Here is a 71,974-nt window from a genome sequence, read left to right as displayed (position 1 = left end):
TTTCACCATGATGTTAGATGGGACTGCCCGCACTTGGTTGAAAGGGCTACCACCGAATTCCATTGGGTCTTGGGCTGAGCTGAAAGCCAAGTTCATCCAAAACTTCAAAGATACCTGTAGGCAGTCTATCTCAATTGTGGATTTGACTAACTGTAAGCAGCAGGAGGGTGAGTCCACGACACATTGGGTTCGCCGGGTTAAGGAGATCATACACTCGTCAGACAAGATGGATGCCGGCTCAGCGGTTTTAATGCTGGAGCAGAATTGTCGTTTTGTGCCCCTGAAGATGAAACTCGGGCGGCTTAAGCGCGACTGCAGTGATATGGGTACACTAATGGCAGCTCTTGTCAAGTACGCCAATTCTGATGGTACCAAGGATCCCCCTTCAGATGATGAAAGGACAGGGAAGAAAAAGAAGAACGGCAATGGCAAGGGTCCTCAGTTTAACCTGGGGAACCAAGGAGGAGGCAAGCGCAAGGCAGATGGTAGCCTAGAGTTTGTGGCCAATGCCAGCGCACAAGGCAATAACCAGCGACGCAAGGGGAGGCCCCCTCCCCGAGGCGGCGGCTCAGGACCTTCACTGGAGCAGCTGTTGAATGAGCCTTGTCCGAGGCACGGCTCTAGAGAGAAGCCAGCGACTCATCTGTGGAAGGATTGTGCAATCATGAAGGCCTTTAAAAACTACAATGGCCCGGGCGGCGGCTCAGGTGCCGGCGGCTCAGGTGCCGGCGGCTCAGGCGCCGGCGGTTTTCATGGCCCGGGGAGCGGCTCAAATTCTGGTCCTCAGAACGGTCAAGGGGGCTTTAATCAACAGTCTGGCCAGGGTCATCAACAGCACCAGGGGGTTATCAGACCAATCCAAAGCAGCTCAGCGGTGGACAGTATCATGTGTTTACCACTAGTTTGTGCAAGCGGGATCAGAAGCTTCACAAGAGGGCTGTGAATGCTGTTGAGCCGGCAGTCCCACGCTACTTGCGGTGGTCTGAGCAGCCTATAGTGTGGAGTAGGGAGGATCACCCTCCCCGGGTGGATAACCCGGGCCACTTGGCCTTAGTGGTGGCTCCTCAAGTGGGAGGATATAAATTCACAAAGGTGCTCATGGATGGAGGCAGCAGCATCAACATCCTCTATTATGAGACTTTTCGCCGTATGGGGTTGGTGGATAAGAACCTCAGCCAGTCAAACACCATCTTCCATGGTGTGGTACCTGGTAAGTCGGCTTATCCAGTCGGCAAGATTGAATTGGAAGTGGCTTTTGGTGATGAGAACAACTACAGGGTGGAGAAATTGACCTTTGAGGTGGTCAAGATAAGAAGTCCATACCATGCTATATTTGGACGGCCGGCTTACGCCAAGTTCATGGCACGACCGTGTTATGTGTACTTGCAGCTCAAGATGCCGGGTCACAATGGGACCATTACGGTTCACGGCAGCCGGAAAGTGGCTTTGGGGTCTGAGGAAGGCGATGCGGCTTATGCAGAATCTGTTTGTGCTACAGAGGAGTTGAAGTTTTATAAGGACAATGTTGACCCAACAGATATGACCTCTCTGAAAAAGCCGACCACGGAGAATGAGCCGGCGATGAAATTTAAGTCGGCTGATGAAACTAAACTTGTTGACTTTGTTCCAGGTGACTCATCTCAGCAGTTTAGCATCAGTGCAAATCTGGATCCAAAATAGGAAAGCGCGCTCATCGAGTTCATCCGTGAGAATAGGGACATCTTCGCATGGAAACCTTCTGACATGCCAGGTGTACCTAGAGAACTCGCTGAGCATACTCTCAATGTTGATCCTAAATTTAAGCCGGTCAGACAGTTCCTTCGGCGGTTTAATGAAGAGAGGCGGAAAGCTATTGGTGAAGAGGTGGCCCGGCTCTTGGCGGCCGGGTTTATCGTTGAAGTTTTTCACCCAGAATGGTTGGCTAACCCGGTGCTCGTACTCAAGAAGAACGGCACCTGGCGGATGTGTGTGGACTACACGGACTTGAACAAGGCGTGTCCAGCTGATCCTTTTGTCCTCCCCCGTATTGATCAAATCATTGATGCTACGGCAGGTTGTGCACGCTTAAGTTTCTTGGATGCTTATTCCGGATATCATCAGATTAAGATAGCAGTTAAGGACCAGGAGAAGACGGCGTTCATCACTCCCTTTGGAGCCTTCTGCTATGTGTCTATGCCCTTTGGGCTCAAGTGTGCACAGGCGACTTACCAGCGTTGTGTACAGAACTGTCTTCATAAGCAGATTGGGCGCAATGTTCACGCTTACGTGGACGACATTGTGGTTAAGTCCATAAAAGAGGAAACCCTGATAGATGATTTAAAGGAAACCTTTGATAATCTCCGGGTCTATAAGATGATGCTTAACCCGGCCAAGTGTGTCTTTGGTGTTCCCGCAGGCAAACTCTTGGGCTTTTTGGTTTCTGATAGAGGCATTGAGTCTAAGCCGGAGAAGATCAAGGCCATCACCTCCCTGGCTAAGCCGGCGTGTATAAATGACGTTCAGCGCTTGGAGGGTCGCATCGCTGCTTTAAGCCGGTTTATAAGCCGTTTGGGTGAGAAGGCCATGCCCTTATATCAGTTGATGAAGAAAACTGATAACTTTGTCTGGAATGATGCAGCTAATACCGCTTTTGAGGATTTGAAGAAGCAGCTGGCAGAGCCCCCAGTCCTTGCTGCTCCGGTTGACAAGGAGCCCTTACTACTGTACGTGGCGGCAAACGCACGAGCCGTCAGTGTGGCCATTGTGGTGGAGCGCAAGGAGGAGGGTAAGGAGCATCCGGTTCAGCGGCCGGTTTATTATGTCAGCGAAGTACTCATTGAGTCCAAGCAGCGGTACCCGCATTGGCAGAAGCTGGTGTATGGTGTGTTCATGGCGAGCCGGAAACTTAAGCATTATTTTCAGGGTCATCCCATCAGTGTGGTCAGTTCTGCCCCTCTTGGTGATATCATTCAAAACAGAGAGGCCACAGGGAGAATTGCTAAGTGGGCTATAGAACTTGGACCTCATGGTCTCAAATATGTGCCACGCACTGCTGTTAAGTCTCAGGCCTTGGTGGATTTCATCAATGATTGGACAGAGTCACAAGTGCCCGAGCAAAAGCCGGATAACACGTATTGGACTATTCACTTTGATGGGTCCAGGCAGTTGGAGGGCTCGGGGGCTGGCGTTGTATTGGCTTCCCCTAAAGGTGACAAGTTCCATTATGTGCTACAGTTGATGTTTCCTTGCACTAACAACGCGGCTGAGTACGAGGCCTTGCTCCACGGTCTTCGGATGGCTAAGGAGATGAGCTTGAGCTGGGTAAGGTGCTTCGGTGACTCAGACTTGGTGGCTCAACAAGTATCAGGCAAGTGGGACTCTAAGGACCCTCTAATGGCGGCTTATCGCCGCGAGGTTGATGCCATTGCTGGGCACTTTCAGGGCTACCAAGTAGAGCACATTGATCGCAGGAAGAACGAGGCGGCTGATGCTTTAAGCCGGCTAGGCTCTCAGCGAAAGCCGGTGCCGCCTAACACTTTCCTGGACGTCCTGTATAGCCCTTCGGTTAAGTTGCCTACGGAGGAAGACTTGGCTGTCCCTGACCCGGAGGCACGACTGGTGGCGGCTCTCCATATCATACCAGACTGGACAATGCCATATCTGGCTTACATGACCCGGGGTGAGTTGCCTGAGGATGAAACTTTGGCCAGGCAGATAACCCGGCGGGCTAAGTCAATGATCGTTATCAATGGTGAGTTGCATCATCGCAGTGTTACAGGGGCATTCCAGCGTTGTGTCTCCCCTGAGGAAGGTCAAGAGATCTTGCGTGAGATCCATGAAGGGGATTGTGGCCATCATGCCGGCTCAAAATCCCTTGTGGCCAAGGCTTTCCGTCATGGTTTTTATTGGTTGACGGCTCATGCTGATGCAGAGGACTTGGTCAGTAAATGTGATGGTTGCCAGAGGTTCTCACGACGGGTTCATGTGCCGGCTCAGGAGCTGAGAATGATCCCAATCACTTGGCCCTTTGCGGTCTGGGGGCTTGATATGGTTGGGCCTTTTAAAAGGTCCAAGGATAAGAAGACCCACCTCTTGGTGGCAGTTGATAAATTCACAAAGTGGGTGGAAGCCGAGCCAGTTAGCAAGTGCGATGCAGCCACGGCGGTTCAATTTATGAAAAGGGTGATTTTCCGCTTTGGCTTTCCGCACAGCATTATAACTGACAATGGCACCAATCTTTCCAAAGGCGCCATGGAAGAGTTTTGTCAACGAGAGCATATCCGACTTGATGTTTCCTCAGTGGCTCATCCTCAATCCAATGGTCAAGCTGAGAGAGCCAATCAGGAGATTCTGAAGGGCATCAAGCCCCGGCTTTTGGTCCCTTTGCAGCGGAAGCCGGGTTGTTGGGTGGAGGAGTTGCCCTCCGTCTTATGGAGCATCAACACTACTCCTAACAGGTCTACAGGCTTCACGCCTTTCTTCATGGTTTATGGAGCAGAAGCAGTCCTCCCCAGTGACATCCGTCACGACTCACCTCGCGTGGCGGCTTATGTTGAGACGGATAATGAACAGGCGCGCCAAGATGCTCTTGACTTGTTGGACGAACAGCGTGATGTGGCAGCAGCCCGTTCAGCAATTTACCAACAAGACCTGCGCCGTTATCATAGCCGCCGGGTCAAATCCCGGGTCTTCCAGGAAGGCGACCTTGTGCTCCGGCTCATCCAGGATCAAACAGATGCACACAAGTTATCCCCGCCTTGGGAAGGGCCCTTTGTGGTCAGCAAGAACTTGCACAACGGGTCATATTACCTCATTGACATTCGGGAGCACAAAGATTCACGTAAATCGAAGGAGGAGACCCGTCGGCCGTGGAACATAGCTCAGCTTCGACCTTACTACACTTGAGCCACCGGCTCTCGTGGTGTACATACTTCTCTCAGCCATGTATATATTATGATAAGCAATAAAGCAGGACCTCTGTCCTTTTTTCTCCTCCAAATATACACGTGTTGTTCTTATTGCAAGATTACATGATGATTTAAAGGAGGATCCGGCTTATGATCATATTCGAATTTAGCCGTAAGCAGTAAGGTCACTTGGGGGCTTCCTGTTCAAACATGGGTCGTATTCGAACCAAAGAGAACATAGCTGTCGATACCCATTTGATTGGCAAAGTACCGAGCTCATTGGGAGGTTGCCTTTGGTCATATTTGAATCATAGTTTAACCCCTCTGAGAACCGACGTGGATCGTATTCGAATCAGCGTCGTTAAACAATCCTTAAAATCACTTGGGGGCTTCCTGTTCAAACATGGGTCGTATTCGAACCAAAGAGAACATAGCTGTCGATACCCTCTTGATTGGCATCGCCACACCCACTGGGGGCTATATGATCGTATCCGAATCTTAGCTTAACCCCTTTGGGCCGGGTCTTTGGTCGTATTCGAACCGGAAGCCCCTAAGTTCCACTACTTTATCACAAGTTTACTCTGATTATGTTAAGGTGTGCACGGCCGGGTTTCACTTTGCTGGCTTAACTTTGGTTTACAGTGTTAGTTGAACGCCATGGGTGTCATTACGACAGGTAAATCGGAGTTAAGATACCAATCTTGTTACCCGGGTTATTTAAACCGGAAGTATGCTTACAGGCCGATAAGGGTGTTATTACGGTTGTGTTAAGGATATAATTGAGGACCAGTCTTTTTGATTCATATTCCGGGTTATCTATCCACAACACCTGATGCTCAGGGCGGTAAGCCGTCTTGACACTTGTGATTTGCCTTTTTATGCAGGATACTTAAAGGCACACCTTTGAGGTTGAGAAAAACAAAGGGACGATTATGACCCGGAGAAACATCAAAAGAGACAACTTCAAAGGACTTTTCGCATTCAATACATGCACGATGGCACGGCAGAGATGAACTGTTGCACCTACTCTATTACAAAAACTCATCAAGTCCAAAAAGGTGGAACATTGTTTGGTAAACCGCCAGCCAAATTATGATGCCCGCTGAGTTGAAGTCTCCGGCTCGTTCCTATCTTCTCCTCCGGCTGATCCCAAGACCTCGAAGGTTGATGACTTCCAGTCGATGCCGCTGAGAGCTTCGAATTGGGCTTCTTCGTCAATTAACCCGGCCGGGTCAATCTCCAGGGCGAAAGTGTGCTGCCGAGCCGGCGGGATCAGGTTGAGAGCTTCGTAGCGAGGGGTTGGAATCCTCTGATTCTCCGCATCATAACCCGGCTGGTACTTGGTCAGGTCTGTGTCGTTCCCGATAAGGGTGGGCGTACCGCCTTCACGCAGGCTGCGAAATCCTTCTGATCGAAAGCTGAGCCGTCTTCCTTCAGGCTTGGATAACCCAGGGCGATGTCTGCCGGGTCTAGCTCCGGCAGGAATGCCTTGGCTCGGCTCAGCGCGACGATTGCTCTGGCTCTCGCGGAGGCCCGTCGCAGCTCTTGGATCCGCTGAGGCAGAACGGCGAGCCGGCGCAGGACTTCGGCCAGATGAGTCGGCACCTCGTTGGATAGGGCCACCACAGCTAAGGCACGCTGTGACCCGGTGTAGAGCTGTTCCACCAGGGTATACACGGCCTTTAGCTTGGTGACCACACTCTGGTTGAGGTTGGCACTTCTGGGGCCTGTTTAACAGAATCAGATAAGCCGGCGGTAAGGATGAATAATGAGACATAAACATTCTAACATTGATGAAAGCCGGTGCGGCGACTTACCGAAGATGGCGGCCACCATTTGGGAAACCTGGCGCTTTAGGCCGGAGAGCTCGGCGGTCTTCTCAGAGAGAGCCTTCTCCGCCTGTTCCGCCCGGGTCGCCAGTGCGGCCTTCTCTTCGGCCCAGGCTTTTCTCTCAGCATCAAACTTGGTCTTCAACTTTTCTTGAGTGGCGATGCTGGATACAAACTTGGCGTTTGCCTTCCGGGTCTCCATCTCCTGCATCTTCAGCCGGGTCTTGAGATCCGCAAGGTCCGCCTCTAGCTTCTTGCCAACAGCCTGCATATATTTCTGGGTTATTAACAGTTATTATATAAGTCCCAAGCGTTTTCCAAGCAAAGACACTTGGCACTTGGGGCTAATGCATATTGAACGTATCTATTTACATACTGCCGGCTCAATTGAGTAAGCCGGAACCTAAGTCTACAACATATTCAATCATAAGTCGTCGACTTGGGGGCTAGCATGGCAAAGGTAACTATGCAGTAAGTAAGAAGACAGCAGAAGGATACCTCAGATTTTTGTTGGATCTGGTTTACCATGGCGACCTCCGCGTCCCGGCTCTTGTGCACCTGGCTGATGTAGCCAGAGATGAGCTCTCCAATGCTCAAGTTGGTGTAGTCGGAGAGGTCCAGGTTCACCCGGTGGGGCTGCAGCAACTCCCCCTTCGCGGAGCACTTGGCCAACACAGTCGGTCTCCCCGGCTCAACAAACTTCGTCCGGGTGATTACCACGTCCGGGTCGTCTGCTGGCGGAGCTGAGCCGGAGGCCTCCGGGTTAACCGAAGCTTCGGTCGTTGCCTTGGTAGTTGGGGCAGTGGCCTCAGGTGCCGTGTCCATTGGAGTGGTGGCTTCGGGGGCGGAGGCAGCTGGCGGCTCTTGAGCCGTCACCTCCGGTTCAGGTAAGTCTGGCACTCCGGCTGACCTGGTCTTCTTCGCTCTTTTGGTGAGCTTTGCCTGGGCGCTGAAAGGACAGAAACATTCAGCACAAAGAGAGTAAGTACAGACAAGTATAATGTGAGATGGTTGTCATTACCCGGGCGCGGTCTTGAAAGTCGGAAGACTCGACTGCATAGAGTCGCCCGAAGAAGGGGAGGTCTCCTGATAATTGGAGTCAGAAGAATTGAGTGGCTGACGGATAACACCCGCCAACGGATGAAAAGGGTACAAGTGAGAAAAAACCTCAGTTCGACGCTTCCTTGTTGCGTCGGGTAACCCGGCGGAAAGATCGGTGTCCTTATTGGTCCGGGTGTGACGCCGGCTTTCATGAACCTGTCGCTTCAAAATAAATTGAGGGTCTTGGTGAGCTAAAGGATGTGAAAAGCTTACTTTCCGGGTTACCCTTCGGACTTTCAGCTGTGGCAAGGGCTCCGAGTCGGAGGAAAGTGACATTACCTCTTCAACCACCGGGTTACTTGCGCCGGTGTCATCCTGTCAATGAGCAAGTATTGATAAGGCGGACAGCAACAAACAGTGAATATAGTAAGGACTTAAATGCTCAGGAGTTACCTCTGACTTGGAGCTGTCGCTTAATTGCATCAGCTCCGACGCAGTAGGCCGGCTTCCTTTTTTGCGAGGGGCGGCTTTCTTGGCGGCTTTCTTCGCCTTCCTGGCTTTCTTGGCCGCCTCATGGTCATATTTGACCCGCCAGAACTTATCATCAGCCTGAAAAATACAATGATGAATTCTTAAAACGGTTCAGATGAAGGTTATATGCAGACGAAGATAAAAAGTTAAAGTCAGCGGCTTACCGCTGGGGCTGGATTGGTCTTGCAGAAGGGGGCTAACCCGGTCCTTCCGCAGTCTGCCAGGCTCTCGTTTAAAAGAGCCTTGGTCTCCTCCTCTGCAACGTCTTCTGGAAGATCATTGCGACTGTGCCTCTGAGGGTCATCCTTTCGCCCGGTGTACTCACACATTAAGCCGGGGCGGCGGCTCAATGGGATCACCCGCCATGAGATCCAGACCCGGACCAGGTCGATTCCGTTCAGACCGTTGCCCAGGAGGGCCTTGATTTTGTTGATAGTAGGAAGCAGAGGCTGGCGCTCCGCTGGAGTCAGCTTGTCCGACAGTGGGTGAGTCGGCTCTAGACGTGTTGGGCGAAAGCCGGGCAGCGGGCTTTCGTCAGCCGGGGACGTATCTTGGCAGTAGAACCAAGTCATGTTCCAGTCCTTGTGGTGGCTCGGCGGCTCTGCATAAGGGAACAGACAGACCCTACGCCGCTGGATGGAAATGCCACCTAGCTCCAGGCTTGGCCCGTTGGCGCACTCATTCTGGCGGTTTAAGTAAAAAAGCTCTCTGAAGAGCAGCAGACTAGGTTCTTCTCCTAGGTAAACCTCGCAGAAGACTTGAAAATTGCAGATGTTGGATACGGAGTTGGGTCCTATATCTTGAGGCCGCAAGTCGAAGAAGTTGAGCACGTCCCTGAAAAACTTTGAGCCGGGCGGTGCGAAGCCCCGGCTCATATGATCTGCGAAAATCACTACCTCCCCGTCCTTTGGCTGTGGTTTCTCTTCTGACGGGTCAGGGGCACGGTAGGACATGATTTCCTTCTTAGGCAAATATCCGGACTTAACAAAATTGGCTAGGGTCTCGTTGGTGACGTTGGACCTCATCCAGTTGCAAGTGATGGGAGCCTTGGGAGGCATGGTGAAAGTTGGTGGTCTATGACAAAAAGGAAAAATGTCCGGGTTAATTATAAGCCGGAGATCTACAGTTCAAAACTAAGGTGGCGGCTTATGAAGGGGACTAATGATATATACTCTGGTACAGTGGGTTATTTAAGCCACAGGGGCATTCAGAGTAAGTTGGTTATCTACGGCCTTACAACAGTTAAGCCGGAGGATTCTACGAAGCATGGTTTCCTTTAAGCCGGAAGATTCTACGTCGCGTGGTTTCTTTAAACCGAAATTATAAGCCGCCAAGTTTCAATGGTTGCAGTTTTTACTAAGTGTGGTAAAACAGGTTTCACATATTGCAGTAACTTTTTTGGATCAAAATGGTCGGGCAAAGGAAAAAATTTCTAGACCTAGAAACCGAAGTGAGGGAGTTCTTGGGTTCGAACAAGGTTCTTATGCAGTACAAGGAAGGCTACTTGCATGTGAAATGGATCTTAAAACAACTACCGCACTAGTTCTATGCAGGCCTAAGATCAAGCAGGAGCAGTAACTAGGAGAACTACCGAACCTGCGGGCAATGGTGACGAACACGAAGAACGTGGATGAACCCTACTGCAGATCTACTCTACGGGGTAGTGAGAACTTACCGGAGCTGAAGAGGTGCGGGAGTCGTCGCCGTTTATCTGGTCCGAGTCAGGGTGATGCAGCGGCCAAGGTTGACGAAGACCGGAGGCGAGATGACGGCGGCGGAGTGCGAGCTCAGTGAGAAAAGCAGCGGCACGAGGAGGAAGAAAGGAGCGTGAGGAGAGCCCGTCGGGCCGGCCTATTTATAAGGCAAGGTCATAAGTGGGCGCGAGATTCAAGGAGACCACGGCGTGGTTATCTCCCCCCCACGACGCCTCAATTTTCTGAATGACAGTAAAAGCAAAGATCCGTTGCGGATCTGGTGGAGTAAAAAACGGGCTTAATGGAAGATGACATCACAGCGGATTATCCGGAGTCCAGAGGATGACGTCACGCCGGGTTATGGCTTTCACATGAATGGTAAGCCGAAGATTTTTTCTGTTGGCAGAGTTGAAGATTGACATGAGCCAGCTCAAATCAATCTGGGGCCTAATGTTGAGGATATAGACCTTAGAGTCACCCGCCAGGAGGGGCCGGGTTACTCATATGGTCGTTGCCAGAAGCCCGGAGCTAAGCTTGAAGACGATGGGCCGGAGATGGGCTAAGACCCGGATATGGCTTAAGGCCCGTAGTTACAATCATTATTATGGTAGAACTTGTAGTGTAAGGCAAGTATAGTTGAGAGTCCGAGCCGGACACTCTTATGAGCCGGCCGGGACTCTAAGGGCTGCTGGGCGTCGGCCTCCCTATATAAAGGGACGACCCGGCAGCGGTTTAGGGACAAGAACAATCTCATCGAGAGCCGGGCATAGCAGTTCAGCTCCCTGGTGATCGTAACCCTAATCAATACCACCTCAAACTGGACGTAGGCTTTTACCTTCACCGTAAGGGGCCGAACCAGTATAAACCCTCGTGTTCCTTGTCCCGCATTAACCCCTTCAAGCTTCCTAGCTGCGATGGCACCACGACTAAGTCCTAGCTCGAGGACATCTGCCGTGACAATTCCACGACAAGGTTCCTCGTTCACGAACTCGTCTCCTGGCTCTACCCAAGACAAGAACACAAACAAACGGAACCACAATCAACAACGAGAAATGCACAAGCAACATGATGCAAAACATGTATGATATGCAAGATATGATATGCGATGCATATGCGTCCTCCGGAAGGAAAATGATGAACAAGGCAGTAACTTGGCAAACCAAGCATGCCACTGGAAAGATGAGATGATTTCGGTCGAAATCGATATAAAGATCACCGGAAACGGATGCACGGTTTGCAAATGGCAAGCAAAACAGGAATGACACGAATCTGCGATTAACAGCATGATAACACTTAAAATACAACAAGTAACAATGCTACAGCACTCCAACATAGCAACAAAGCATATGAAAGTAATCTACAGGAGATGCTTGACAAAAGATGAACACTGAGCTACTGCTAGTTCACAACATATCAAGCTCAAACAAGCATGGCAAAAGTGCAAAAGATAACAGGTTCACAGACTTAGTGAAAAACTGGATATGGCAGAAAACAGCATCAGGTAGCAATGTTCAGAGCACGAAAACAACATGCTACAGGAACTTAACATAGCAAAACAAGGCATGGCAGTGTTCTACTAAATGCATATGACAAAAGTCCCTTCCTGACCATACGCCAAAAAGGACCAGAAGATATGATGGCAAGCATGTAAACATAGCAAGTTTCGTTATCAGGTTTCAGACTTGGCAGAAAACAGAGCATGGCAGAAACAATAATATGAAGGCCTCTTTGTGAGCTTGATGCACTTACTACAGAGCAATACATGACAAACCAAGCATACCTACATCAAGATGGCATGTTTATGAAGCTATCCATGACAAGAACAATTGCATAGCATATAAGGATCAACTACAATAAGATTGGCAAAATTGCATATCATGTTAAGAATCTGCCAGAAATATTTTATAGCAAAAGTAGAGCAAGAATGAGTCATTCTATGGCACTTCATAATTGCAAACAATTGCAGGAATGGATCAATTACAACTATAGCTACAAAACATCCTTACTGAACATCTCCAAAATATGCATGGATCTCTCTGTAGCATCAAGTTTACATGGCAACAAAATAACAGCAGACAGACTTAGAGAAATCACCAAGTCCCTGAAATCAGAAATATTATGGGGCCTACTTTGCATGCTTGTGCTAGTCACCACAGAGATCACAAAAATACATGGCATACACCCTTGGAAAGATGGCATGGCATACTTCAAAACACATGTAGAGCTCATGCCCATAAGATGTACAGATTTAAAGATACAAAAATGACAAATCTCCAAGTTCTGCTAAGAACCAGAGAATAACAGCAACTATCCCTCTTCCAACAGAGATTTGGGCATCAAGATGACCTCTAATGAGTATGGTGCAATTGAACAAAATGTAGAGCATCGCGAGATGAACAATTTGACATATTACACGCACGAAGCGGAGCTACATGCAAAGAGTTATGGCATCACGAACAGAGGCATATGCTGTGAAAAATTAGTGACTTAAAAAAAACGGGGTTCGGGTTCAACCGCTACAGTAGCAGATCTGGATCGGGCCGAAGTCTGGAGCTCGAGCTCGGCCTCGATGGCGCTCGCCGGCGGGAGGAAGAGGAGGCGGCGAGGTCGGCGGGGCCGGCGCCGGAGGAGGAGAGGGAGGCCGGCCGGGGCTCCGGTGGAGGGGGCGCGGCCCGAGGCAGCGGTGGCCACTGCGGCGGTGGCCGGAGGCGAGGGCGGCGGCGGCGCGTTGGGCAGCGGCGGCGCGGGCAGGCGTCGGGCCGCGGGGGCCCGCGGCGGGCTTGGCGGGCCGGCGCGGTGGAGGCGGTGGCGGCGACACGTGGCGCGTGCCGATTTCGCCGGGCGGCGCGGGCGGACGTGTCCGGCGCGGCGGACTTTGTCCGGCGGCGCGAGGTGGACGGAGCTAGGGTTGGACTGAGTTCGTTTTTCGGGAGGGTCACTTATTTATAGATAGAGGGAGCTAGGAGGCTCCAGATGAGGTGCGGTTTTCGCCCATACGATCGTGATCGAACGACCTAGAGCATGGAAGAGAGTTTGGTGGGTTTTGGGCTAGTTTTTGAGGGGGTTTTTGCTGGACACTCAAATGGACATTGCGGATGCCCGGTTAACCGTTGGAGTACCAAACGACCTCCAAATGGAACGAAACTTGACCGGTGGTCTCCGGGTGGTATAATAAGGCCACTTGACAAGCCTCGGTCCATTCCGAGAAAGTTTGACACCCGCACACGAAAGAAAACAAGAGGGGTGCACCAGAAGAGATAGGAGCGCCGGATTGCAAAACGGACAACGGGGAAAATGCTCGGATGCATGAGACGAACACGTATGCAAATGCAATGCACATGATGACATGATATGAAAATGCATGACATGAAAAAATACAAAACGAAAGACAAAACCCGACAACGGAGGGAAAATCATAACACTTAGCCGAAAATGGCAAGAGTCGGAGTTACAAATATGGCAAGTTACATGCGGGGTGTTACAAATTACGACCTTTTTGACCAAAATAGTCATTATGGTTTATGGTTTCAACTCTCCTAAACAGGCACACCAATTGGATCGAAATGGTCATAGATTTATGACGATTTCTTCCACGGTCACTGCCAGAAGGTCACCATTGAGCATATTTCTTGTAGTGACGTGTGCGATCAATCTCCACTGCACACACGACATCCTCTTGAAAATTGTTTGCGTTAGGCCACCTTGCGCAAACGTTTACCACATAAAACTGTGTGTGGTGGACATCCTTTGCCACACAGTTTCTTCTACGCACCGTGTGTGAAGTATTCAATAACGCAAACGATAAAATTGTTAATATCGTGTGCAATGGCAACGCTATCACAAACGATTTAACGAGAAAAATTGTGTGTGATGTACCTGTGAACCGAAACGTTTTCCTTGGAGCGACTGTGTGGGATGTACATACGAACGGAAACATTTAGCGGGGACTGACTGTGTGGGATGTACTTGCGACCGGAAACAATTTTGCATGTATAATTGTATTTTTTTAGCTCTACTGTATGTATTACCGTATTTGAGCGCTCGCCGGTCGCACACGACCTCATTTTCCCGAGCGTGTGTGCCAGGAGGGCATATCCCCGACAGTTTCTGGATCGTGTGGGAAGGACCCCCTATCGCCGTCACTCACTTGGCGATGGTTTCGAACGCCGTCGCGGAAAGGGGTTAAAAACCGTTTGTATAGCACCGACGCGTACCAGTGTAACTTTAGTTTAGATCAGCCTTCCATTTAGGGGTGTTCTTTGGGACTCTTCAGCCAACCGTCTGCCTCTGCGGCTACCGAGGGCCTATCAGATTTTTGACCTACCAGATAAGTATGTTAGACAACCCAAACTATCGAATTTGGGGCACAATTATCCTAACCTTTTTCTAAGGTATAGTTAAACCCCTAACGTAATTTAACCACAAGCTTTTTGTCTAGTTCTCCTGACCTGGGTTTACGACCGGTTCTCCCGGCCTATTTCGCTGATTATTACTGACCATTTGCGATGTTGAGATTGGCTAAGTTCAAGTCGAATCGTGCAATCCGAAGATCTGGCATACCTTTCTCGAACTCCATCTCCTCAATAGTGATAGAGCTCCGTTATCATGGCGACTATGGCATTGAGGCATTGGTCTTGGTGGAAAATCTGAACATGCCATTGGTGAAGTTTAATGGGGAACACATCGCTTAAAGGTTTCTTCATGGCAGAAGCGTTTACTTACTCTTGGAGGGCATGATGGGTGATGGCTTTATTTTGAGTTCATAAAATTCATACTCCCTCCGTTCCTTTTTACTCCGCATATAAGATTTGTGTCGAGTCAAACTTCACCAACTTTGACCAATTTTGTATAAAAAATTATCAACGTCTACAATATCAAAAAAAATGAGACCAACCCAAGGGCTAACCCTCGTTGGCTTTTCTTTATAGGAGAAACTCCGTGAGCACCGCGCGTCCGTGCCGGGACTCGAACTCGGGTGGGTTGGCAGCAACCTCAGCTGCCCAGCCAACGGGTCAACGCCCCGTCCTCAACGTCTACAATATCAACTATACATAATATGAAACTACATTCCATAATGAATCTAAAGATATCCCTTTGGCCTTGTAAATGTTGATACATTTTTCTATAACTTTGTTCGAAAGTAAAGATACTTTGACTTCAGACAAAAATTATATGCAGACTAAAAAGAAACGGAGGAAGTATTTTGTTGGGAAAAAGGGACCCTCATATTAGTGAGTATTCTTCCTATCAAGTCAAAATTAAAAATGTGCATGAGTATTTTTTTACAAGGAAAAAAGGCACATGTGTTGTTGGTGTCTAAATATAATTGAGATTAATTTGTGTTGCGGCAAGTGTTGGTTGTTTGGTCATGGGACAACGAGCATGAGAAAGGTGTTTGCCACTCCACACATGGTGGAAATGTGTTCTATTGCTAGTCAATACTCCATCCGTTCACAAATATAAAACGTTCTAACATTTTTCTGAATTGGATGTATTCCTTGCATATAAGATTTATCTGAAGTAGAAGTATCTTTGATTTGACCAAACTTATAGAAACATTCACAATACAAAATCAATATTATTATATTTATTATGGAATGTAAGGTCATATTTTATATATTTGGTATTGTAGATTTTGATATTTTTTTCATATAAATTTGGTCAAACTTTGTAAAGTTTTACTTGATACAAATCTTATACGCAGAATAAAAAGGACCAGAGCATAAGTATCCTTCTAAACTCGAGCTCAAATGCTCCTGCCATGAACAGTAAAATCAAAAAATAGAAAACAAATTCAAAGAAATCTGATTTTTTTTGTGGCAAACTTTAAGAAATGTTTGAAGTGCATGCAAATTTTCACCACGAAATCACATTGGGGCAAGTCGTGTCAATAAAAACAAATTCAGAGCTCCAAAATACATTTGAAAGTAACATTTTCAGAGTATCGATTTTGTTTTTTTACCCACGCATTGCACCGATGTGATTTTGTGCTGAATTTCTTCATGCACCCCAAACATTCTTTAAAGTTTGCCACAAAAGAAATTCAGATTTTTTTTGATTTTTTTCAAACTTACGGTCATTTGAGCTCGAGCTTAAAAACTCCACATCCGGACCAGAGGGTGTATGTAGACATGTCTAGTGTATTTGTTCACTCATTTCAGTCCGTATATAGTTCACACTGAAAATATCCTAAACGTCTTATATTTGTGAACGGAGTGGGTACCTAGGAACCATCATCTTTCTTCCTATATCAAGTAAAAAATAAAGATATGCATATACTGCTGGTGTCTAAATAGAAGTGATGGTCCATACCAATAACCGATACCTCATGTACACACAGTATAAGGATAAGGAGCCATGGCATGACAACAAGGGGGGAAAGGCCACACAGTTTCAGAGCAGGCCAGTTAGCTAGCACGCTAACTAGGCAAACTATTGCCAATTGATGTATTGCAGGAACAACGCAGGAAAAAAATTACCATATCGAGATCTCAAGAGAAGATATATATGGATGGCATGTCCCTGTTGATGGTACTACATTAAAGTGCAAGTTTTTCACACACCCATGCAAGTGCAACATGCATCCATTCTGTGATAAATCCTGAAGAGAACCTCACAAGATAGCAAGATACATAGCAGCCCACCAAACAATCATCCGTCCTCATCACCACGCCATTCTTGTCTCTTTGTAAGCAGTAAATATAACTCATTGCCTAATCGATATAACATGAGTACATGGCACGTCTACACTAAGAAATTTTCAGTTTCCGTTGCATTTGTTGCAACGTACTTATCGATCACATGGTTCGCACGTACCCCTTGTGGCCGGCGCTGTCCCGTTTGCTTCAGACGGTTTCGCTTCCCGGCTCGCGGCTGCCGGCGGTGAGGCTCTTGTGCTCGCCGTCGTCACGGGCGCCCGGGAGGATGGTGTCGTCGTCCTGATCATCAGCGGCTTTCTTCTTGTTCTTGGTGTACTCGCCGTAGAGGTACGAGGAGAGGCCCCAGACGCAGAGCGCGGTGGCGACGGCCTTCTCGGCGCCGAAAGGGTCGCCGAACACGACGACGCCGCCAATGACATTGGCCGTGAGCACCGCTGCCATGCACACGCCGCTGTGGAGCGACGACGTTAGGTAGATCACGCCGGCGGTGCCCATGAAGCACGCCTGCCACGTCACGACCAGCGTCGCAACCACGACCCAGTACACGGCGTGGGACCCCTTCCAGTGGGCCACGTCGTTGCCGAAACCGCCGGTCGCCGCGAGTCCGATCGCCGCCACGACGGACGCCATGGCCTGCATCACGGCCTGCACCTCCACCGCCAGGATGAACCCGCCGGAGACCGCCTCCCTGTACAGCAGCTCCATGACGGGGAGGTACGCGGAGAAGAGCCCCGCGGCGCCGAGCGTGACGACGAAGCCGATGATGTACCCCTTCCTGTCCGGGCTCTCGCCCGCGTCGCCCGAGCGGAGCGCGAGGAGCACGGAGCAGAGCGTCATGAGGACGACGGCGTTGAGGTTGACGAAGGTGAGCGGGTGGCGGACGATGGCGACGGCGAGGACGAGCGTGAAGGCGAGCTGGGTGGACAGCAGCAGCGACGAGGTGGACACCGGCAGGAGCGACGAGCTGTAGGCGAAGAGCAGGTTGTTGACGCCCATGAGCGCGCCGATGAACAGGCACACGGCCAGGAAGCGCCGCGAGAACCAAAGAAACGGCCGAGGCGCGGAAACGGGCCGGCCGGCGAGGAACGCGGCGACCACGAGCGTCGGGAACCCCGCGGACTGCACAAGCGTGACCACCCACTTGTTCTGCCCGCCGTGCTCGAAGTAGAACCTGGAGAGCAGGCTCGAGACGACGGACCCGATCAGAAGCGCCGCGTAGTTCGCCATCAGGAGCACCGTCGACCTGCTCCTGCGGCGCGGGGCCGCCGTGGCCGCGCCCGCCGCCCCGGAGGAGATCGCCATTGCGGCGCGCGTCGTCGCCGTCGTCAAGGAGGAGTAGGAGGGATCGATGGATGGATGGCGAACTGGCGACGGGCGACGGGGATTGTACATAGGCGGCATGTATATATCGGGTAGGGGTGGGTAATTTTCTTGTTGGGGACGAAGATCAGTGATCACAAAAGGCCATCCAGGAATTGCGTAGAGTAAGGAGGATTTATAGAAGGTTTTTTACACTGCTGCGCCTTCCGTTTCTTGCTTTTCCGGGCGGCCGGATGTGAAAAGGCTAGGCGTCAGTTACAATACGTTACTAGTCTATATTGTTTGGTCAGTATATATACTCGTGTGGCAAAAAACCTCTTCTGTGTTTGAGCGTATCTCAGTGCAACACGATGAAGCGGCGGACCCTGCGAGACAGGGCCGCCGGACGCCATGAATCTTCTAGCCTGAAACTGTCGAGGCTTGGGGTTGAACTCGACAGTCGGCGAATTACGTGACCTGATACGGTCCCACAACCCGGCGGTGGTTTTCCTTAGTGAAACAAAAAAGAAATCAAGGGCTATGGATAGACTCAAATGGAGTTTGGGTTTTTCAAATGGTGTGGCGGTGGATTGTGTAGGCCGGAGTGGTGGCCTAGCTCTCTGGTGGAGGGATCATGTCAAAGTCAAGGTGAGGCCTTGGTGCCAATATTACATTGATGCGGAGGTTGAATGCGAGGGAAAGCTTTGTAGGATCACTGGATTCTATGGAGAACCACGGACAGAACTCAGAAAGAAATCATGGGATGCGATACGATACGTGAGGGCACAAGATGATCTCCCATGGATATGTTTGGGTGATTTTAATGAGGCTCTGTTTCAGACGGACCAGCGTGGTGGCAATCTAAGGAGTTTCTCACAGATGGAAGACTTCCGAGACTGCCTCGCCGACTGCGGCTTGGCGGATCTTGGATTCTCGGGATACCCGTTCACATGGGATAATAAACGGGATGGTCAAGACAATATTCAGGTGCGGCTTGATCGAGCTACATGCAATGATGGTTTTCTGTCCACATTCCCGGCAGCGACGGTCGAACATATATTGACGGAGGAGTCGGACCACCAAGCTCTCCTGGTGCATGCAGTGGAGACGGCTCTACAGCATGGTCAGGGAGCGGATAGACATTTTCGTTATGAGGAGGCTTGGACTCGCCACGAGAAATATGATGAGATGGTGACTCAAGTCTGGGAAGCTGCGGGTACAGGAGAACAGGGGCTCGCTGCGGTATGGCACAGGCTGGCTACTATGACGGGGTCCATGCAAAGATGGGCTAGGGAGGTGTTCGGCTCCATTCGGCGACAGATAAAAAAGCTCAAGGCACAGCTACTGGATGCGAAAAACCGAGCTCTCATTAACGGATCCTCACTGGAGGTTCGGGGCCTAGAGGAGCAGCTACGGGAAATTTATGCCAGAGAGGAAATCCTATATAGACAGCGGTCTAGAGTGGACTGGCTATGGTCGGGTGACCAGAATGCTCGATATTTTCAGAACAGGGCGTCCCATAGGAAGAGGAAAAATACGGTGAAAGCGTTAAAACGAGAGGATGGTTCTGTGTGTCGGGTTGATGAGGAGATGCGCAACATGGCTGCAAATTTTTATGAATGTCTGTTCAAGTCGGATGGATCTCAGGGTGCCGAGGCTGTTTTACAGAATATTGCTCAGCTTGTCACTCCTGAGATGAATGGGTCACTGTTGGCGCCTATCTTGGACGAGGAGATTGAGAAAGCGTTATTTCAGATGGGTCCGACGAAAGCGCCGGGGCCGGATGGGCTACCGGCCCTTTTTATCAACGACACTGGTCGTTAGTTCAGATGATGTCTGTCGGGCGGTCAAGGATTTTTTGCATGGTGTAGGGGCGCCTGAGGCTTTTAACGCAACAATCATTGTGATGATTCCAAAATGCAACTCGCCAGAGCTCCTCTCACAGTTCAGGCCTATTAGCCTTTGTAATGTACTATACAAGATTGCAACGAAAGTTCTAGCTAACAGATTGAAAGTTATCCTGCCTATTCTTATTTCTGAGGAGCAGAGTGCATTTGTTTCGGGACGTCTGATTACGGACAATGTTCTTGTGGCTTATGAGTGTGTCCATGCGATTCGGAAAAGGAAGAGAAAGAAGCCGCTCTGTGCTGTGAAATTAGACATGATGAAAGCATATGATAGAGTTGAATGGGCTTTTCTCCAACGGATGATGGAACACTTTGGTTTTGCACAGGGCTGGATTGATATGATCATGCAATGTGTGAGGTCGGCTACCTTTTGTGTAAAGCTCAATGGTGGTTTGTCTCGGGGTTTTTCACCTTCCCGTGGACTTAGACAGGGTGACCCCTTATCACCATACCTCTTTCTCTTCTGTGTGGAAGGCTTCTCGGCACTTCTAAAAAAAGCACAAGAAGAGGGCAGCATCAGAGGAGTGTCGTTTGGGAGCACTAGCCCCCAAGTTAAGCACCTTTTGTTTGCGGATGATAGTGTTGTTTTCCTTGAAGGATCGCATGATAACATGGTTATGTTGAAAGATATTCTGTTAAGATATGAGGAGGCATCGGGCCAACGAGTCAATCTAGAAAAGTCCTCTATTTTCTTCGGGAAGGGCTTTCAGGAAGGAAACAAAACTGCACTCAAAGATGCATTGGGTGTCCAGTCCGAAGCTTTGAGCGAGCGGTATCTGGGATTGCCAACACTGGTTGGACAGTCCAAGGAGGGCACTTTCAAATATGTGACAGAGTGCTCGAAAGGAAAGGTAGGCGGATGGAAGGGCCAAGGCCTCTCCAAAGCAGCGAGGGAAGTATTGATCAAGTCTGGACTACAAGCAGTACCTAACCACACCATGAGTTGTTTTCAGCTTACGAAGAAGATGTGCCGGAACCTGACCTCGATCTCTTCAAAATTCTGGTGGGCAGCAACGAATGGTGAGCGTAAGGTACACTGGATTTCTTGGCGGAAAATGTGTACATCGAAGAAGGACGGTGGAATGATTTTTAGAGACCCCGAGGCTTTCAATCAAGCGCTGCTTGCTAAGCAAGCGTCGAGGATTCTGCAAGTCCCATCATCCTTGTGCGCTAGAGTGCTTAAGGCACGATATTTCAGCAGCGACTCAATTTTGACGGCAACTGCAACCTCGTCTGCATCGTATACCTTCCGGAGTATTTTACATGGAAGGGATTTGCTGAGGGAGGGACTTATATGGCGCATTGGGGATGGTATTTCAGTGAATATACATCATGCGAATTGGATCCCTAGAGCAGGAAGTATGCGCCCCTTGGGGCAAGTTTTTGTACCAGGTATGACCAAGGTTGCTCATCTTCTGACTACAGATGGCAGAAGTTGGGATATACACAAATTGCAAAACATGTTCTCTGACGATGATGTGAACGACATTAAGCAAATCGCCATTGGGGGCCCGGGCACTGAAGACTATCCGGCTTGGAACTACACAAAAAATGGCGACTTTGCTGTCCGTTCTGCATATCACTTGTGCATGTCATTGAACAATGCGAAGCTCGGACGGCCGGAGGGTTCAAGTTCTGTTCTGAAACATAGAGGGTATTTGGCACTATGGGAAACATCTGCTCCAGCCAAGGCTAAGATACACATGTGGAGACTGATTCGTAATGGCCTCGCAGTGGGGGCTGAGCTTCACCGACGGAGAATTAAACCCGGTGTTTTTTGTGTCGCGTGTGGACGGGAGGAGACGGTGTTGCACCGCTTCTGGTCGTGTCAACACTCTGCACGGTTCTGGCAGCTTCTGCATTCGGAAAAGGGAGTTTCGGTGGCGATCCCACCGAGTCCGATCGACTCTCAGAGTGCGTTAGCGAGCTGGCTGCTCGGGTGGCTTGCTGAAGCTTCGGACGGGGAGAAGGCGGCCATGATTCAGGGGGCGTACGGACTGTGGTTGGCACGCAACGAGGCGAGGGATGGCAAAATGATAGCTCCACCACATGAAATCATGCTGAACGTAGCTAACCACATCAAGGAATGGCAAGAGGCTCACGCTTCTGATCCGCGCCCGGCTATGGAGCAGCTCAAGCAAACATGGCGACCTCCAGATACTGGATGGCTAAAGGTTAACTCTGATGGAGCAGTCTCTAAGGTGAGCAAGAATGGTGGAGGCGGAGCGGTAATCCGAGACGAAGACGGGGCCTTCCGGGCGGGGCTCTCTCATTGTTTCAGGGGTGTTGACGACCCCGAATCGGTGGAGATTCTAGCCTGCAAGAGAGCTCTTGAGGTGGCGAAGGAAATTAATGCCGAGAAGGTACACGTCGAGCTGGATTCCCAGGGGGTGGCCCGGATGCTGAATAACCATCATAAGGAGCTGTCGAGTGCTGGGCCGTGGATACAAGAGATCAAGTCGATGCTCACTTCTTTTTCCGAGTTTAAAGTTTCATGGGTTCGTCGTTCTGCTAATATTGCCGCGCATAAGTTAGCGAAAGTCGGTGTCGGGGATGAACTTTGTAAGGTTTGGTTGGGGGTTCCCCCGGATTGTGTTCTCGATGTAATTTCGGATGAGATTCCGAACGCATACAATTAAATAAAAGCGGCAAGGTTGATCCTCACAAAAAAAAAGTATATATACTCGTGTATATTTGGGATCACATCAAAGCTGGAAAATTAATGATCAGCAGAAAATTACAAGATTTCCTTCGCTGATGCATGAGGGAAGCACTGCATGGAAATACAAAATTTGCATGTATATATGGATGCATTCATGCATTCATTGCTCAAATCCAAATACTACCAAGGAAGTAGTAGGAGCCAATTACTCCAGTAATGTTGTAGGAGTAGTATTATATCTGTATATGTATCGCCGATTTAAATTGATGGATTGATTGTTGGTTGCTGACCATATCGCGGAAGATCCCTGAATTGGTTGCTGAACATTTGTGTGAAACTGCACATGTGTTTCCTCCCACTACGGTTTGGTTGAGATGCATAGGGGCCGTTGAGATGGTGCTGGGGTTGTAAGCGGAAAACAAACGGATGCAATCGCATTGGAATCTGCCTTTCTCTGTTTGCTCCATGTCCAGGATTGTCCCGTATCCATTTTGGGAGTGGGCCGGATTACTACATAGCACCAACAACGTACGGGAACTATTGACGGCCCGCGTAGCGTTCACATGCCGTGTTCTTCGGTCATGTGTGTATGCAAAGCAAGCAAGCAAGCATGCATGTGTTTAAAATCAAGATCGGAAAACCGCACACCGTACGTGCGTCCTTCTCTCAGAGATAGAGAGCTGAATCATATCTCATCTGAGTGGCTCAATCATGTGCATGTCTGCCATTGGCACACAAAACTCAACCAAACCCAAAAATACTGATCATTGGAAAATGGTTGTGGCTAGCTTTCGTCTAGATGAGAATTGACGAAGCCCTATCTAAGTGACGTGACATTAGCATGAAAAAAAGTAGTCCTATAGCTCAACTAAAAAAAACTTGTTACGCCCACATCTTGAAAAAAGGGATCACACCCCGTGTCGCTTCCATTAGGCGGCTCGGGCAGGCACCCAGTCGTCGCCGCCGCCGCCTCCTCCTCCCTCCCTCACGTCTCGCCGCCACTAGAGAAGCCACCGGTGAAGCCCACGCTGACTCCGAGCAAAGTGGCGGTGGAGTTTTTCACCTTCATCACACGTCCCTCCAGGTCGGCGCCCTGCTGGATGGGGCACAGGCGGCAGCTGCTAGTAAGGGCCGGGGATGGTCGCTCCCTTTCTTGCCGGTGGTCGCATCCAGCCACATCAGTGAACCTCTCCGTCTGGTGCTTGATTTGGGAGGATTTCTCCTTCAGATCTACTATGGTGACACATGTCGATGGATCGTTCGGGCAAGGTTGCGTGATGCTGCTAGAAAGCTCCACTGTGGGTTATGGAGGCTCTCGCTCTGACTAGTTTTCCTTCGACGGTGTAATGTATTATGTGGATGATGACTTGATGCAGAGGGTATGGTGGTCCAATGGCGCCTTACACAGAATACATTACATCTGCTGGGATCACCATACATAGAATCACTTTGCTATCTGCCAGTGTGGTAATTGTGTGCGAGCAATTGTGTTGGTTGTGCACATCCTAACTATGCATGGGTCGGATGTGTGCTCATTGTGTTTGTATCCACTTGATGCTCCGAGTCAACATAATTCATCCTTTTACGAAAAAAGCATGGAAAAAAAAAACGCGCGAACCCCCGTGTAAGATCCAGATGGAATATGAGTTTCATGTGACTTTGCTACTTCTCAAATATGTTAGAAGATCGATGTGCTCTTCTTCCTTACTACGTACTATTTTTGAGCCAAATCCCTATGCATTTCAAAATACATGTTACATTCGTTCAGTGCTAAAAGCTTGAAAACCAAATCGATCAATATCTGGCAGTATGTTGGTTTACGGGGTAGATCATCCTTATGGATCATGGACTAGTTAGTGCCGAACAATTGTGAAACTGTGTATGAATATATGGCCGATGGACCGGATCCATTCTATGGCGTTAAAAATGATTTGTTTCAGATTAGGAACGTTGAGATTTGTTGCAGTTTATTTAAGGAAATGGAAAGAATGCAGTGGGATTGGAATCCTCCTTTCCCGATTTGTTGCCTATCCAATTATTGTCTCGTATCAATTTTTGGAGTGGGTTACGTACCAAGGGGAATTATTGGCAGCTCCATGGCCTAACTAAGGTTACGTACCAAGGGGAGTGTTCTCGGCCATGTGCAGTGCAAAGCATGTGTTTAATCCCTAGACCTGAAAACTACAAGGTCTTTCTCAAAGAGGTGCTTACCTAACGACAGAAAACTCAAACCAACCTCAGCTAAATTTTTGCACATGTACATTGTCACATACTGTATCATAAACAAGGGCATGTATCCATGGCCTAGCGAACATCTCCCGATCTGATCTTAAGGTGGGTCGTCAAACCAAAGATAAAATTAACTACTGCAATAGACTCTTGTTTTAATTCACTATAAGTGACGATATGCCATGGTGCAACACGTTTTGGAGCGAGTAAAATAATGTCGGGTGGCCATATGTCACTTGCTTGCATAATATATCCATTCTTTGATATATACGAGCTCCTTTGATCGATTTATTTTTCTTATACAGAACTGCTAAAGCCCTATGAATTTCTCCCGCAAAAAAAAATCCCTATGAATTTCGTGATAGTTCAGTCTTTTCTGTGATAGTGTTACGTTGCTTTCTGAAGTTTCATAAAATTATGTATACAATATTTTTTACTTTTGTGTCTGTTTTAATGTATTTTTCTAAACTGCACTTCTTTTTTATTTTCCACACTATACTTTGGACCCCGATAACCACCTGACTTCGGTAGGAGAGGCACTAGAATCAAACGATTTCACCTCAAAAAAAAATTGAATCAAACGATTCGTTGGGAGGGACGAGCGAACGTTTTGGTTCGGTACACCCTCGTTAGCCTCTTTATTGGGCCTCAAGCGGCCCACACAAAATTGCCAATTACCTTGATTTATTTTCTGCGAATTTTTTTCGTAAAAACACACAGTGAACATTCCTTAAACTATCAATAGTTAATACGGAAAAAACGCAAAAATAACAAAAATTGCCATGTTAAAAACCTGCAGGAGAAAGGTTTTCCATATTCATAGTAAAAAATCACATATATGTTGGAAAAACATAGGATGATGTTTTGCCATCTTATAGATGATAAAATTGCCACGAAGAATGAATGGTACAATTATTTTCAGAAAAGCAAAAACGTAAAAAAGGGGGGAAAATCATACAAATTTGCCATTATATATAAGAAAAAGAAAAAAACCCACATGGCTGAATTAAAAGCTTATCACGGATAAAAAAATAAGTAAATCATAATATATATTTTTCTATCTAACACGCATGAAAAATTGAAGCCATGTGATCAAAATTGCCATGGTCTACATTTGTTTTTTTATTTTGCGAGAAAACTTCCAATCTATTCATCTTCAATCATGACAATACAACGGACACCAGAAATAATAAAAATTACATCCAGGTCCGTAGACCACCTAGCGACGACTACAAGCACTGAAGCGAGCCGAAGGCGCGCCGCCGTCATCACCCCTCCCTCGCCTGAGTCGGGCAAAATTTGTTGTAGTAGACAGTCGAGAAGTCGTTGTGCTAAGGTCCCATAGGACCAGCGTAGCAGAACAGCAACCGCCGCCAAATGAAGAGTAGCGTAGATCAGAAGGATCCAACCTGAAGAAAAACAAACGTAGACGAACTACGACCAAATCCGAGCAAATCCACCAAGGATAGATCCGCCGGAGACACACCTCCACACGCCCACCGATGATGCTAGACACACCACCGGAACGGGGGCTAGGCGGGGAAGACCTTCTTCCATCTTCAGGGAGCCGCTGCCGTCTCGTCTTCCTGAGCAGGACACAAACTGACACATCGCATACAACTTCAGTAGTTAATCCGTGTGCGATAAAGTTCACACAATTATTAGAAAGCAATTGTGTGTGATGCTTCAAGTTTCACAAACAACTATTTTCAGAAGAATGCCTGTAAAGATCGCGACAACTCATGTGTTTTTTAGCCCAAATCGCATACACTTAACTCTTCTGAAACGTGCGTGGTTGACATCAATATAAATATATTCTCAGAAGATAGTTTGACTAAAAAAAGAGATATTTAGTAGGAAAATAAGATAAATATAGATTAACTAAATTCAATAATCTCTCCTGAGTGCCCTTTCCCTGCTTCATGCTATGGATTCCCTGGTGCGCACCTTCTTCCTAGCGCGGAGGGAGTTGGCCTCCTCCTCTACCTCACACTCCGCGATGTGCTTTATGCGTCTTCTCGGCGGGTGTAGACATCCGACATGGCCAGTGCACACAGCGCATACAGTAACTCCTTATCGGTTGCCTGCTCGACACGATCCTGCCACCTCCATGACGCGAGGAGGTGGCTCCCGCCTTTGGCCCTCTTTGCGAGGAAGCAGCCATCTTCGTCGATCTCCTTCACGTGCGGGTGCGTCTCCCGCCAATGCTCCAGCTCCTTCACCTTCCAGGCGGCCTTAGCCGCCCCTTCCTCCCCGTGCTTATTCTTGCCTGTCTTCATGACCGCCAAACACCTGGCTTTTTCATCCGGCGGCAAGGTCTTCCAGAGAACAAGGTCGTACTGACTCGAAAACCACTCCTCGGTGGGTGGATCAGGCGCGACCAAGTCCGGTGGTGCGTAGGGGTCCTCCTCGTCACTGCTTGGTGCATCATCATTGTTGTGGAGCGGTGCCTTAAGCTTCTCATCGACGCATGGGCTCACCGACGGTGCCATTGCACAGATCGAGATCGAGAGGGCAAGGGAGACAGAATGCGTAGATGAGAATACTGGTGGAACGAGAGGCGCAATACTTATAGGATCTGGATGGCTGTGAGGGGCAGGAAGCGATTGCCATGGGAGACAAGACGTGGTGGTCGGCGGTATTCAATGGCTTCGTTTACATTTGCGAACAATTTCCAATAGGAAGTCGTGTGTGAATGCTAATTGCAAACAGTTACTGCTCGAGAACCGCGTCCAATTTATAACCCGGATGTGCTCACACCTTCTTGCCTTGGGACGCGAAACAAGCTTGCTAATCATGTGGGACACATTTGTCTTATATTTTTATCTCAATTTTTTTCATTTTCTTTCTAAAATAAATGTAATACATATACTCTGATATAAACCATCAAAATTATGGGGCAGAAAAGCTATGTGAAATTTCTGTCCATTCCTTGGACGTGTCATCCACATTTCAAATAGACATCAGGTGTAAGCATCTAATTATAGTAGCAGTGCCTAAACTTCACCTTCTCCAGTTTATACTTAAACACTAGCATAGAAGATATTAAGGCAATGGGAGAAAGATGAAGAAACAAAGACAATGAAAAGAACATACTTTCTCATTATGCTTTGAGATATATGTATTGAAATCATCTTCCATTGAGCTATTCTGTTAGATGCTTAAAACACGATGCACTTAGTGCAAAGAAAGTCGGAGTTCTTATGTGATAATGAAAAAAATCTCCTCAGCACTAGATGTTACATGATATGTCACTCCAACAGAAGCCCAAGTCAAGATGGAAATGTGAAGTGTAAACCAGTTATCTAATTTTCTGATAACTGTTACAATCACACGTGTGGGTCAAGTGTTCTTATATTTTAAGAGGTATATGATAGTTAGATTAGATGCAAGGTTGTGTGCAATGTGTGACATATGTTTGAAGGTGCAACTAAATTGACTATCCTTCTGTTATTCAGGCATGCATATTCAGTTATCATGAGCTTGTATACCACATCATGTAATAAATTCGGCATCTCTATCATCTTGCTTAATTATGTCTTCAATGAGAGCTCTAGACTGTAGAAAATAACCAATGTGTAAACTAATTGGAGTGAACTCTTTGTCGCAATTAGGAGAACAAGCATGTATTAACAATTGTAATCCTATTTTTTCCTCTGTTCCCTGATAAATGTAAACTCCGAATCCTTTCAAGACCATCAATCGTTTATCAAGAAGGGAGCAGCAACAACACCAATGAACCAAACAGTCAAGAACCACCGTAGAAGCAGTGACCAGCAGTGGCCCCTGATAAATCGAACACCGAGCGGCAACTTCGAGCAAAGTAACGAGGAAGCCTACCCTGGGAGAACTGAACGAAATTGAAATTCATCGCCGACAGGTAAATACCACAACACCACCATCCAAATTGAACAGAAAGCACGATAAATAGAGGAGAAAGATTGAGATGTACCGCACTGCCCAAAAGCGAGGCTGCGAAGGCAGAAGACAAGCATCCTAAGCGGAGATGAAGCCCCCTTCCCCCCAACCACACACCCCCAATTGAACCAGCAACGGAGGCACAACGGAGACGATGGGCCTCCCACGAGCGCTCCACCAAAACATCAAAACCCCTCCAATGCCGCCACCGCAGGGACGCCGGGGGCAGCAAACAGTGGCGAGGAACGAGCGGACGGAGACAATCCAGCAACACAATCCTAGACACGCGGACCTACTATGGGCTTTTACGGATTGTCCTCAACTAATCTCACGCCCCCCATCTTGACTAGAAAGACCTCCCCCTCACTGAAAACCTATGCCCACCGCCTCAATGCTAACCAAAAGGGACCACCCAATGTGGGACCTGGTCAAAATTGCATACAACCGGTCAAATCTATGTTATCAATTGATTATCAGCTCTCCTCCGACCCCTAGGGAGCTTATTGAATTAAACGATATTTCAACTAATAGGCATCTAAGTGTGGAAAGGTGGAGAGGTATTGTGTGTGTTCTGTGGAGCACATGAAACTATCGATCACTTATTCTTTACTAGTAGGCGGAGGTGCAGCGGCACGCCGCACTTGAGTTTAAGCCTGTTATTTAGCAAATGTATATCTTTGATATAATATTTTGTTTCATTAAAAAAGGGAAACAATTAACCATAATCACTGTTTATCCATAGTTACCGTTTACCCACTATTACTATTTGGAAAAAAGTGATGTAATATTTGTTTTCACTATTTTGGTAATGTTGTCTTTTTAATTTAAATTTAAAAGAAGGAAAAAAAATAGTACTGTTCATCCTGGGGGCACTGTTCATGGTACCCAATAGTTTATTGTTTACCCACAATTACTATTTACAGAAAAGTGATGTAATATTTGTTTTCATCTTTTTTGAAAATGTTATTTCTTAATAATATTAATTTCAAAGGAGAAGAAAAAATATTTGTTTTCACTTTTTTGATAATTTTATCTCCTTAATTTTAATTTCAAAGAAGAAGGGGAAAAAAGAGAAGCACTGCGGCAACACGCCGCGCTTGAGTTTAAGTTTGTCATTTAGCAAATGTGTACCTTAATTTTTATTACTTGTATTTGCTATTAATAATTTATCATGTTTTGGCAAGTAAAAATAATATAGTGAAGAGTATAGATCACTTAGTCAAGTGCATGACTTGGGCATACATTTTGGGACACATGCCGCGCACGGGAGAGCCCCGGCCACAACTCGGGGACACTTGTTTTTTGAAATTTTATATTTCTTAATTTTAATTTCAAAAAGGAGAAAAAAGGAAGTACAGTTCATCACGGGGCACTGTTCACATATGTTACTATTTGCCCAGTGTACTGCTTATTTTGGACACGTGTGTGTGTGTGGGGTGTGTGTGTGGGGGGGGGGGGGGGGGGGGGGGGGCGGCCACAACGGCGGGAGCCTCTGGTGTAGTATATGTGTCATGTTGCGAGATATGCTTTGGATATAGCTTGTGGCGCACTCATTTTTTCGAGGATGATTCTGAAAGTTTAGGGATTGCTGGAATGTCGATGGCCACAACGTGTGTTCTGTTTTCTGCAAGCGTGTTTCCTTCTTTCAAGTTTCAGTTCTTTACTTTCCTTCTTGTAAGAATCTTTAATAGTTCCACACCAAAAAAAAAAAAGAATCTTCAATAGAAATGGTGGGTTGAGCCTTGCTAAAAATATGTGTCCGTATACCCCCAATGGAGTAGACGCGTCGATTAGTTCCACAAAAAGATACTACAAGTAACGTGCTGGCCGAAACCCAAGCCGGTACCTCTGCTACTATCAGCCTATACTTTTTTTGTGGGAGCCTATATACTTGGTTGATCGATCGTTTTTGTCACTTGCATAGCTACATACTCCCTCCGTCACTGAATAAGTGTTTTTCTAGGTTTTGTCCTAAGTCAAGGTTTTAAAAGTTTGATCAACTTTATACTAGAAAATAGAGGGGGTATATATGTACTACAGCCTAAGTCAAGGACGGAATGTACAGCTAGCTAGACACATGCTATGTCTACATGATTATGGGTAGGTACATCGTACATGCCATATATGAGTTGCTCTACTTGCCATGACAAGTGTGGGCTGACCAGCCACTTCCCTCGACAAGTGTCGACCGGGTACGAACCCACATGTATGTACGTACACACAACTGGTGATGATGCACGCTCCCTAGGCATGCGGCTCCCCACTTAAGACGACACGTACAAAGCTGGTGATGTCAACACAGTCAAGTGAAGTACACGTAGTAGTAAGTGCATCCATTCATCCATCCGATGACCCGGCTCGACGTAAGCGCGCACCGCCCTCCTTATCCTCGGCATGCATGTCTCCCTCCCGTCTCCTTCCCAACGAACGCAGCAGGATCAAACAAATATGGTGTTAATCAGCACAACCGTTGCCTATCCTACTTTGGAAGCTGTGGCGCATTCCCTTGCATTTGCAAGCAATGGGTGGCTGGCGGGCATCGTTACCCTCCCCGCTGCTTGTGACGTGCACTTCTTCTTCTTCATCCTACAGTTTGCAAATCTGTGTTTGTTTCCTTTTATTATGCAATAGCTTGTAAAGAAAATTAGACAACTGTTAAGAACACGATGACAATGCTCATCCCTTGATTCCAGTAGCCTCATGGTCTATAGTTCTTGCGTTTCTTGCCACTTCTTACACACAAGCATATATTGTTCCAAATTAATCTTTTTATTGATGCAAAAATGTAGCGTCTATCTACGTCGTCCGCAAATACAAACGTAAAGCACGTGACATATATACGGCCATAATAGACAATAGTAATGAACACGTCTCTTTAGTTGAACACTTCATTTCCTTTTGTTTGGTTGCACTTTTGTGTGCCAACACACACACACACACACACACACACACACACACACATGCATGCATGATTGAGCCGAGATATGATAAGTACCATCAGAGTCATCATGAAATGCATGTATTATATTACAATTTTTTTTTACTTTGTATTTTGGTCAAACATATGAAAGTTTGAGTTCTAAAAAAAGAACATCCATTATATTTTGAAACGGAGGGGTATATATTTTGAAACATATTTTGGGTTCTAGTTTAATAGTCCCTAACGTATTTTGGGTCAAAGTTTGACCATACATTTGACTAGCAAAATATTAATGCATGTCATAAAATATTATATTGTTGGTTTAATAGTCCCTAACATATTTGAACATACTACCTTTGTCCTGGTTTAATAGTCCCTAAAGATTTTGGGTCAAAGTTTAACCATATATTTGATTAGCAAAACAGTAATGCATGCCATAAAAACTTATATTGTTGGATCCGTATTTGAGTATTTTTGCTACATATAACATACATTTTATTAGGTAAAATAATGGTCAAAATATAACCAAGAATACGATGAGGATTAGTAAATCAGGACGGAGGTATCCAATTTCAGAGATATGCTTCAATTCATAATGAATGCACGAATACACCCGTATCTACTCGGCATGTAATCGAGCGCATTGCCGCATTTACTATTTGCATGCAATCCTTAGTCATGGCTTAGCAAGGAAACATTGTATTTTTCTGCTAATTATTAATTTTCCAGCTTTGCTGTGATAAAATACACTAGCTGGCCTTTTTTCACATCCAGCCATGCGGAAAACCTTCCATAAATCCTCCTTTACTCTACGCAATCTCTAGCTAGCTGGCCTTTTCTCTCCTTGCCAATATAAACGTGCCCTCGTCGCCAATTCACCATTACAATCCATCGTCCCCTACTACTCAACGACCACGATGGCGCGCGCGGCAATGGCTATCTCCTCCGGCGCGGCGGGCCCGGCCGCGGTGGCGCCGCGCCGCCGCAGGTCGACGGTGCTCCTGATGGCCAACTACGCGGCGCTGCTGGTCGGGTCGGTGGCGTCGAGCCTGCTGTCCCGGTTCTACTTCCACCACGGCGGCAAGAACAAGTGGGTGGTCACGCTGGTGCAGTCCGCGGGGTTCCCGACTCTGGTGGTCGCCGCGTTCCTCGCCGGCCGCCCCCGCCCCGCCTCCGCGCCGCGCCCGTTCCTGTGGTTCTCGCGCCGGTTCCTGGCCGTGTGCCTGGCCATCGGCGCGCTCATGGGCGTCAGCAATCTGCTCTTCGCCTACAGCACGTCGCTCCTGCCGGTGTCCACTTCGTCGCTGCTGCTGTCCATGCAGCTCGCCTTCACGCTCGTCCTCGCCGTCGTCATCGTCCGCCACCCGCTTACCTTCAACAACCTCAACGCCGTCGTGCTCATGACGCTCTGCTCCGTGCTCCTCGCGCTCCGGTCTGGGGACGCCGGCGAGAGCCCGAACCGGAGGGGGTACATCATCGGCTACATCGTCACGCTTTGCGCGGCGGGGCTCTTCTCGGCGTACCTCCCCGTGATGGAGCTTGTGTACCGGGAGGCGGTCTCCGGCGGGTTCATCCTCGCGGTGGAGGTGCAGGCGGTGATGCAGGCTATGGCTTCCGTGGAGGCAGCGGTGGGACTGGCGGTTTCGCGCGGCTTCAGCGACGACGTGGCCCACTGGAAGGGGTCGCACGCCGTGTACTGGGTCGTGGTGGCGACGCTGGTGGTGACGTGGCAGGCGTGCTTCATGGGCACCGCCGGCGTGATCTACCTGACGTCGTCGCTGCACAGCGGCGTGTGCATGGCGGCGGTGCTCACGGCCAACGTGATCGGCGGCGTCCTGGTGTTCGGCGACCCGTTCGGCCCCGAGAAGGCCGTCGCCACCGCGCTCTGCGTCTGGGGCCTCTCCTCGTACCTCTACGGCGAGTACACCAAGAGCAAGAAGAAAGCCGCCGACGGTCAGGACGATGGCACTACCCTCCCCAGCGCCGGCGACGACGGCGAGAGCGTGCACAAGAGCCTCACGGCCGCCGCCTCCGGCGAGACCGTACAAACCGTTTGAACCAAACGAGGCAGTGCCGGCCACAGGGGGTACGCAGGCACGAACCATGTGATCGATAGCAATGGATGCTGAAAATGTCTTGGTGTGTATACCCCAAGAAAGCAAAGTGGCAGCATAGATGATGCATTAGGTGTAGACGTGTCATGTTGCATCTATTAGGCAATGTGTCATATTTACAGCTCCCAAAAAGACAAGAATGGATGCTTGTTTGGTGGCACTGCCTTGTGAGTTTCTCTTCAGGGTTATTCGCAAAAAAAAAAAGGTTCTCTTCCGGGTTTAGCAGAGCATGGATGCATGCATATGTTGCACGGGCGTGCCAAAAACTTGCACATTAATGTAGTACCATCAAGGCATCAACAGGGACTTGTGTTTTTGGTCAAGTATTTTATTTGTATTATTGGCTTTTCGTGGTAATTTGACCTCGATGAGATCCTGACATCGTGTTGTTGCAGAGCGTGGGCGTATGCATTTGATATTATCCTGGTATTAAGAGCATCTCTAGCAGACCCCGTATAAGTGGTCAAATCCGCAAAATAACCATTTTTTGCAGTTCCAGTCGAAAAAACGAGCCCGAACAAACCGCTTAAAATCGTCCGACCCTTAAAAAATTTTAAGGGGCCCTGCAAGCGCAAACGCGAAAACCTCATATTTACAGTTTTGAGGGCAACTTTGACAGGGCCCTGCATACCGGTCAACGTTGGCGGTTGAGGAATCTTTGCTCCCGCCAACGCCATGAATCTCGCCCGGCCGCCCAGCCATCCGCCCCGGCCATTGCGCTCGCCCGCCGGCCGTCCGGCCCTCCGTCCCGGCCGCCGCGCTCGCCCGTGGCTCCGCGGCTCTCGAACGGAGCTAGCTAGCTAGCAGCTCAATCGATTCGAAGAGCTAGCTAGCTAGCTCGATGCGCCGGCCGTTCGATCCGGCCACCGCTCACGCCGCCCTGGCCTCCGCCCGCGCCGTGCTCGCTTCGCGTTTTCCCTCGTCCGCCTGTCCGCCGGATTTACGCGAGGAAGAGGACGACTAAAAAAGCAAGTTGTGGGTCTGTTTGGTATATTCGGAGAATATTCTTTTTTACGGGTTGATTATACGCGGTCTGAGTCTGACCTCGCCCGCGTTGGCCTGCATATGCACTTTTCCGCGAGCTGCAAAACACTTATGCGGGTTGGGATTTTACAGGGTCTGCTTGAGATGCTCTAACAGTTCGCCCACATCTGTATTTCAAATGCATATTTATTTCTAACTTGATAGGAAGGTTGCTCGCTAACACATGGGTCCGCAACGGCCCAACCCCGCATTGTTAGTGATATCGAGTAGCAAAGGAACACACTAGCACTATTTGAAGCGCCAGACGCTCAAGTCCATTTGTTTCCAACGCTACTTGTTAGATATCCAGTTGTCAAAACTGACATCTGACCTTCATAGATAGGACATATTCTCGAAAAAGCTCTTTCAGGAGGCCTCTTGATTTCTTTTTGGCATATCACCCTTTCTTTGTGGGGATTTATAATTGTTAGCCCTTAGGAATGTTTTTTTTTTTGAATTTTCGGGGGGGGGGGGGGGGGGGGACTCCCCCACCTGAATTGTATTCATTTGCCTACAAGGCTTGGCAGCCTTTTGCAAGATGGGTTCAAGTGAACCAGAATTACAGGGGGGCACAGGAGGAGAAGAGATAAAGCAAAACAACACACACCACAACATATAAACAGGGGAGAACAAAGAGGGAAGACACGCCCCGACACAACACGAAGCTCCACCAGTGAGATCGAACGGCATTGGCCAGCCGAGACAAAACCACGGTATTGCACCATCGGCGCAATCGGAGGCCTAACACAACCGAGACTGCACAACGCCACGACAACATCTGCCTCGGGGGTGCCTTCGAAAGGTCACGCGAGGCCGAGACGGCGTCACGGCGCCTGTGTACCGCAGGCAAAGTCGGCATCGCCAAGCAGACAAGCCGATGACACTGTACCGTCGACGCAATCGAAAGGCACCGCGAAACCGAGACTGCACAACGCCGCAACACCACCTGCGCTGCGGGGCACATTCGAAAGGTTGCGCGAGGCCGAGACGGCGTCACGGCGCCTGTGTACCGCAGGCAAAGTCGGCATCGCCAAGCAGACAAGCCGATGACACTGTACCGTCGACGCAATCGAAAGGCACCGCGAAACCGAGACTGCACAACGCCGCAACACCACCTGCGCTGCGGGGCACATTCGAAAGGTTGCGCGAGGCCGAGACGACGCCACGACACCTGTGTGCACACCGATGAAGTCGCTTGACATCGCCAAGCAGAGACACACTGAAGAGCGCTGGAGCATGAACACAAGAAGAACACCGCCAAAGAAGGGCTCCAACCACCATCGACCCCAAACCGGCCGCACCACCACCACCTCAACCTCATCAGCAAGCCAGCGTGAAGGAGGACGCCAACTTTCATCTTCATCTGACCAAACAAGGCGAAGTGCATTGAACTTTGGCCGTCTGGTCGCCACCCAACAAACCCCCCAAAGGGGAAGAGATAAATTGATCAGAATTTGAATCACAGCATAGGCACCAGAACATATTTCATATCCAACATATGTTCAACCACAATTGGATAAGTGACATCATAGTAGAACCATATGAATTAGTACAAAAATATACAAGGACTAAATTAAACAAGCACCACAATAGCACTTCACACTGGACATCTAAAACCTTCAAAAAGTAGCATCACAAACGGTGAACAAAAATATGAAGCTGATTCGGTAGGTTGTAGAAGACAAAGACCTATATTATTTCTTCCTGGATGTTGAAGGTCTGCACAAATTCAGTCCAACGCCAATGGATGACCACTCCCTGTATTCAGCCTATTGTGGAAGATTTAAACATTATACAATTCTTGCCTAGTTTTTACTTATGCACAATGTATATTTATGTAGATAACAAAAATTTCTAAATGTTTTTTTTTATTTTAGTGCTTTTCAAAATTGTTCACTATGGATTACCTCGCGAATCACTTGTATGGTCATGACGGAAGGGAGGTATTGGACTGAATTTGTGCAGACCTTCAACATCCAGGAAGAAATATATAGGTCTTTGTCTTCTACAACCTACCGAATCAGCTTCATATTTTTGTTCACCGTTTGTGATGCTACTTTTTGAAGGTTTTAGATGTCCAGTGTGAAGTGCTATTGTGGTGCTTGTTTAATTTAGTCCTTGTATATTTTTGTACTAATTCATATGGTTCTACTATGATGTCACTTATCCAATTGTGGTTGAACATATGTTGGATATGAAATATGTTCTGGTGCCTATGCTGTGATTCAAATTCTGATCAATTTACTTGCAAGGATAAATTATGAGAAAACAAACCTGCTATATTGATAATCAGTTACTCCCTCCGTCCGAAAAAAAAACCTGTCCCTCGAATGGTTGGTGCTAGATACATCCATTTGAGGGACAAGGTTGGGACAAGCTTTTTCAGATAGAGGAGGTATCTTATACATTGTTCACGACAACAAACTGTGTGCAATGAACACCTACACCACACACGATTATGCCATAGGCAGATTCTGTGATGGCAAACCAACACACACGTTCCACCTTAACAAACCATGTGCTGTGGGCGCCAACAACAGACACATTTTCTCGTAAGCAACTGTGTAGAATTAGAACCACAAATTTACACATTTTTGTTGTTACTAATCGTGTGGGATGGATGCCCATCCCACGTTCCGTTGTACCCAATTATATACTCCCTCCGTCCCATAACTGTTGCTGACTTAGTATAAAGTTGTACTATGTTAGCGACACTTATTTTGGAGCGTGGAGTATGTGCTACGGAAATCACAAATGCACACATTTCATTGTTACTAATCATTGTTACTAATCGTGTTATTTTATCAAATTGTGTGTGATGGCACCCTCCTTCACACATGCTTCTTTCCACACAAACCTTGTACACCCTCCGTTTCTAAATATAAGTCCTTTTAAAGATTTTAATAGGCTCTAAATACGGATGTATATAGACGTAGTTGAGAGTGTAAATTCACTCATTTTGCTTCGTATGCAGTCCAAATTAAAATCTCTGAAAAGACTTATATTTAGGATGAGATGGAGTATACGATGGAGCAACCCATCGTACATGTTTTCCTGCAATCTTGTGCAATGCGCACTGAGGTGCGGTGATGGTTTGACAATCCGTGTGTCGGCGTGTGTGGGATGGCGGATCAGCACTAGTCAATGAACACTTTTTATTATTCTCAAAAAGTGGGTGGGGTGGGGGAACCCGACATGTTTATCATGAAAACGTTATCAGGAGACAAAGCTCATCACTCCGAAAGAAACACAAGAACAGTGATGTCCAGCACGTATGTCAGCCTCAATGACAGCAGTGCACGTATGTCAGCCCTGCTAGCCGCGTCGTGTGCCACTTGATCGATCGGTTTCTATTTTTAGCCGCCTACCTAGTGCATAGCAAATAGCTTCGTTGACAAACTTTGCTTACATGTACTTACTGCGTGATACGTCACCGATCCTCACGTCGGTGTTGCATCATATGGCGCTCATGCATTTTTCTTGTAGATAAACACAGTACAGTCTGATCCATGGATCGATGCCAGCCCAATGTGTGCAACTGTGTATGCATATAGAAACTGCATGCTTGTTTTGCACGCGCATAATCCGGAGAAACAAGCATCAAATTCAAGGTCGCTTCCTACTGAGCGGTTCCAATTTAATGTGAGCAAGTAAAAGTTCTTAGGTGGGTGAAATGTATTTTTCCTTATGTTTCTATCTAGAGTTGATATATCAATATCCATTAGTGGCTAGTTTAGGTATTACTCCCTCTGTTCAAAATATAAGATGTTTTGTGTATTTTAATATGAATTACATACGGATAGAAATGAGTGAACAGACATGCTAAAATGTGTCTATATGCATTCATTTTACAAAGAAGTTAGAACATCTTGTATTTGTGAACGGAGAGTGTAGTACCGTATATTTGTTGTGGTTCTGTCTTGATTTTGATCGAGTTGATATATCAACCTAACACGGTCGATGGATTCTGAGCTAGACAGGACCAAGAAGAGCCCTTGTCGAGTGGTTTGGGTTTCGAGGTGGAGCCGTCCAATGACATAATGGTTGTAACATTAGTGGAGTTGAGAGAAGAAACCTCGAAGCCGTACAATATTGTTGTCATAAGAGCGGCAACAGTTTTTTTTTTTAGATCAAAGCAAAGCTTTATAACTTAACGGTGCTCAGGCATATCGCTCGAGGCACAAGCAGCCACATGGGCTGGTACATCAGACTCCCAGTGCATGACATGTTCTACTGGGTACAAACGGCCAGTATTGGCTAACTCATGCCCTACGGCATTAGCACTACGGCGGCAAACAGAAATTGTATGCTTAGAGAACCACATTTTTAACTGAAACTTGGTATCTTCAATGACTGCCGCTGCTGACGAGTCTGGTTTCCTGAAGTCCATAGCTTCAACTAACAGTTGTGAGTCCGTCTCGAAGTTGACTCTCAGGCACCCCAGGTCGGCTGCAAGGGCCACGGCATTTGACAGTGCAGCAACCTTCGCCGCAAAGGCATCCTGTATATGATCTTGTCGTCCAGCCCTGGCTGCCACAATATTCCCCGCCGAGTCTCTCGCCACCACGCCCCACCCCGCATGTCCTTCTCCCGGAGCAAATGATCCATCCGCGTTGATTTTCAGCATCTCATCGGACGGGGCAGTCCATTTGTCCAGACAGGCTTTCTTTGGTGAGTTGATATAGACTTGCATATATTCCATGACAGCACTGCGTGTTCGCCTCGCTATTTCTTTTGCCGGCGCTACGGGCTCCCCTTTCCTCAGCTTGTTGCGCACACTCCACCAATGCCACCAGTAGGTTAGAATGTGCATGCGTTTCTTCTCATCTACTCCCCACAAAAAGTCCAGCATCGCATGCACGGATGGAATCTGTTCAAGCTTAATTCTTTCACCCTCGAGCGCCAGTTCCCTCCACCCCTCCTTGACTGCCTTGCACTTAATGAAGAGATGAGCTCCATCTTCATCAGCCCGTCCACAAAATAAGCAGCGCGTGCTCTCCACCTTCAGCCCTCGCTTGTGCATGTTAGTCAGGAGTGCTAATGACTCATGCTTCACTCTCCATGTGAACATCTGCACATTTCTTGGACATGGTAGCTTCCAGATCCTCTTCCACGAATCATCCTTGCAAGAATCCAGATTCCCCGGTGCATGATTGCTCATCCCTTGCCCTCCATTCTTCTTCTGCCTTTTTACCTCATAGAGTTTATAAGCACTCTTGACTGAATGAGCCCCCTTGCTGTCAAACTGCCAGGCAATGAAGTCGTGCACACCCTCTCTCAACGGTATCTGGAGTATAAGACATGCGTCATCCGCCCAAAACGTGTCCCGTACAAGCTGCACATCCCACCGTCCAGTGGCTGGGTTGATTAGATCGCTGACCCTCTCCAACAGATTGTTTCCCCTCGGTGTGTTTACGGTTCTGGACCATGGACGAGGGATCCATGGATCCGACCAGATTTTAACATCGACACCATCTCCTATACGCCATATATATCCTTCGCGGACAAGACCAAGCCCTCGCAGCATGCTTCTCCATGCGTATGAGATGCCGTCCTTCGGCTCAGCAGCTAGAGCATGGGTATTGGGGAAATACCGAGCTTTTAGGAGTCGGCCGCATAGAGTGTCAGGCTGTTGTATAAGCCTCCATGCCTGTCGAGACAACATCGCCATGTTAAAACTATGCATGTCCCTGAACCCAAGTCCTCCTTGCGCTTTTGGCAGAACAAGCTTTTCCCAAGCTATCCAGTGCACCGTGTTCTATAAGAGCGGCAACAGTTGACAACCAGAGTTGGGTGTTCATCCATGGACGAGAAAACAAAACAAAATTTTAATAGAAGAGAACACAACGCGATTATCGTGTAAAGAAGAGATCATGAGAAATTAAAAAGCGTGAACCAATGTATTAAGAAGATCCGACAATTAAAAGGATCAACTGTGATTTAAATAAGAAAAGCAGACGCTTAACTGGTCAAATCCTTATTTGTCCACACACACGCACCCATATGACCCACACAACAAGAAGACCTACAACCATACCCCAACCATACATATACATGCATGTCGTGAGCATCCAAAGGATAGTCCTAGACACACGCATTGAAGTCCTCAATGGATATACACATGACATCCACGATAGCCAGGCTATAGCCCTGCCGTGCAGGGGTCACATCGGTCGTCGACCCCATGCATGTCGATCTAATCCGGTTGGCACACCAAGTGTCGACCACCGACCCCTTGCCCCGGGGCCGTTTCCTCCTAGGTGCCAGGACAAGTGTCGGGCGGCCGGCCGGCCGGGCACACTCCCCGGCCGCCTTGGCAGCTCTCCAACGTAACAAAACTGGTGATGTCAACGTAGCGCCAAGTGTAGTACTACGTACGTAGCGGTAGGTGCTTCACTTCCTTCCGCCCATGCATGCATGCATTTCTGGCTCTATCTTTTCCCAGCGTACGCACGCTTCCTGCTTATCCTCGGCGTGTCTCCCTCCCTCCCGTCCTGTCCCCTTCCCAACACACTCAGGGTGAAACAAATGCGCATGATGACATGTCAGTCCGTCTTCCTTGTCATCTCAAGTATGTATGTATGTATGCATGTATGTATGTATGTATGTATCGACTCTGTTTCCTAATTTATATGCACACACAGTGTATATGTGTATATCTACTCCTTCCATTTCTAAATAGGATTTTTCAATAAAAACTGCATACACATGTATATAGATATATTTTAAATTGTAAATTTATTCATTTTGCTTTATATGTAGTTTATATTTCTAAAAAACTTATACGAGTATTTAAGACGGAGGGAGTACCCTACCCACCGGGAGCCTGGACTGTGCATGGTCCGGACTCACGTAGATTCACACGCTGCGTGGTGGCCCGTCCGGCCGGGTGCCCGGGCTCCTCCAGACCGTGCGACGGGACAACCAACCGTCCGGATCACCATGGCTTCCAAATCTTCGTACATGCGCAGCACCTACACCGACGACGACGTGTGCGTGCGTGCGTGCGCCCAAGGCCCAAGCTCGCATGGAGGCGATGCTACGTGGAGGCGCTTGCATCCTCCACAGTATGCACGGCCGGGTTTGCCCGTCTTTCTTTCTAGCCCGTCGATTAGCTACATTTTATAAAAGAGTATCTCCAACGTGGACCTCAAACCTTCCGCATCCCTCCGGGGCACGGTCCGGTCTGTAGTGCGGTTCAGACGTATTTTCTCCCGCAAACTCGAGACAAACGTGGGGCTTTGCAGAAGTCCGGACCGCTCCCACGTCCGCTTCTGACTAGGCTGGCCCACCCAAAAACCCCCACCTGCCCCTCCCGTGCTTTCAATCCCATGCGCTGCACCGCTTGTTGCGCCGTATTCATGCTGGCCCAGAGCATGCAACGGCCGACATTGATGCACGATCTGACCAGACGGGAGGGCGGCACTGACGGACGTGACCTCTCAGGCGTCGCCGATTAAATGTGGATGGCGCGTCTCGAGGAACCACCTCCAACCGCTACACCGCATTAAAGCGGGCTGACCGCCCCTTCGCCTGGGCCTCGCCGCGGCTATTTAAGCCGTGCGCCGGCGATGTATAGAGCTGCACTCCCCCTCCCGGAGCAACGGTCCCCTCCCTCCCCCGTATCCATGCCCGAGCCCCTCCTCTTCGCCCCCAGCTGAGTTGATGCCGAAGTCGTGGTGCTCCGCATCGGCAGGTGAGTAAACGGAAGCTCCTCCCCTGGCGGTTCTTGGCACCGTCACCCACGCTCTCCCGCCCTGTCGGTGCCCACGGCGGCCGGCTCCTCCACCAAGGAGGAGGTATTCATCTCCTCCGGTGACGAGGACGACCGGGCGCCGCCGCAGCAGCCGTCCCGACTCCTCAAGGAGGCCGCTCTAACAGACGGATATTTCGTCCGTCGGATCGAGATGATGGCAGAGCGGTCTCTCCGTTACATGGGCCCATCGCCGCCATCGTCAACGCGCGTGAAGGAGGAGCCGTCGTCCCCACCGCACCACCCCATGAAGCGCGAGCCCACGTCCCCTCTCCGTCCTGTGAAGGAGGAGCCGGCCTCGCCCCAGCACAACCGTGGCGTTCAGATCGGACGCCGCGTGAAGGAGGAGCCGGCCTCACCCCTACACCGCCGCCGTGTCCAGATCGGATGCTGGGTCAAGGAGGAGCCGTCGTTCCCGCCAAGGAGCCGGTACGGTCGCATGGACATGCCATCGTCGCTGCCACACTGCCACCGCCTCGCCGTTAAATAGGAGTTGCCGCCCGCGACCACCACTACGACAGCGATGATGACGACGAGGGTACCGAGGGAGACGGCGCACGCGGAAGGGCAGGATGGCCACGCGTACGAGGTGGTCGTCTGGTGTAGGGTTTAGGCTATTTTTTAGTTTTTTTGTTAAACGGTCAAAATATCGATATTTTATGTAAATTATGTCCAAACTTCAATGAAATCGTCCGGTTTGATCAAATTTCATCTAATTAGTTTGAATTGTTGACCTAATGTATGCGGGCAGTGTTGGATGATGGCCTTCCATTTCCATGTCCGCGAACTGGTCCCCCTATCCGCGGAGGGATACGGGAGAAAATTTGTGGGTTGCCGTTAAAGATGCCCTTACGTGATATATATTACTTCCTCCATTCCTTTATCTAAGGTGTATTATTTTCAGCACGGTGACCAAGGAACATAATTATGTACAAAATTGCCCTTCTCTAATTTGTAAATTAGCGGCAAATAAATCATTTAGGCTAGGAAAGAAAAAGATACACACAATCGGGAGAGAGATAGTTTCCTTTTCTTTCTCTACAAAGAGATACATGCAATCAGGGGGAAAGTACTTTCTTTTTTCTGGAGGGCCAAGATTGAAATTACGAAAAATTAGAACAAATGCACCTTACATTGTAGAATTTTATAAAAAAAACAAATACACCTTATATAAAGGAACGGAGGTAGTATTTACTAGCAAATGTGCTCGTGCGTTGCAACATGAGAAAACAATATTTCTTGAGCGGACCAAGCAATCCATCTGTTATGATCCGTTTGACACCATTGCTGATGGTGGTTACGTTGCCCATCTATTCACAATCAATGTGATCAATTCCAACGTGACGAGCTTGATCGTCAGCATCCCTGTCTCATCTAAACTTGATGCATGCACACATAAAGAAATGCATCAACCTTGTAAGAGCATCTTCAACCACGTGTCTCTAATTTAACTCCTCAAACGCTCACGGACGTGCCCGGTCAGTGGCCGGGCGTATCCGTTTTCAGCCCATATTTTTTCGTTCGCGCAGTTGTACTTCTTATATTTTTCATATGTCCGGTCACTTGCACGTGATTGGTGAAGAAGAGAGAGAAAGAATAGAATGAATAAAAAAAGAGAAAATGTGGTCCGGGTGGTGTCGCGTCATACGTGGCGGCCGGACTGACCGCGCGTGCCCGGGCGCGTCCGCAAGCCCTCATGTCGTCCTCATATTTGAGATGGATATGAGAGGTGTCGGTCAGTCCGGGCGTTTAAGACGGATATGAGGGGTCTAATTGGGTCGCATTTTTTTGACCGGTCATTGACGGACGGCCTGCTTGGGCGTTTGAAATGGATACGAGGGGTCCGATTGTAGATGCTCTAAGAGAGAGAAATTGGTGTGTCCATCAAAACGTCCATCAGCGCAGCAGGACAGCATCCAAATACGATAGGGAGACGAGCACGGAGGTATAGAAGAATGCATATCATCAAAAGCTGATCAATTGGTGCGTTTTTCTCCTCTTATAAAACCGGACTAATAATTTGTACCATCAGAAGGATTAAAAAATTACTGCAGTGCAGCCTATTTTCCCATTGTATTTATAGGCAGGCTTAATTTTGATTTTCCTTACGCATGCACATCTTTCTTTCATTAGCATGACGCAGCCCGCACCCAAGCGGTGCTTGTTTCACCTGGAACCACCCAACAGGCTCAGCAATGTCGCTAAAAATTTGAGCCCTCATCGCCTGTAGATTTTCTTTGCATGTCTCACAAATAAGTGCCCACCATGCTCATCTAGTCTCCCACCACACACCATCCTCGTTTTCCATCACTGCCAAAGCATGCTTCGTAGATTTTCTTTGCATGTCTTATAAATAAGTGCCCACCATCCTCATCTAGTCTCCCACAGCACAAACATACTGTCTCACACTCAATGCCTTTACGTTCAATCGATGCTTCACCCTCTGCTTGTTGATGCCTTGGCTTGTTGATTATCGCACGTCGAGCGTATATAAGTTGGTGCGATTTGATGTAAAAAAGCCATGTGGCATTATTAATAAACGATATGTGTTTTTTGTAGGGGTAACAAACAATACGTTTTCTTAAACAAAATTGAAACTTACCAAGAGTGCTGAGAAGCCCGCGTAGAGGCCCAATCTATCAATCGGCCGCATAAGGGGCCGCCGACCTAGGCTGGCCCGAGGTCGAGAAATACCCAAAAAGGAGCGCGCCTGCTGGGATCAAACTTGGGACCGCCCACTAACGTCGCGTATTTTATCAGGAAAAAGAAACTATTGCACGCGTGCTGCTAGCAACTGCGGCTATCGATCTCTAGTGACAAATGTAAAGCGCGTGGGTTAAAGAACTAAATGCAGTGCTAAAACTTAACACTTGAAAAAAAAATCATGAACGAATTTCCAAAATTCGAGCAAAATATTGAAATTGCAAACAAATGTTTGGAAAAGCGACCATTTTTTCATAATTTCTGACTAGTTTTGAATGTTTATAAAAATCGAACATGGCAACAATTTTTCAAGATACCGATCATTTTTTAATATAGATAAGAAAATTCTGAAACCGTGACTAATTTTATAATCCTGAACCAATTTTGAAAACACAAATATTTTTTTATACATCAACAAAAGTTATAAAATGGGGATTTTTTTTAAATTTTCGTTGTTTTAACAAGTGAATATTTTTGTAATTCTTGACAGTTTTCCAATTTCTAATCAGTTCTTGAAATCCCAGAACAAAATTGGAAAGCAGGAATTTATAATTTTTAACAAATTTTAGAAAATGTGAACATATTTTATATTTCAGAAAAGATTTTGAAAGAAGAAAAGTAAACTTGAAAACAAGAATAAAATAAAAAGAAAATGGTAACAGAAAAGGAAGCAAAAAAACGAAAACGGGCAGGTTCAGGCATGTGCGCCCCTTGCGAAAGCCCTGTCTACTTGACGCAAGACGCGTCAAATAGGGTATTCTGCCGAATCTAGCCCATATTAAACGTAAGGATCCTCTTCTCAACATAGTGCAAGTCTAGCTCAATTGGTTGGTCCCAATGGGATAGGAAGTGAAAGTCTGGAATTCGAATTACACGTGGTCAAATAATTTTTGGCACAAAAATAAAACAGAACATGCGGGGACGAAAAAAAACACTATTATGATAGAAGACAAAAATTAACGTGGCTTTGTTGGGCTTTTTAGCGCAGCACTAGGCTTGCATAGGGGGACAGGCGACAAAGAACAGGGGCACCCCTATTTCTCGCTTTAAGCGACCACAGGGGACAGCCTCGCGTCGGGAGGAGCCCAGATGGCCGGCCCACGCGCGAGCGAGTCCACAGCCTGTTTTTTTCTTATGTTTTACGTTTTATGTTTTCTGGTTTCGTTATTTGTTTTTTACTTTTGTTTATACTTTAAATTATTTTAAATAAATAAATATATATATTACAAAAAATTCTACAAAAAACATTTGGAAAATGTTGAATAAGTATTTGAAAAATGTTGAACGAGTATTTGAAATTTTTTATCAAGCATTCGGAAAAAATGTTGAACGAGTATTTGAAAAAAATGTTGAACAAGTATTTTAAAAAATGTTAATATAGCATTCAGAGAAATGCTGAATAAGTATTTGAAAAATGTTGATCAAGCATTCAAAAAAGTTGAAAAAGTATTTGAAAAATGTTGAATCAGCATTTGAAAATGTTAATCAAGCATTTTGAAACATGTTAATCAAGCATTTCAAAAATGTTAATCAAGCATTCAAAAAATGCTGAACATGTATTTGAAAAATGTTGAACAAGGATTTAAAAAATGTTAATCAAGCATTCGTAAAATGTTGTACAAGTATTTGATAAAATGTTGATCATGTATATAAAAATGTTGAATAAGTGTTTGAAAAATGTTGAACACCTATTTGAAAAGTGTTGAACAAGTATTTGAAAAAATATTGATCGTGTATATAAGAATGTGGAATGAAAAACTAAAAGAAACAAAGAAAAACCAAAAAAAAATGAAAACCTGAAAAGGAAAACAAAAATAGAGAAGAAAAAAGAAACCCGAACAAAAAATGGAGAAGAAAAAAGGAAATAAAAAACCAAAGAAAAAATGAAAAAAAGAAACAAAAGAAAACGAAACAAGCGTTGGAAACCAAAGAAAAAAATCAAAGAAAAAGAAGAAGGAAAAGCTTCTGGTCAGTCGGTTGATAATCAGGCTGGCGGTCGCCGTCTCGATTAAACGGCACGCATCCCCTGTGGATCCCAGCGCCACGCTTTTTGCAACCACACTGTCTCGTACGTCATCCCCATATTCCTCGATCTTTCGTCCTGAATTAGCACCGCAAGGAAACGCTCGCCGCGCGCCAGTGCTTGCCGCCGGCTCGCTCCGGCAGTCGCCGTTTGCCGGCTAGGCCGGCCTTCGCCGCCCCACTTCCATCCCTTCTTTATTTCTTCGACGCCTCACCTGTCGAGCCCGGGCAGGCAGCTGCTCCGTCGCTCACATCTCTCCTCCCTGCATTTTGATCGGGCGAGCCGTCACGCGACGTCGGCGACTGAGATCCGCATGACCCGATTGTCGTTCCAGCGGCGCATGGCGCAGCCAACGGCCTCTCCGTCGCCGTTGTTGGTGTCGGAGAGTCCTCCGTGCTGGATCCGCCCCAGCCTTGCACGTCATGTTTCTGAAGAAACAAAGCTCTTATTGCTATAGTCAATGGTGTTTTGGGAACAAAACTCTTGTTGCAAAAATGATCATACAAGGTGATGCTTTGCAACGTCATCAATGTTTCTGAAACAAAGCTCTTATTGCAATAATCACCGATGTATTTCTAAAACAAAGCTCTTATTGCAATAGTCTTCGTTGTGTATAAACCAATACTCAAGTTGCAAAGATGGATAATACGTTGGATCAGACGGCTCGCAAGGCGGTGGATCTTTTAAAAAGATCCGCAGGCCGGCGCGTAGCACGCCAAGCCGGCTCTTTCCCTTCTAATAGGTCGTGCCTTACCTATTGTACGTTAACTCAAGCTTAGCGCAGTGGTTAGTGATGCCGCCTGGCAATCATGAGATTGCAGGATTGATCCCTCGAGCTCGCATGAATTTTAAACTCGTCTTATTCAAAAATATGCGCCATTGGGCCGGCCCCATGTTGTAGCCTTCGACGCGAGACTTAATGTGCCTTGCGAACGAAACGGACCTACACGCATAGCCTAAAATAAAACTGTACGAGCAAATTGGCCCAATGCAGCGCCTTACTTTATTAATAGATAAGGTAATAGATAACACATGATTATAATACAGCGGAACCCGCACCACATGATTATAAAAGAGTCGATTACCCTTTACACTACATTTTATAAATTTCTAAAAAAGGCACTGCAAAAACGGCTCCACAGACTGCAGCCCACTTAAGAATCACTAGCTGAGTACCCGTGCGTTGCCACGGAATGGCAAAAAATATTAATCGAAATTTTTGTTCTTCCAAGAAGTGTGTCAAACAAGACAACATGTTGATTCCATCCATTGTACCACACTCATCGTGTCTCTTTAACAACCATATCTGCTTCAAGTGGTAACTTCCACCCTGTTCGCATGCACATTCATTCAATTTCATCTACCCTTGCTGTAGCCTTGCTGCCGCTTAACAAATCTGTCGTCTCGCCCTTCCATCGCCTTGGAATATTTGTTTTAACTTAAGCAAGTCTATAGAATAAACTTGACCATGGATGCATCATTCCTCAAACTCCAACATGTTCTACCATGTACACTAACTGAAAAATTAGCAACATAAAATGAGTATGATAAAAGAGGTTAGCAAGGGATTCCCCACTCCACATTGAAAACTAATAAAGAAATATTTCTTCAGAGCAGGTTTACCACAAATATGCGGACACCTCCATGTCTAATTTTTTTATTTGCAAATTTATCAGACCAATCAACCTTATGTTAATAACACAAAACTTGCATGCTCTAGCATTCCTAAACTTCTATTTGAGAACATGAATTTGGTTTTGGAATTTATGATGTCCCACTTTCCGAAGCTGGTACAATGTTTGGCTCTACTTTTGGTTTTGCAAAATGAAATATAGATAAATAGAGGATAGATAGACCAATAACTTCAAGGATACAATGTAAATTCTGAATACTTCCACACAGAAAACCTTGTGTATGTTCCCAGTACATGAGCTGATGTGACTTGCATGCATTCCAAAATTTCAATATCTACTGCATGCTAAGGGTTCAACTCATCCAGGATCTTCCTCCTGCCACCATGAAATATCTGACTGCATATAACATTACTGCAGATGCACACACTGAAAAACAACATGGAATTAGTTCGTCCAATATCTGACAAAAGGACGTATTACCTTCCCTGACGGCTATCAGATACAAGCTACACAAGATAGAGTGTGAAAATGTGAAACGAAAAAGGTAATAGAAGATCAGAGATATAAAGCACACTAACCGAGCAAGAAGTGAAGCAAAATTTGAAACACGACATTTTCAACATTAAGATTCAGAATATATTGGAACCTATGTATTAAATAATACATTGTTTTCACATGTTAGCTGAAAACACAAAACAGTACAAGAAAGCAACAGCAATTATATTCAAAGGCATGCATGGCTAATGCTAAATTGGTGTTTACCGGGCCGGTATTTCTCCTATTACAACATCTATCTAGGATAATTATTCCAAAATCCAACCTTCCACGGAGTTACATTCTTCGGCCACATAGGAAATTCCATTTCTAACTTCTGGCATTGTCACGACGTTCTATTCTAGTGTTTCATTTGGCCTATGTGTCTACTCAAATTTCATGTTTACAAAACTATACCTAAGATTTCTACAGAGGCACACATAGATGCGCAACTTCTCACTCCTTACCCTGAGCTAAGGAGAGGGAGGGGGGGGGGGGGGGGGGTACCCCGGTCCACGTACCCTGGCATGCCCCGCGGCGCCGGGAAGAGCCGGGAGAGGCCAAACTCGACCACCTGACGTGGAATTCGGCATCGAGGAGGATGTTGGTAGTCTTATCACGGTGCACCATAGGAGGCTCGATGGGGTGGAGATAGGCTAGCGTTGCAGCTGCCTCGATGGCAGCACTACCGCGCGGTGGCCGTGCAAGTGGTCGGCCACAGTGCTATAAGGCATCTACTCGTACACCAGCAACAGCTAACTGCTGCGGCTGGACGTGCGGCCGTAGAAGATGATGAGGTTCAGGCATAGATTAAAATCGCGGAAGAAACGATTTCGCGGCGGCCTCTCCCAGCAGCTATAGCGGCCGCCGTAGCGGGCAATCGCGGCAAATAGCGGAAATTTTTCTGGTGGGGGAGATGATTCTGGAGGGATTTGTTGATTGTTGAGCCATTTATAGGGATATGTGGAGGATTTCGCGGCAGCAGCCATAGCGTAGCGGCGAGGCTTCCGGGCAGCTATCGCGGCTATTTCGTGGGCTATTTTAATCTATGGGTTCAGGTGGTGCAGCTGTGACAAGATCCGTAGAAGATGACGAGGTTCAGGTGGTGCAGCTGCAACAGGATCGTTGCCTAGTTCATGAACTGTTGCACGTGCCAGCAGCTGTTGTCGTACAGCCGCTTCACCACCACTACCCGCCTGTCCTGCAGTTATCCTGAACACCACATACAAAATCCTTTGTCGTCGGCATGTTGATCCATGTCAAACTCCCAAGGAAATAGCGCGAGCGTGCCTGTTATGTACGTTTGTACATGCATGGTGCCACAGCCGTCGCTGGCCGCCGAGCTCTCGCGTCTCACGTGTCGCTGAAGCCGCCGGTGGGCTCCTCCAGCTCCTCATATGCGAATTGGTGTGTCTGCAGCCTGTGGACTCTGCCGGACTCAAGGTCGCTGCCACTCTGGAGTGGGGTGTCCCGCCTGAGTTACTATACTTGAGGAGCCTGGACGAGGAAGTCACTTGTACTGCCTCCTCTTGCGTATGTACTGGAATGGCAGAACGACGAGAAAACCAGAGCAACTACAGAGCTTTCTGAAGTGGCAAACGACGATTAAATAAATGAAGAAAGAACCATGCACATTGATGCTTGAATTCGTAAGAAAATAAAAATAAAACACTTACAAATGCTTGAATTGGTCTATGTGCACCATGGATTTCGGTAAGAAAACCACTGATAAATGAGGTAGTTGTGTTTCATGTGCTCACCATTGGTTTCTTTGGTCCTGCAAGATCAAAAACCAATGTCAAAAATGATTCTGTATATAAAAGGAAATGTAGCTTGGAATAGACAAGTTCTATCTCTAGTTAGACACGGCTTGATTTAAACAACATGTGGAGTAGAGAACATGCTAAATATGGAGAATTTGAGGGAATTGTCCAGTTCATAGTCTACTACCGTGTTTGTGTTTATGTCTTCATCCTACTTAATTTGTTCGATTTCCTGTAATCAAAGAGTGAATAGATCAGTTTAAAAGAAGAGAAGTCTTCCCTTATCAGTAAATAGACTGGTCAGAAATTAGGACATTTCAAGGTAAATTAGATCAGTTTCAGAAAAAAAAGGTTGATTAGATCAATCAAACATCGTTGACCAACCAATTACCTCTTAGATCAATCAAGGGTACCTGAACCTGACGAAGTAGTAGGACACGACCTGCTAGCCTGTCCGCCGGAGCAGAAGCACGTGTGATCATGCGGCACCCGGCTGTCATACCCGCGGCGCCCTCTAGAAGCCTGCCACTCACCGCACCACTCGGCGCCGGCCTTCCGTCGCACAGAGAACCCCGCCCTAACGGCATCCCGACGGTGGCGTACTGGCGTTCGCGGCGGCCAGCGCATCCGCCATGGCCGATGGCCGAGTCGTACGGCTGCACCTGCACACTACCCCCAGGCCAGTACGTCCTCTTGCACCGATGTACCGGCGCTCTCCTTCTGTGCCGCCGCCAAGCTCGCCTATGGTTGGACGCGATCTGAAGTGGTTCAGATAAGAGGGAGGAGCAGATAATTTGTTGATGGGACTGGATCCTACTCCCAACGGCCTGGAGCCCTGGACTGCGACCACGGCGGGGCGGACGAGAAGGGGAGAGTCAGAGAATTCTTTTCTTGGGAGCGCCGGAGCGGGGAGAGAGATGGGATCGGGAGCGATGGGGTGCGGGAGATGAGGAGGCTGCGTGGGCGTGGGGTCGTGGCCTCATGGGTCTTTTTTTTGCCCTTTTTTCGGGTGGGGATGAAAGAAGCGGTGGGAGGATGTATCGATAGCAGCGATAGAAGGGGCGGTCGAACCATCACGACGTTCGATCCTCCTTTAATAGTAAAGATATCACACACACACGCACAAACACACACACACGCGCGCGCACACACACATATTATTTATAACACATAATTATAATTTACATATGTTTCATAAAAAATAGAATTGCACAGTAGGCTACGTGGACTGCAGCCCGCTTAAGACTCAAATGATATATTGAAAGCATATCCACGATAGGCATCAAACACGACCTGGTGAGGAGGTTTCGCATTCGAGTCCCAGCCGCAGCACCATTTTTCGTTATTTGTGTGCCGCTGACATATGGGATCCATACGGCCAACTGCTATACATTTTAACCTGTGTCTGGGGCTTTTCCATGGGAAAAACAATGCAAGAATTTTTTTGCAAAAATACATGCCACAGCCCTAGCCCTTGTCATTAAATGGCCAACAGCAGGACACGCACTACGCTAGCTGGCTTGCCTACTTAGCATTAGTGTCGTATCCAAATGAGATAAGCATAGTATGTTCACTTCAAACCCATGTTTATTCACCACTTTGTTGTATGCCATAACTTGTAGCACCAAACTGACAGTTGACATGAACTTGTAGCACCACCAGTGTTACTGAGTCTTTCATAAAAAAAAGTAGCTAACTACTCGCGAGAGGGTTTTTAGCAAAAATACATGCCACGCGCCCTAGCCCTTGTTGTTCAGTGGCTGACAGTGGGACTCACACCATGTTGGCTTGCCTACTCACCAGCAATGTCGTATCCAAACAAGATAACCACATTATGTGCATGCGAAAGCTAAGTGTTTTCATCACTTTGATGTATGCAATAATTTGTAGCACCAAAGTGACCAAATTGTAGCATCACCAGTCTTATATAAAAAGCCTAACTAACTACCCGAGTGTTAGAGTGAAGGTATGCACAATCTAATGGACCTTCATGCACTATCCTCGCCTTCCCAATCCAATCTCACAATCAATGTCAATGGCCCATCCTTGGTAGCATTCATAAAAAAAATTAGTAGTACTATCAAATGATGTACACTAATGGATTAGGCAGGACACCTGGTCGTATATTGTATTTGTTCATAATATGGGGAACGTAAAGTTGTGAGTAACATGTATCAGTGCCAAACAAAAAAAGAATTAGTTTCCATACTACTACAAGAACGTACTAATTCCGGATAGGCACGGGTGAAAGAACAACAAGCAAATTGAGCAAGGGAATGAGCAGGACAAAGAAAAAAGTACCGATTTGATTTAGATTATTTCAAGTTAGCACGCTAATTTTTGTTTTTGGGGAATGAGTAGGACAAGGAAAAGAAAGTGCAGATTTGGTTATATTATTTTGATTTTTGTTTTGTGTGACATTGGTTGAGATTGAAAAAAACTACAGGAGAGAGGGGGGTGGGTTGGGGTGTGGGAGGGAAATGATCTCCAACTCGTGAACCTAAAGTTCATTCTTCTATGCTTTTAATGAATGACTGGTGTTAAGATCACTCTTAGTAAGAGTTAGGCGCTTGTGATGGGTTGCCCTAACCTGGAAAAACTTTGCTCACTAATCTTCTAAAATGTAAGCTGGGCCTGTTCCCCACTACTTATCTTGGAGTCCCTGTAACACCCCGGATGTAACTTTCCATATTTGTAACTCCAACTCTTACCATTTTCGGCTATGTGTTATGATATTCCCTCCGTGGTCGGGTTTTGTTTGTCGTTTTGCATTTTTTCCATGTCATGCATCCCTTATCATGTCATCATGTGCATTGCATTTGCATACGTGTTCGTCTCTTGCATCCGAACATTTTCCCCGTTGTCCGTTTTGCAATCCGGCGCTCCCATCTCCTCCGGCGCACCCCTCTTGTTTTCTTTCGTGAGCGGGTGTCAAACGTTCTCGGAATAGACCGAGGCTTGTCAAGTGGCCTTGGTATACCACCGGGAGACCACCAGTCAAGTTTCGTTCCATTTGGAGGTCGTTTGGTACTCCAACGGTTAACCGGGTAACCGCAAAGTCCGTTTGTGTGTGCAGCATAAACCCCTCTCTAAACAGCCCAAAACCCACCTAACTCTCTTCCATGCTCTAGGTCGTTCGATCACGATCGTGTGGGCGAAAACCGCACCTCATTTGGACTCTCCTAGCTCCCTCTAGCTATATATTTGCATCCCCTCCCGAAAACATTCGCAGTCCAACCCTAGCCCCGCTCCCTCTCCGCCGCCGGACGTGTCCGGTCCGTGCCGGACACCTCCCCGCCGCCGCGCCCGGCGAACCGGAGGCCGCCACGTCAGCGCCCCGGCTGCCTCCACCGTGCCGGCCCGCCAGGCCCGCCGCGGGCCCTCCCGGCCCGTACGCCGCGCCCCTGCGCGCGCCTCCCTCTGCCCGCACGCCGCCCCGTGCCGCCGCCGGTCCCCGCCGCCTCGCCGGCCGGCGACCTCGCCGCCGCCTCACCGCCGTGCTCCGCCAGCCCCGCCGCTGCCGCGCCGCCTCTTCCCCGCGCTGCCGCCTCCTCCTCTGCCGTCCGCCGCCACCGCCTCTTCCCTCGACGCCGGCCGCCGTTTCCTTCTCCTCTCCCGTCGCCGGCGACGAGCCCGAGCTCCTTCGGCCGATCCAGATCCAGTCAACGACGGGAGGTTGACTTCTATCTCCCCCGAAATATTTCCAAGTCCTATGCATTTTGCAGTATATTGCTATGTTCATCGCATCATAACTCTCTGCCTATAGCTTTGTTTCTCGCGTGTAATATATCAAAATGTTCGTCTCGTGATGCTCTTCATTTTGTTTAATTGCACTATGTTCATTTGAGGTCATCTTGATGCCCAAATCTCTGGTGCAAGAGTGCTAGTTGCTGTTATCTGCTGTTACTTAGCAGAACTTGGTGATTTGTTATTTTTGTTGCATTTAATCTGTGCACCTTATGGGCATGAGCTCTACATGTGTTTTGTTGTATGCCATGCCATCTTTCCAGTGGTTTATGCCATGTATTTTTGTGATCTCTGTGGGGACTAGCACAAGCATGCAAACTAGGCTCCGTAATGTTTCTGATTTCAGAGACTTGGTAATTTCTCTAAGTCTGTCTGCTGTTATTTTGTTGCTATGTATACTTGATGCTACAGAGAGATCCATGCATATTTTGGAGATGTTCAGTAAGGATGTTTTGTAGCTATTGTTGTAATTGATCCATTCCTGCCCTTGTTTGCAATTATGGAGTGCCATAGCATGACTCAATCTTGCTCTACGTTTGCTATAAAATATTTCTGGCAGATTGTTTACGTGTTATTCAATTTTGCCAAGCTTGTTGTAGTTGTTTCATATATGCTATGTACTTTCTCTTGTCATGGATAGCTTCTAAACATGCCATCTTGCTGTAGGTATGCTTGTTTTGTCATGCATAGCTTTGTAGTGAGTGCATCAAGCTCACGAAGATGCCTTCATATTATTGTTTCTGCCATGCTCTGTTTTCTGCTAAGTCTGGAACCTGTTAACGAAACTTGCTATGTTCACATAGTTGCCATCATATCTTCTGGTCCTTTTTGGCTTATGGTCAGTAAGAGACTTTTGTCATATGCATTTAGTATAATACTGCCATGCCTTTTTTTGCCATGTTAAGTTCTTGTAGCATATTCATTTCGTGCTCTGAACATTGATACCTGATGCTGTTTCAGACATGTCCAGTAATTTCACTAAGTCTGAATCTGTTATCTTTTGCACTTTTTCCATGCTTGTTTGAGCTTGTTATATTGTGATCTAGCCATAGCTCAGTGTTCATATTTTGTCAAGCATCTCATGTAGATTACTGTCATATACTTTGTTGCTATGTTGGAGCGCTGTACCGTTGTTACTTGTTGCATTTTAAGTGCTATCATGCTGTTAATCGAAGATTCGTGTCATTCTTGTTTTGCTTGCCATGTGCAAACCGTGCATCCGTTTCCGGTGATCTTTATATCGATTTTGACCGAAATCATCTCATCTTTCCAGTGGCATGCTTGGTTTGCCAAGTTACTGCCTTGTTCATCATTTTCCTCCCGGAGCACGCATACGCATCGCATATCATATCTTGCATATCATTAATGTATTGCATCATGTTGCTTGTGCATTTCCGTGATTGATTGTGGTTCCATTGCTTGTGTTCTTGTCTTGGGTAGAGCCGGGAGATGAGTTCGTGAACGAGGAACCTGTTGAGTACGCTTACGAGGATCAAGCTTTCGACAACTCTGAGAACCTTGCAGGCAAGATGACCATACCCTCGAAATCACTTCTATCTTTGCTTTGCTAGTTGTTCGTTCTGTTGCCATGCTCCGCTACCTACCACTTGCTATATCATGCCTCCCATATTGCCATGTCAGCCTCTAACCATCCTTTTCCTAGCAAACCGTTGTTTGGCTTAGTTACCGCTTTTGCTCAGCCCTCTTATAGCGTTGCTAGTTGCAGGTGAAGATGAAGTTGGTTCCATGTTGGAACATGGATACTTTGGGATATCACAATATCTCTTATTATATTAATGCATCTATATATTTTGGTAAAGGGTGGAAGGCTCGGCCTTATGCCTGGTGTTTTGTTCCACTCTTGCCGCCCTAATTTCCGGCATACCGGTATTATGTTCCTTGAGTTTGCGTTCCTTACGCGGTTGAGTGATTTATGGGACCCCCTTGACAGTTCGCCTTGAATAAAACTCCTCCAGCAAGGCCCAACCTTGGCTTTACCATTTGCCACCTAAGCCTTTTTCCCCCGGGTTTTCTAGAGCCCGAGGGTCATCTTTATTTTAAACCCCCGGGCCAGTGTTCCTCTGAGTGCTGGTCCAAACTAGAGCCCTTTGCAGCGCCACCTTGGGGAAACTCGAGAATTGGTTTTAGTTGTACGGACTGCTCATCCGGTGTGCCCTGAGAATGAGATATGTGTAGCTCCTATCGGGATTTGTCGGCACATTCGGGCGGCTTTGCTGGTCTTGTTTTACCATTGTCGAAATGTCTTGTAAACCGGGATTCCGAGACTGATCGGGTCTTTCCGGGAGAAGGTTTATCCTTCGTTGACCGTGAGAGCTTATGATGGGCTAAGTTGGGACACCCCTGCAGGGTAATATCTTTCGAAAGCCGTGCCCGCGGTTATGAGGCAGATGGGAATTTGTTAATGTCCGGTTGTAGAGAACTTGTCACTTGACCCAAGTAAAATACATCAACCGTGTGTGTAACCGTGATGGTCTCTTCTCGGCGGAGTCCGGGAAGTGAACACGGTTTGAGTTATGAATGCCGTAAGTAGGAGTTCAGGATCACTTCTTGGTCATTACTAGTTGACGACCATTCCGTTGCTTTTCTTCTCGCTCTCATTTGCGTATGTTAGCCACCATATATGCTTAGTGCCTGTTGCAGCTCCACCTCATTACACCATCCTTTCCTATAAGCTTAAATAGTCTTGATCTCGCGGGTGTGAGATTGCTGAGTCTTCGTGACTCACAGATTCTACCAAAATAGTTGCAGGTGCCGACGATGCCAGTGCAGATGATGGGATCAACCTCAAGTGGGAGTTCGATGAGGAACGTGGTCGTTACTATGTGTCTTTTCCCGATGATCAGTAGTGGAGCCCAGTTGGGACGATCGGGGATCTAGCATTTGGGGTTATCTTATTTTCATTTGGATTTTGACCGTAGTCGGTCTATGTGTGGATTTTGGATGATGTATGAATTATATTTATGTATTGTGTGAAGTGGCGATTGTAAGCCAACTCTCGTTATCCCATTCTTGTTCATTACATGGGATTGTGTGAAGATGACCCTTCTTGCGACAAAACCACAATGCGGTTATGCCTCTAAGTCGTGCCTCGACACGTGGGAGATATAGCCGCATCGTGGGCGTTACAGTCCCTGTCACCCCTCTTAAGTTTCTTGCTGCTGAATTTTGTCCCAGTGAAAAGAAAGTGGGCTCCCCTGTTGCGCCTTGGAGGCGCAAACACCAATCCACGGGGGACATGCTTTCTAGTCTTCTAGTCAACCCACTTTCATCATGGGCCTTTACCACCTTTTTAAGAGTATAACCATGCCTATTTTGACAAAGATCATAGTGCGTTCTACTGGAATACTATGGATAACATGAATAAGTATTGGATGGTTAAGTTGAAGATTTAGGCAATGGTACAAGCAGCAAAAGCAAGCTAAATGTGCAAACAGAGGATGCCAACGGCATTGAAAAATTCCCTAAAACCCGATTAACATAAAATGGATAAGCAACCCATGGTGATGAAGGAACCTGCAGAAATAAAGGTGAGGCTTGAGACCAAGATCTGCAAGGGAATTTTTGGTTCAGGCATGCACCAGTACAACATATAGGATGGCTAAAGGTCCAAAATAAATTTCAACTGCTAGAATTACCATAGAGCCTCACAGATCAATCATGATTATGCAGCCAAAAGAATTGAACACCACATAAACAAACATTAAATGGCACAAAGATGTCACTACCGCATATGCAAGTGCGTGAATGAGAAAGTCATGATGACATTGTGGTTGAAACAATCAAACCAGTACGCACAGGGCAGCTCAGAAACAATTAGATCACATGAGAAACACTGAAATATCACAATAACATACTTGATTCAAATAATAAAAATACCAGTAGATAACATAAGATAAATTGCCATTGGTTCATTAATGGCTAATTTGATAATCTCATCAATGACCATGCATATAGGCAGATGGGATCAACTACAAATATACTCTCTCCATCCCAAATTACTTTTCGTGGAAATTGGATGTACCTAGATGTATTTTTAGTTCTAGATACATTCATTTCTAGCGACAAGTAATTCGGGAAGAAGGGAGTAGAAAGATAGCATTGGTGGCCTCCTTTGTCTCTCTGCTTCTCATACCACCATAGAAACCTCCTCATGCTACCTCTTGATGTAGCGACCAGACCTCAAACAGTCTGTGCTGCTGTGCACCAGTGTCATCCCTGGATCAGTAATGCTGACACGCACGGTACAAATGGAGGATTTATAACAGAGTAGCAATCACACACTTATTACAACGAGTATCTCAAAACAGAATAAGTATGATAAATATGGCTTAAGGCCATCTAAATACGATAACATCGGAAGACTTGGAAGATAAGTGAGTCCATCAACTCCAACGGCATCACTGAGTATAAGACCACGACCTAAGGCACCTTACTCATCGTCTGAAAAGTCTGCAACATGAAACGTTGTAGCCCGAAACGGGTCAGCACATGGAATATGCTGGCAATGTAACACATAGAGAGTAATGAACATAATAATGCTATACTACATGCATATATGGCTGGTAGAAGGCTCTATGGTTACAGTTTTGCGAAAAGCCAAAATTTTCCCTACTGCAAAGAAATAAATTTTATTTAACTATCATGGTGGTTGTTAAACATTGAGAATGGTTGACAGCATTCTCAATCCCAATTAAGTATCATCATTAACCCAACAAAATTAATTAAAGTAACATGATGAGATTCACATGATAATCCAAGTACTAGATACTCAAGATGTCCATAACCGGGGACATGGCTAACCATAATTAGATTGTACACTCTGCAGAGGTTTGTGCACTTTTCCCCACAAGACTCGATCTCCTCCGTTGGGATTCTCGCACTTCATGGTGTTTTGAGAAACGGATGACCGAGACACAGTCTTTCAGAAGCGTTAACTCTCTACTCCGGGTAGACAGTACCACCTACAACCCCTACATCTGCTAGTCTACCTCTTCAAGAGCTCACACAACTTAATCAACTATGCTAGAGCCCATAATAGCTTGTGGCTGCACACGGAAGTTTCTAGCAAGATTTATCTCATGACCCCTTTGAACCTGGGTGCGGTACTTAGAAAAACAGGCAATCCTGGAATACCCGGGTACCTCAATACACCCAGATGTGAGTTTTAGTTGCCACCTTAAGGTTAACCGTTGATTAACAATCTCACATCTTTCATGGATACACTCAAACCCAATCCACGTCTACTAGCATAGCATAGCAATATAAGCAAACGTAGAAGTAACTCCCAAGGGTTTGATAATAAAACAGATAATAGGTACTACCTCAACTACTTCCCAATACCCACAATTTAATTAGATCCTAACCATGCAATGTTTGAGGATTTGTCTAATGCAATAAAACTGGGTAGTAAAAGAGGTACGATCAAAGTGTTACTTGCCTTGCTGATGATCCGTGAAACTTAGAGATTCGAAGTAGCAAGCGACGCACTCCGGGTACTCTATCGCTAACAAACAAGCATACAATAAGCACTCATCTAATGTACAGGTAAAACTCAAATAAAGATCTAACCAGAAAGTTCAACTTAAGAACTCCGGTTTGCAAAAAGAATCAAATCAAACGAAGCAACGAAAGTCAAACTGCGAAAGAAACAAGCTTCGTTTACTAATCTGGATCTAGGTCAAATTTTACAGTAGCAAAAACTTGTTTGAGTAGGTTAAATGGAAAGAGAATTTCGAGACGAAACTCTAGGCGCTTGAATCGCCTGATTCCGATAAACGAGCGAAAAGATAAACCAGAACGAAAATTTGATCAGAAATCGCGATCTGGAATAATCGCGGAAAAACTGACGAAAAAGAAAACTGACGAACAGTTAAACGAACGGACGTTCGTTAACAGCGACTAACCGACGAACACGTTCGTTAAAACGAACAGATCGGTGAACGTTCACTAATTAATTAAACCAAAAAAAACCGATCTATAAAAAAATAAACCTAGGGTTTCGAAAAAAATAAACCGAGGCGTTTTTTTCAAAAAAAACCGGACGGTCGGCGGTGGCTGCGGCTACCTCGTCGGGGCAACTCCGGCGGGGCTCTGGACGGGCTCCGGCGGGGCTCGGGGGGTGCGGCGAGGGGCGGCGGGGCTCGGGGAGGCGACGGGCGACGTCGAGGGGCGGCGGGCGGCGGCTTACGGGGCTTCGGGCAGCGGCTCCTTCGGCGACGGGGTCGGGCGGCTCCGGCGGCGGCTTCTGGCGGCGGGGCGGGTCGGGGTGAGGTGGGGAGAGGCGGCGGGGTCGGGGGTATTTAAGGAGGGGAGGGGGTGTGCCGTGGGGGAGGGGGCAAGGCGCCGGCGGCGTCGTCCCCGACCGGGACTCGGGCGGCGGCGGTCTCCAGGAGGGGGACGGCTCGGGCGGGGCAGTTGGGCCGTCGGCTGGGCTTCGGCCCAGTCGGCGCGCTCGGGCGTTTTTTTAAAAATAATTTCGCCAAACATAAAAAAAATCGTAGAAAAATAAATAAAAATCCAAAAATGCCAAAACAAATTTTCACCGTCCAATTAAAATAATTAGAACGAGATGAACATTTTCTTGGCCCAAAAATGCAGTTTTGAAAACGTGCAATTTTTCTAATGCAATTAAAATTGCAAATAAAATCCGAAGAAAATCAAATATTTGATTTTAATATTTTTCCTCCAATATTTCAATTATTTTGGAGAAGTCATATTTTCTCCTCTCATTTATTTTAATATGAAATATTTTTCGGAGAGAAAAATAATTAAAACCAAAAATCCTCGTTTTATTATTTGATAAAAATCAAATATGAAAACTGGGAAAAATCCCCAACTCTCTCCGAGGGTCCTTGAGTTGCTTAGGATTTTTGAGGATTTGCCAAAATGCAATAAAATATGCTATGCAATGATGATCTAATGTATAACATTCCAAATTGAAAATTTGGGATGTTACAAACCTACCCCCTTAAGATGAATCTCGCCCTCGAGATTCGGGTTGGCTAGAAAATAGGTGAGAGTGGTTCTTCCGTAGATCTTCCTCTCGCTGCCAGGTGGCTTCATCTTCAGTGTGGTGACTCCACTGAACTTTGCAGAACTTGAACCTTGCTACGGGTGACTCGGCTGGCATACTCAAGAATCTTAACTGGTTTCTCCTCATAGGTCAAATCACTTTCCAACTGAATCGCTTCCAGTGGCACTGTATCTCTCAGTGGTATATCGGCCATATCTGCGTGGCACTTCTTCAACTGGGAAACGTGAAATACATCATGAACTCCTAACAATCCTTCAGGCAATTCCAGCTTGTAAGTAACTTCTCCCATACGCTCCAAAACTCTGTATGGTCCTACAAAACGTGGCGCTAACTTTCCCTTAACTCCAAAGCGCTTCACTCCTCGAAGTGGTGATACTCGAAGATAAACTCTGTCTCCGACTTCGTGAACTGTCTCCTTACGTTTAGAATCCGCATAACTCTTCTGCCTGGACTGGGCTACCTTGAGCCTATCGCGAATCAACTTCACTTTCTGTTCTGATAACTTAATCAAGTCTGGTCCAAACAACTGGCGGTCTCCAACTTCGTCCCATAACAATGGTGTCCTACACCTCCTTCCGTACAAAGCTTCGAAAGGGGCCATCTTCAAACTGGTTTGATAATTGTTGTTGTAAGAAAACTCTGCATATGGCAAATTGTCGTCCCAACTAGATCCATAATCTAGCGCACAAGCTCTCAGCATATCTTCCAAAATCTAATTGACTCTCTCGGTCTGTCATCTGTCTGTGGGTGAAAAGCTGTACTGAATTCTAGCCTGGTTCCCAAAGTTTCATGTAACTGATTCCAAAACTTCGAGGTAAACTGGGTTCCTCTATCTGATACAATGGTCCTCAGAACTCCATGCAAACATACGATTCTGGTCATGTATATCTTTGCCAACTTAGCACTGGTGTAAGTGGTCTTCACTGGGATGAAATGAGCTACCTTCGTCAAACGATCGACTACAACCCATATTGAGTCATAGCCTGAACGAGTCCTGGGCAATCCCGTGATAAAATCCATGCCTAGTTTATACCACTTCCATTCGGGTATCGGCAATGGCTGTAGCAATCCAGCTGGCTTCTGATGCTCTGCCTTCACTCTCTGACATACATCACAAACTGCTGCATACTCCGCAATATCCTTCTTCATTCCGGTCCACTAGAAAGTATCCTTCAAATCCAAATACATCTTGGTATTTCCTGGGTGAATCGAATACGGTGAATCATGGGCCTCTTGCAAGATCAACTTCCTGATCTCCGGATCATTGGGCACGTACACGCGGTCCTCAAACCATAAGGTATTGTGCTCATCCTCACGAAATCCCTTGGCTTTTCCTTTGCTCATTCTTTCCTTTATCTCGTCAATCTCCTTGTCTGTCTTCTGAGCTTCTCTGATCTTTTCCATCAGGGTAGACTGAATCTCCAATGTTGCTAAATAGCCTCTTGGAACTATCTCCAAACATAGCTCGCGAAAATCCTCGGCTAATAATTTCGGTAACTCTCCGGTCATGAGGGTGTTGACATGGCTCTTGCGGCTCAACGCATCAGCTACTACGTTAGCCTTCCCTGGGTGATAATGCAATCTCATATCATAATCCTTAATGAGCTCCAACCATCTCCTTTGCCTGAGATTCAACTCCTTTTGCATGAAAATGTACTTCAAACTCTTGTGATCCGTGTACACCTCACAGTGATTTCCGATGAGAAAATGTCTCCATGTCTTCAACGCATGCACTACGGCTGCTAACTCCAGATCATGCATGGCATAATTCTTCTCATGGGGTTTAAGTTGCCGTGAAGCATATGAAACAACTCTTCCTTCCTGCATAAGCACTGCTCCAAGTCCTCGACGAGAAGCGTCGCAATAAACTTCATAATCCTTGCGTTGGTCTGGCAGAATCAACACTGGTGATGTAACCAAACGTTTCTTCAACTCCTGAAAACTAGCTTCACAATCCTTAGTCCAATTGAACTTGGTGTCCTTCTTTAACAACTCTGTCATGGGCTTAGCAATCTTCGAGAAATTCTCAATGAACCACCGGTAGTATCCTGCAAGTCCAAGAAAACTCCGGATCTCTCCAACTGACGTGGGTGATTCCCAGCTTGTTACTGTGTCAACTTTGGCGGGGTCTACTGCTATTCCCTCTCCGGATATAACATGTCCGAGGAATCCAACTTCCTTCAGCCAAAACTCACATTTGCTGAACTTGGCGTATAACTGATGTTCTCTGAGCTTTTCGAGTACCAAACGCAAATGCTCCTTATGCTCCTCTTCGTTCTTTGAGTAGACCAAAATATCATCAATGAACACCACGACGAACTTATCCAAAAACTCCATAAACACTTTGTTCATCAGGTTCATGAAATAGGCAGGTGCGTTAGTCAGACCAAATGACATAACGGTATACTCATATAGCCCATACCTGGTGGTAAAAGCCGTCTTAGGTATATCCCGCTCTCGAATCTTTAACTGATGGTATCCTGATCGTAGATCAATCTTGGAAAATACCTTAGCTCCTTGTAAGCGTTCAAACAAATCATTGATCATCGGCAGTGGGTACTTGTTCTTGATGGTCACTTCGTTCAATCCTCGATAATCAACAACCATCCTCAACGATCCATCTTTCTTCTCCACTAGAAGTACAGGTGATCCCCAAGGTGACGAACTTGGGCGAATGTAGCCTTTATCCAGTAACTCCTTAATCTGCTTCTTAATTTCCTCCAAATCTTTTGCGGGCATCCTGTACAGTCTCTTAGATATTGGTCCTGTGCCTGGCAAAAGTTCAATCAGAAACTCAAGGTCTCTATCCAGTGGCATGCCTGGCAACTCTTCTGGAAATACGTCAGGGAAATCCCTCACCACTGGTACTTCCTCCTGTACAACTCCTGATAAGGAATTCACCTGAGTCCTCTTCGGCATATGCCGGGATACATACTTAATCCTTCTTCCTTCTGGGGTGGTAAGCAAAATCGTCTTACTAGCGCACTCAATGTTCCCTCCATACTTTGATAACCAATCCATGCCTAATATCACATCCAATCCTTGCGATTCCAGTACTATTAGGTCCGAGGGAAACACGTAGTTACCAATCCTTAATGGTAACCGATCACACCATAAACTAGCCATATACTCTGCTCCTGGCGAGGTTACTAACATGGGTGACCTAAGGGCTTGGGTTGGCAGTTTATACTTATCCACAAATCCCCTTGATATGTATGAATGCGATGCACCAGTATCAAAAAGAACGAATGCAGTAAATGACTTAACCAAAAACTTACCTATTACTGCATCTGGCTGAGCTTCTACCTCCTCCACGCTAACGTGGTTCACATGTCCTTTGCTGAAAGGGTTCGGCTTCTTCCCAGAGCTTCCATTGCCATTTCCATTCTGGGCTTCAGGGCATTCAGTTGCATAATGTCCAGTCTTCTGGCACTTGAAACAAGTAACGTGACTTAGATCCCTCTTGGCTGGGGTAGATGGGTTATTACGGTTCTGCCCGTTGCTTCCTCCATTCCCATTACCATTCTTGGGTCCACTATGGTTGTGCGAACTACCTCCTCCATGGGTATGCTGAAACTGTCCTCCCGATTTCGGGGTAAAACGTGGCTTCTGCTGAGCTCCAGAATTGTACTTCCCTTATCCATACTTCCTCTTACGGTTTTCAATCTGCTGCTGCTTCCCTTCAATCATGAGTGCTCTATCTACCAACTCCTGGTAGTTGTTGAAGGTTGCTACCATCAGCTGCATGCTCAGCTCATCATTCAGTCCTTCCAGAAACTTCTCCTGCTTGGCTGCATCTGTAGCAACGTCATCTGGAGCATAACGTGCTAACTTACTAAAGTCCTCCACATACTGGCCTACGGTGCGTCCTCCTTGGCGTAGGTTGCGAAACTCACGCTTCTTCATAGCCATAGCTCCTGCTGAAACATGGGCAGTACGGAAAGCTTGCTGAAATTGGTCCCATGTGACAGTGTCAATAGGGTGTGTGGCTGTGTAATTCTCCCACCATGATGCTGCGGGTCCATCAAGGTGGTGTGCGGCAAAACGCACTCTCTCCGCATCTGTGCATCCTGCAGTGGTCAACTCCCTTCCAACTTTGCGGAGCCAATCATCTGCAACAATCGGCTCGGTGCTGCTGGAAAACACCGGCGGATTTAGCCTCAAGAAACGGGCTAAGTGATCAACAGGTGGTGGTGGTGGGTTGTTGTTGTTGTTGCCTTGGTTCTGTACTAACACTTGCATCAGGGCATTCTACTGCTGAATCAACTGAGTGATCTCCGGTGGGAAAACAAATCCGGTGTCGCGTCTCGGAGGCATATGATAGGTTTAGAAAAGATGAGATATAGAATAGAATGAGGTCTAGAGAGGAAACACTACCCATATGCTCATGAGACAAACACAATCAATATCACTCAATCAAACAAGGCATACAATCGATCTAACTATCGTTACAAAAGTGCTCGGACTATACTATTTACATGGGGGAATACTACTACTGATATGGTGGTCTACTAGAAATTTTGATCGGTCGAAGACTCCATGATATCTGCTCCAGCTTCATCAACAAAGTCATCTTCACTGGGGTCTGAGTCGGTGTCGTCGATGATGATGTAGTTATCCGGGCAAGTAGAATCGTCATCTTCTCCTCCTGGAGCTGGGTCTCCCATGAATACTCCGATCTTCTGTATTAGGTCGTCATTCTTTTCCAACAACGTGGCGATCTCCTCCTCATATCCATCGCGCGTAGCCTTGAGTTCTTCCTCCAACTCCGTGATCTTGGTCAATGCCTTCTTCAGTTCTATCATGTCTGCGCACATCTGGTTTTCCTGGCGACGAATGTGTTGGTTTTGCTCCTAGATGAAAGCTGCAATTGATCCATCCTTCTTGGTGCTGATCATCTCCCATTGCTCATCTCGGCGTCCACAAATCTGATAAATAGTATCCTTAAGCTCCCTGCGGTAGACTTCTCCAATGCGTCCCATAGAGATGTGGGCTGCCATGCTCTTCCCTAAACTCCAGGTTGGTGCATCAAAGGAAAACTCTATAGGCTCAGTGACTGGCGTGAACGTCCTTCCTGGAACTTGAACTTGAATCTTCCAGCGCTCCTCTTCTGGTAGTGTGGCGTTGTAGGTTCCGGTGAAGCTTGGTATTCCGATGTTCAGGTAATTAGTGACTTCCTTCAAGTGTCGTCCAAAAGGTGTCTCTTCATCCGGTTGCATGAAATTGTTCCTTGCATCCGCCATTCCTAAAAGAGTAGAAAGTGGAGAGGAGTCAGAAATGAGAAGAGAGTAGTGTTCTAGGGTTTAAGCTTAGTGGTCGTGTCCTACAGTCAGCGTGTGCTCTGATACCACCTTTGTAGCGACCAGACCTCAAACAGTCTGTACTGCTGTGCACCAGTGTCATCCCTGGATCAGTAATGCTGACACGCATAGTACAAATGGAGGATTTATAACAGAGTAGCAATCACACACTTATTACAACGAGTATCTCAAAAGAGAATAAGTATGATAAATATGGCTTAAGGCCATCTAAATATGATAACAGCGGAAGACTTGGAAGATAAGTGAGTCCATCAACTCCAACGGCATCACTGAGTATAAGACCACGACCTAAGGCACCTTACTCGTCGTCTGAAAAGTCTGCAACATGAAACGTTGCAGCCCGAAACGGGTCAGCACATGAAATATGCTGGCAATGTAACACATAGAGAGTAATGAACATAATAATGCTATACTACATGCATATATGGCTGGTAGAAGGCTCTATGGTTACAGTTTTGCGAAAAGCCAAATTTTTCCCTACTGCAAAGGAATTAATTTTATTTAACTATCATGGTGGTTGTTAAACATTGAGAATGGTTGACAGCATTCTCAATCCCAATTAAGTATCATCATTAACCCAACAAAATTAATTAAAGTAACATGATGAGATTCACATGATAATCCAAGTACTAGATACTCAAGATGTCCATAACCGGGGACACGGCTAACCATGATTAGATTGTACACTCTGCAGAGGTTTGTGCACTTTTCCCCACAAGACTCGATCTCCTCCGTTGGGATTCTCGCACTTCATGGTGTTTTGAGAAACGGATGACCGAGACACAGTCTTTCAGAAGCGTTAACTCTCTACTCCGGGTAGACAGTACCACCTACAACCCCTACATCTGCTAGTCTACCTCTTCAAGAGCTCACACAACTTAATCAACTATGCTAGAGCCCATAATAGCTTGTGGCTGCACACGGAAGTTTCTAGCAAGATTTATCTCATGACCCCTTTGAACCTGGGTGCGGTACTTAGAAAAACAGGCAATCCTAGAATACCCAGGTACCTCAATCCACCCAGATGTGAGTTTTAGTTGCCACCTTAAGGTTAACCGTTGATTAACAATCTCACATCTGTCATGGATACACTCAAACCCAATCCACGTCTACTAGCATAGCATAGCAATATAAGCAAACGTAGAAGTAACTCCCAAGGGTTTGATAATAAAACAGATAATAGGTACTACCTCAACTACTTCCCAATACCCACAATTTAATTAGATCCTAACCATGCAATGTTTGAGGATTTGTCTAATGCAATAAAACTGGGTAGTAAAAGAGGTATGATCAAAGTGTTACTTGCCTTGCTGATGATCCGTGAAACTTAGAGATTCGAAGTAGCAAGCGGCGCACTCCGGGTACTCTATCGCAAACAAACAAGCATACAATAAGCACTCATCTAATGCACAGGTAAAACTCAAATAAAGATCTAACTAGAAAGTTCAACTTAAGAACTCCGGTTTGCAAAAAGAAACAAATCAAACGAAGCAACGAAAGTCAAACTGCGAAAGAAACAAGCTTCGTTTACTAATCTGGATCTAGGTCAAATTTTATAATAGCAAAAACTTGTTTGAGTAGGTTAAACGGAAAGAGAATTTCGAGACGAAACTCTAGGCGCTTGAATCGCCTGATTCCGATAAACGAGCGAAAAGATAAACCAGAACGAAAATTTGATCAGAAATCGCGATCTAGAATAATCGCGGAAAAACCGACGAAAAAGAAAACTGACGAACAGTTAAATGAACGGACGTTCGTTAACAGCGACTAACCGACGAATACGTTCGTTAAAACGAACAGATCGGTGAACGTTCACTAATTAATTAAACAAAAAAAATAAACCGATCTATAAAAAAATAAACCTAGGGTTTTGAAAAAAAATAAACCGAGGCGGTTTTTTGAAAAAAACTGGACGGTCGGCGGTGGCTGCGGCTACCTCGTCGGGGCAACTCCGGCGGGGCTCGGGACGGGCTCTGGCGGGGCTCGGGGGGTGCGGCGGGGCTCGGGGAGGCGACGGGCGACGTCGAGGGGCTTCGGGCGGCGGCTCCTTCGGCGGCGGGGTCGGGCGGCTCCGGCGGCGGCTTCTGGCGGCGGGGCGGGTCGGGGTGAGGTGGGGAGAGGCGGCGGGGTCGGGGGTATTTAAGGAGGGGAGGGGGGTGCCGTGGGGGAGGGGGCAAGGCGGCGGCGGCGTCGTCCCCGACCGGGACTCGGGTGGCGGCGGTCTCCAGGAGGGAGTCGGCTCGGGCGGGGCAGTTGGGCCGTCGGCTGGGCTTCGGCCTAGTCGGCGCGCTCGGGCGTTTTTTTTTAAATAATTTCGCCGAACATAAAAAAATCATAGAAAAATAAATAAAAATCCAAAAATGCCAAAACAAATTTTCACCGTCTAATTAAAATAATTAGAACGAGATGAACATTTTCTTGGCCAAAAAATGTAGTTTTGAAAACGTGCAATTTTTCTAATGCAATTAAAATTGCAAATAAAATCCGAATAAAATCAAATATTTGATTTTAATATTTTTCCTCCAATATTTCAATTATTTTGTAGAAGTCATATTTTCTCCTCTCATTTATTTTAATATGAAATATTTTTCGGAGAGAAAAATAATTAAAACCAAAAATCCTCGTTTTATTATTTGATAAAAATCAAATATGAAAACCGGGAAAAATCCCCAACTCTCTCCGAGGGTCCTTGAGTTGCTTAGGATTTTCGAGGATTTGCCAAAATGCAATAAAATATGCTATGCAATGATGATCTAATGTATAACATTCCAAATTGAAAATTTGGGATGTTACACTTGAGCTCCTGCTCCCTCTTGTAGTCCTCCTACCTCTTGGGGATGGAGGCATCAGACTCGAATGTGAACCAGGGCAGGACAACAAGCATCTCCAGTGTGCGTCAGTCGAACCTCTCGCAAATCTCACCTTCGGATCTTCATGCTAGTCGAACTCCTCGTCCAACGAGTACTCCACCTTGTCCGGCTCTGCCATATCAGCACCCTACGTCCCGCCATCATCATGAATGACAGCTCATCCGAAGCCTTGGTGTTGGAACCACACCCCGCCTTGACAAAGAATGAATGCTCCTCCGCCTTGCCACCACCTTGGGCTTGAGGGTGAACGCCTCCGGCTCGGCCTCCTCCACATGGGCTGTGGTGAAGAGGAAAACCCTTGTAGCCGGTGGCCATTAGCATGGAGAACTGCATCTTCTCGGCGGCCATCACTGGTGTATATATATATATCCAAGCCAGCCCTTTCTTAGCCGCCTCGGGTCGAACTCGGCTCCAGTTCGGACTCTCGAAAGATACAATCTACTCGATTTTTGCCAGCGGCTTTTTTTAGGCTAGATATTGTTATTTTGAAAGGTTACTATTAAAATACATTAAGAATGATATTTAAGAACATTAGAACTTTGTAGATTTTACAAAATATTCACGTAGAAAAAAATTCAAAAGTGTCTAAAAATATTCGTGAATTAAAAATCATGATTTTTTTAGAAAACATGAACTAAAAAATTTAGAATTTGAATTTTTTGCGTGGTCTTGTGAAGAATTTAACTTTTTCCTCGAATTTCAAGAAGTTTCCCAGATATGGAAAAATGTTCGTGAATTCTGAACAGTATTATTGAATATTTTTAAACCTATGCTAATTGAAGGAATTTCTGAATTAAAAATGTTTGTGAACTTGAAAAAATGTCCATGAGATTTAAAAATATTCATCAATCTGAAAAAATCTTTGCAAATTCAAAACAAATGCAGGAATTTCAAATAAGGAAGAATGGAAAATTTTATTATGAGAAAATAAAAAACAAGGAGAAAACTTATAACACCAGTCTGAACAGACACAAGAATGGAATTTTTGGTTTCCGCGAATATGAAATTTCCATTTTTCTTACGGGCCTGTGGTTGCTTCGTAGCCCAACCACCAAAACACACACAATGCTACAGTGAGCAGAATGGCTCATGGGGGCGCAACTTCTACTACCACACATATTTACATCCTATACACAAATGCTGAGTTCTACTAATTGTCAACAGAAAAATGCCGAGTACTACTACAGCACTATGCTAAGTCACTAACCTAACCATATCCCTTTGTAGCCATGTTAAGAATTGATTAAGTTTGCTGGTTTGCTTGTATTTTTCTCTATGGTTCAAGGGGTTTTTAAGTTCCGAGCAACACTCGCTTCTGTTGCCGTGTCTGCTCTGTATTTGCTTTGTGTTCGCATCTGGTAGTATATATAATAATGTTTTCATTTTAGGGTTTATATATCCGTTTCCGCATTTAAAGAAAAACAAATTTGATAGCACACAATTTCGTTCATTTTCGCGCTGTTTTCACTCCTACCTAGACCTACAGATACAAAAAAAAAGGTACATCTCATCGACTTACAAGAGTTCTATGGTCAAAGATGAGTGAAATATCAGATATCAATAGGAGTGCACTTGGATGGAATGTTTATAAAATGTTAAAATGTTTCCATAATTTTGAAAAATATTTTATACGCTTCAGAAAGAGTTGTATGCCTTTTAAAAAAAAGTTCACAGGTTTCAAGAATATGTTCATGATATTTTTCAAGAAATATTTGTACAATGTAAACACAAGTTCACGTAGTTTAGAAATTGTTTCATTTCATTCAAAGCAATGTTCAATTCATATTTTTAATTTTTAAAATGCACGTGCAATTCTAGATTAAAAACAAACATGACATTAGAAAAAATGTTCACGTATTT

General features: G+C 46.6%; 3 protein-coding genes across 3 annotated transcripts; 1 reads left to right on the top strand and 2 right to left on the bottom strand.

The window, feature by feature from the left end:
- Positions 1 to 16,547: 16,547 nt before the first annotated feature.
- On the bottom strand, positions 16,548 to 18,087 carry LOC109743369 (probable purine permease 4). Its single transcript, XM_020302458.3, has one exon. The coding sequence runs from the start codon at positions 18,039 to 18,041 to the stop codon at positions 16,827 to 16,829; it is 1,215 nt and encodes a 404-aa protein (XP_020158047.1). The 5' UTR covers positions 18,042 to 18,087; the 3' UTR covers positions 16,548 to 16,826.
- Positions 18,088 to 32,454: 14,367 nt separating this feature from the next.
- Positions 32,455 to 34,015, top strand: LOC109743376 (probable purine permease 4). The gene has a single exon (XM_020302469.3). It carries the CDS (start codon positions 32,493 to 32,495, stop codon positions 33,630 to 33,632), a length of 1,140 nt encoding a protein of 379 aa, XP_020158058.2. The 5' UTR covers positions 32,455 to 32,492; the 3' UTR covers positions 33,633 to 34,015.
- A 4,847-nt stretch (positions 34,016 to 38,862) lies between these two features.
- Positions 38,863 to 39,873, bottom strand: LOC141039150 (uncharacterized). The gene has a single exon (XM_073506460.1). The coding sequence runs from the start codon at positions 39,871 to 39,873 to the stop codon at positions 38,863 to 38,865; it is 1,011 nt and encodes a 336-aa protein (XP_073362561.1).
- Positions 39,874 to 71,974: the final 32,101 nt, after the last annotated feature.

Source organism: Aegilops tauschii, chromosome 1 (genome assembly GCF_002575655.3).
Source record: "Aegilops tauschii subsp. strangulata cultivar AL8/78 chromosome 1, Aet v6.0, whole genome shotgun sequence".
Lineage (NCBI taxonomy): Eukaryota > Viridiplantae > Streptophyta > Magnoliopsida > Poales > Poaceae > Aegilops > Aegilops tauschii.
The sequence above is the reverse complement of the archived record's forward strand: the minus strand, read 5'-3'. Positions and strand labels throughout refer to the sequence as shown.

Excerpts from the sequence above, each read along its gene's own strand:
- LOC109743369 (XM_020302458.3), bottom strand. The coding sequence starts at position 18,041 with ATGCCGCCTATGTACAATCCCCGTCGCCCGTCGCCAGTTCGCCATCCA.
- LOC109743376 (XM_020302469.3), top strand. The coding sequence starts at position 32,493 with ATGGCGCGCGCGGCAATGGCTATCTCCTCCGGCGCGGCGGGCCCGGCC.
- LOC141039150 (XM_073506460.1), bottom strand. The coding sequence starts at position 39,873 with ATGAGCAATCATGCACCGGGGAATCTGGATTCTTGCAAGGATGATTCG.